General features: G+C 44.7%; 2 protein-coding genes across 5 annotated transcripts; one reads left to right on the top strand and one right to left on the bottom strand.

Annotated features, from left to right (window-relative positions):
• Nucleotides 1-15,591: 15,591 nt before the first annotated feature.
• Nucleotides 15,592-33,109, bottom strand: LOC123997145 (AP-1 complex subunit mu-1). Of its 2 annotated transcripts, none has more exons than XM_046301235.1 (12): nt 32,810-33,109; nt 31,608-31,764; nt 31,222-31,289; nt 30,955-31,085; nt 30,563-30,710; nt 30,234-30,360; nt 29,735-29,877; nt 29,064-29,135; nt 28,762-28,920; nt 28,450-28,575; nt 20,609-20,684; nt 15,592-15,913 (listed from the first exon to the last, which is right to left on the bottom strand). In XM_046301235.1, exons 2-12 carry the CDS (start codon nt 31,726-31,728, stop codon nt 15,891-15,893), a joined length of 1,194 nt encoding a protein of 397 aa, XP_046157191.1. In that variant the 5' UTR covers nt 31,729-31,764; nt 32,810-33,109; the 3' UTR covers nt 15,592-15,890. The 2 variants fall into 2 exon arrangements, with proteins under 2 accessions (XP_046157191.1, XP_046157190.1); XM_046301234.1 differs by lacking the exon at nt 32,810-33,109 and adding an exon at nt 32,390-32,595.
• On the top strand, nt 31,483-53,237 carry LOC123997144 (mucosa-associated lymphoid tissue lymphoma translocation protein 1 homolog). 3 transcript variants are annotated; one of them, XM_046301233.1, is made up of 18 exons: nt 31,483-31,826; nt 39,580-39,734; nt 46,103-46,250; nt 46,500-46,666; nt 46,804-46,934; nt 47,461-47,611; nt 47,792-47,979; nt 48,165-48,261; nt 48,469-48,513; nt 48,630-48,671; nt 48,841-49,044; nt 49,162-49,339; nt 49,453-49,527; nt 49,616-49,743; nt 49,874-50,023; nt 50,232-50,389; nt 52,028-52,162; nt 52,442-53,237. In XM_046301233.1, the coding sequence occupies exons 3-18, from the start codon at nt 46,114-46,116 to the stop codon at nt 52,898-52,900; spliced, it is 2,445 nt and encodes an 814-aa protein (XP_046157189.1). In that variant the 5' UTR covers nt 31,483-31,826; nt 39,580-39,734; nt 46,103-46,113; the 3' UTR covers nt 52,901-53,237. The 3 variants fall into 3 exon arrangements, with proteins under 3 accessions (XP_046157189.1, XP_046157188.1, XP_046157187.1); XM_046301232.1 differs by lacking the exons at nt 31,483-31,826; nt 39,580-39,734 and adding an exon at nt 44,271-45,022 and having other exon boundaries at nt 46,107-46,250; XM_046301231.1 differs by lacking the exons at nt 31,483-31,826; nt 39,580-39,734 and adding an exon at nt 44,273-45,022.
• Nucleotides 53,238-71,926: the final 18,689 nt, after the last annotated feature.

The raw sequence follows: 71,926 nt of genomic DNA, 5'->3' as shown, positions 1-71,926 counted from the left end.
ATACGAATTCTTTATGAGTGCCACTAACAAACAATGACAAAGATAGTACTGTATGTCCCTTTACTGTCATTCTTTATTCTAAAGTACAACTTTGAGTTGTTAAATGCTTCAGTGCTCTTTGTCAAATACTGTGCAGATGGAACTTTTACTCACTTTTAGACTGCGTGAAACGGTGAGAATGTTTGACATAATGACGCCTACAGTATATGGAGAGGCACATAGCTTGCATGTCAACCTCAAGCAGGAAGTCGTGCCATCAGAAGCAATAGCACCATTAGAACTTGGACGCCGCTCATTGTGGATCTCAGCCAAACATACTGTGTGCGTGTGTGCGTGTGTGTGTGTGTGTGTGTGTGTGTGTGTGTGTGTGTGTGTGTGTGTGTGTGTGTGTGTGTGTGTGTGTGTGTGTGTGTGTGTGTGTGTGTGTGTGTGTGTGTGTGTGTGTGTGTGTGTGTGTGTGTGTGTGTGTGTGTGTGTGTGTGTGTGTGTGTGTGTGTGGGCGTTCGTGTGCGTGTATGTGTATGCAGCACACCCTTGATCAGGCCCAAGTGAGAACTTCTAGAATTCTGTGCGGATGACTCATTCTTTATTATTCCCCGTTACCATGGCAGCGTGCAAACCGGTGTGTGTACCTTTTGCATTGGGCAATCACCTGAGCGTCAGTGTACCTCCGAGATACATATTACTCAAGCGCCAGATTTTCCAAAATAGTGCGACCGCAGCACAAAACACAAACCGCCGACATGCCAAAGCATTGTCTGTCTGCCCGGGGCCATCACATTACAGACACAGCACTAGGGAAATCCGGAACTATACAATGTATCCATTACAAAGGATCCAAGCCGACTTTGTATCTGCTTTACATTAGATGAAGTTCAGAGAAATACCTGAGTTGACTGTACTCCGTTGAGTCCAATGGAATGCTTGGAGAATACTACAAATCTCTCCATCAGGAGAGATTTGTAGTATGTATCATTGTACATTTTTGCTCTCTCATGCACAAATATGATGAAATCATAAACCAGGGGGCCTAAAAAGACTCATAAATTAGTAGGAAGATTTTTTATATTCCAGATGCATATCTACACTAGACGGTAATCAAAGGAACAATAAGAGTGAAGCTATTTCACTCAGGTACATTTGAGCTCTCCCCCTCCTTTCTCAGTACAGCCCCGTCTCTAGTCTGTGCTTAATCTCAATGTCCTCCCGCCCTCCCCAGTCTGTCAGGTAGCATGCCTGTGTGTGTGGGAGTCTGATCACAACCTGTGATTCTCTGTCAATCAGTCAGATACAGCCAGTGTGGCGGCGATACCATAGACATTGGTGCCTTTAACTTCCCCCCTCCCCCTTCCGTTTACCCTTGGCCTACTACCCCCTCCATGTGGGGAAATACTGTCTGCTGACGTCACGCACTGAGCTCAGTCATTCACACGCAAGGGCTTCCCTGCAAGAATGAGGGTTGCTAGGCGACGAGGCGCCAGACCGTAACAAACACAGCTTCAGTGGGGTGCAGCGTACCTGTCACTGTGGGGGCGGAGGTCGAATCCCACGTAATCCGATAGCGGTTTACCTAGCTGCTCCTAATTGGCTCATATCAAAGCCATGCACTTTGGAATGCCAACAGACTTTTATATGACCCAAGTTCACTCATCTTAGACCCATTATAATGGCATCTCTTTTATGATATGTGTGGTTGTTAGGTTGAAGTGAGTTTAAACAGCAGGGTAAATATCGCTGTATTCCTTGAAGAAGGTAAAGAAGTGTTAGAACAGAACAATTTAGCAAGTTCCATAATATTAGCGTGCTTCTTTGAATCCTGTCTGCACAATTGTGAAGGGATTTTTTAAAGATTACAATCATACTGTAATCAAAAGCGTTGAGAAATAGTAGTGAAAGTTAAACAAATGTATTCAATTTGAGACTTTATACAAACTTGATTTTCTCTCAACTGGACACAATTCAGAGAAATGTCACTGATATAAGCCACCTGTTCTTGGAAATGGTTGGAAGTGTGTAGGAGGGATTCAGCCTGTGTGTGTGTGTGTGTGTGTGTGTGTGTGTGTGTGTGTGTGTGTGTGTGTGTGTGTGTGTGTGTGTGTGTGTGTGTGTGTGTGTGTGTGTGTGTGTGTGTGTGTGTGTGTGTGTGTGTGTGTGTGTGTGTGTGTGTGTGTGTGTGTGTGTGTGTGTGTGTGTGTGTGTGTGTGTGTGTGAGTGTGCGTGCGTGTGTTGTGCTTGTGGCCTCTGTCTGTTTTATGTCTCTCTGTTGTACTCTCAGGGGCTGATAGCGTATGTGTGTGTATTTCAGTGTCAGAAAACCAATACAACCATCATCTAACCGTTGCTTTATCTCCTGAGCCTGTCCACTAAGTAGATGTGTCTTTTCAGAAACAGTCATATTTTTCATTACACTAACAACAGGCGGTAGGGCATAAACCCCATTATCCAACAGGCATTGCATTGATTGGACTAAAGCTGCATTAATTTCCTCATTAGCACCTGAGCTGGGTAGCAGGGCTTAGTGCCAGTTTGCTCTGCAGTGATTGATTTGGTCCTAAATTAAATTCCCTTCTGAGTCTATTGGATAGCTGAGGAGGGATTGATTGTTAATGGCTCAACAAGCAGAAAGGACCATTGTCAGGTTTCACAGGCCATTGACAGAAGAAGTATGATGGAATCGCATGAGAACACAGGTAAACATACCATTAGCCAAGGCCTAGTGGGCGTCTGGTTAGCCTGTGTGTGGGCATTAATGCTGTGTTGCAATCAAGAGCTCTTGCTTAAAAGTCTCTCTATCTGTCATAATACACTTTCTGTGGAAGCGGGAAAAAAACGGAATTGTTTTCAAAGGGTATTAACTAGAAAGGGGCTGATATGTACAAAAATTCCATATCCATATTCCATATAAATTGCCTGAATTGATGTGATAACGATAAATCCGGTGTATGTGACAATAAATAATAATAATAATAATTTAACGATACGTTGATACGCACAATTTGTACGAGTATTATCCTTTAAACTACTACTACTAGCTTGATGTTTGTAGACATCAAATGTCCCATTAACAATCACCCATATTGGCAAACTTATTTCATTTCAAACGTCTATTTTCATTTCACATTTCTCTAGTATAGGCTACTTATCGTAATGAATGATGTTAGCAAAATGCCTGTGATGACTGATCGGTATGGTCGGTGTCGATGACTATCGTCCCAGCTCTAGGATAAACTTACGTCTTCAGAGGGCCAGGTGGATGTGCTGTTTTGAACCACATCACACATTGTAACCAGCTGACGCAACAAGTCATGTGTAGTTTATGCAGCATCTATAAAGTGTTGTTCAGTGCAAAAATCAGGACAGGATGAGGTCACAACCTGCGATCGACCTCTCACTGAAACTGTAGAGCTCATTTTAGGAATGCTCCCTGTTTCAAGTGGTTGTCCTCAATTTTACCGCAAAACCTCAAACAATCAGTTTGTGATTGAGTGCATTTTGTGTATTCCAACAAAGAGCCTTATACAGTTCAGGACTCATTCATATCAATCCATTAAGAATTGTAAATGACTCAACTAGCTAAATATTTTTTTATGTGAATGTTTTGTTGTTTCGTTGCTTTGTAACAGAAGATCCGAGAAAGGCAGAGAGAGGTGTGATGGAGTGAGTGGATGACAGCGCCGCCAATCTCTCCTTCAGCAGTACTGCAGTCGTACTAAACTAAAGATTCTCTCCTAGTGTGACCAGAAAAGCCAGACACATGAACAGTGTCCAGTCAGACTTCAGCACCTTCATCTATCTGTCTAAACTGGCCTCAAATCTCTCTCCGACACATTTGATCTCCGACGATTTCATTATTCTGAATACAACGAATTCTACAAAAGCATCTGAAAATGTATTTTTTTTTTGACTCAGGAACAGCTATTTCAAATTTCCCGTAAACATGTTTACGTTTATAGAGGGACGTTTTTCCTTTATATGGCTAAAAATAAAGTTCAATTGAAAGACGGATATCATACAATCTGTCTGGATAGATCTCAATCTGCTGTCTCTTACCAAGCGTAGTAACAATGTTAAGTTAAGTTCCAGAGGAGTGGTGTCAGTCATCGCCGTTAGTACCCTTCCCTCTCATCTCTAGCATGGGTACCCACATCCTGATTCCACACATGTGATGTATTCTATAGTTTCCCTTGTGTGTATAGATTAGAAACGCCCGAATATCACTCAAAATGATACTAACGGTGCAGTTTCAGTCCCCTGCTCCTTACATATCTCATAGCCATCAACGTCACCTCGTCATTCTCAGATTAGTGTTCAGGCTGCACTGGTTGTCTGTTTGAACCATTGCTGCGACATGAGTAGTTCAGAAGTTATGTCAGTGGTTGCGTGCCAGGAAGTTATTCTGCATAGATAAGGACATAAAGGCATGATTGAAGCCAGAGGTGATTGTAGCCAGAGGTCCAGTGAGTGAGTCACAGTGACTGGCTGTATTTGGTAAATTGGTGTGGCCACATCTCTCTCCTTCTCAATGGACCTCTCTGGCTTTCACAGTCTGATCTGGTACATTAAGCCAGATCCCAGCTACTATAAGGATCCCTGGCAGTTGCACAAGAGCAGCTAGAATGTAAACAGAACCATAGTAAAGGTTCAACTATTAAGCTTTTTAAATGCACTATGGCTGATCCTAGTTCAGCTGCTGCACTCTGCTAACTGTGACCCAAGTCAAAGCCACCCACACAGAGCAGAGGCTCAACACCAAGGTTAGGGCCACAGGCTAAGAATACAAAGACACTTACTCCCGGGGGGTTTTATCTTCAGATAAGACTGTTCAAAACGGTGATGTATTTTGAATGGGACCCAAAACAATCTGCGACATTTGTTTCTAAACCCGATAACCACCTTGAGCTATTTGGAGACATAATGATAAGGTCAAATCCATAAATACTTTGAAGGGCATTTTAATAAATCATTATATGAGTCAAAGGGGATGGCTGGTATATTGAAGAAGAAGAAAATTGACAGGAAAAATGGCCAGGAAGACAAGGGCACACATCCCAAAATGGCCGCAAAGAGGTATAATGCAACATGGTGCGACTCATTTACGCTTGAGTGTTTTAAAAATTCCACATTTACATGCCACACACAGTGGAATGGAAACCGGATGGATGTCTGAATGTCTTTTATTGACCTTTGTATCCCTCCCTTTCTCCTTATATTACAGTTTCTGTAAAGCTCTCTCCCCTAACGTATCAAGACCTAGTCTTTCATTCCTAGTAAATGGAGCATTTGCCTTGCCTGTTGATCTGAGCATAAACACACTCTTCCATCACTCCGTCTGAAAAACACTTAAATTGGATGAATGTCTTTCTCTCTCTCTCTCTCTGTCTCTCTCTCTCTCTGTCTCTCTCTCTCTCTCTCTCTCTCTCTCTCTCTCTCTCTCTCTCTCTCGCTCTCTTTTTCTCTCTCTGTCATTATTTCCGTGTGTACAGTATATCTCCCCCTTTCTCGCTCTCTTTCTGTTCTGTTGCAGCGTAATGTATTTGGATCGACTTGGGTTCCAAGCAGTTTACTTACTATCACATCATTCAACTAAGTCTCATGAGGAGCCAACTGTACTGAGCACCCTGGTGAAGGCTTTAACGCAGCGCTATGTGCCTTACTGTTCAACAATAAAGAAACGCCGTCTATTGAACCTCCGTTTTCAAGTTTCCTTTGCAGATCCAGTTGGCCTACATACCACAGGTACCTGGTATACTGGAGGGTGTTGGAGAGCTGCTGAGATGAGATGATAGCACAGCTGCCTGGCGATGTGTCCGTCTGAGCTACACAGGTGATCCGTCTTCCTTTTGCTCTGTCTGACTGACAGGTTAAAGGCTGGATTCAATCCGTTTTTGCTGAAGTATAGCGGAAGATCTGTGTTACAGTGCATTTCCACATACAACGATGGGGCCGATGAAAAAAACGGAGCCCCTTTCAATTTGAATGAAATGGGCGGAGGGACCGTTGAGCGATGAGCGTATGGCAAGGGAGCAGACTAAAGTTGGGGAAAGCTGAACTTTATGCAAATACTCCCCGATATCGCAACGCTATTGAACGATAGAAGCTCAGCATAGTTTCCAGACCCTACTGGTGTCACGCCCTGACCTTAGAGAGACGTTTTATTTCTCTATTTGGTTAGGTCAGGGTGTGATATGGGGTGGGCATTCTATGTTTTGTATTTCTGTGTGTTTGGCCGAGTGTGGTTCCCACTCAGTGGCAGCTGTCTATCGTTGTCTCTGATTGGGAATCATACTTAGGCAGCCTGTTTTGCCACCTTAGTTGTGGGTAGTTGTCTTTGTTAGTGGCATGTAAAGCCCTAGTACGCGTCACGGTTGTTTCTGTTGACAACATTTATAATAGAGAAAGATGTACGCTCACCACGCTGTACATTGGTCCGGTCATTTCCACCCTGACGACGATCGTGACAACTGGATTGTTGATACCTAGCACTGACTATTCTGCTTGCTAGCACTCACATGAGGGCAAAGCTAGCATGGCTATCCAAATGATTGTGTTATGTGGAAATCCCTCATATAGTTTGATTGAAATTTAAAGGCAAAGTTCCCGTGTTCATAGAGACTGCATTCATGGGAAACGCTGCATATGTTGGCTCAATCGAAAATGACCTTTATATTTTAACGCTGATCTTCCACGATACTTCCGCAATATGGATGGAAAACAGTCTAAACATATTGAAGGGTTGAGCATTATCAAATCAAATCAAATCAAATGTATTTATATAGCCCTTCGTACATCAGCTGATATCTCAAAGTGCTGTACAGAAACCCAGCCTAAAACCCCAAACAGCAAGCAATGCAGGTGTAGAAGCACGGTGGCTAAGAAAAACTCCCTAGAAAGGCCAAAACCTAGGAAGAAACCTAGTAGAGGAACCAGGCTATGTGGGGTGGCCAGTCCTCTTCTGGCTGTGCCGGGTGGAGATTATAACAGAACATGGCCAAGATGTTAAAATGTTCATAAATGACCAGCATGGTCGAATAATAATAAGGCAGAACAGTTGAAACTGGAGCAGCAGCACGGCCAGGTGGACTGGGGACAGCAAGGAGTCATCATGTCAGGTAGTACTGGGGCATGGTCCTAGGGCTCAGGTCAGTTGAAACTGGAGCAGCAGCACGGCCAGGTGGACTGGGGACAGCAAGGAGTCATCATGTCAGGTAGTCCCGGGGCATGGTCCTAGGGCTCAGGTCCTCCGAGAGAGAGAAAGAAAGATAGAAGGAGAGAATTAGAGAACGCACACTTAGATTCACACAGGACACTGAATAGGACAGGAGAAGTACTCCACTTTCTAGCCTGAAACCCAGCCTGATACTTTGATAAAAGTCCAAGTAACTTTGTTCTGATACTTAAATGTGTGTTAACGAGTAGCATGTAAAAAGGAGTAGCAATTTCAGCTAATAAAAACATGTTTTACAATTTAAGTGTATGTCAAACATATTGTACAATGCAACCATACTCAATGGGTTGTATTTCTTTATTCAAAATAGTCATAAACCCATAACAGGAACCTATTGTTTGAAATTATGCTGACATTGAGCACTAACCTACAGTACCAGACAAAAGTTTGAACACACCTACTCATTCCAAGGTTTTTCTATATTTGTACTATTTTCTACATTGTAGAATAAAGGGAAGCTCAGCAACGAGCTTCCCAGTGACACGAGCCTACCAGACGAGCGAAATTACTTATTTGCTCACTTTGAGGCAAGTAACACTGAATCATGCATGAGAGCATCAGCTGTTCCGGATGACTATGTGATCGCGCTCTCCGTAGCCGATGTAAGACCTTTAAACGGATCAACATTCACAAGGCCGCAGGGCCTGACGGATTACCAGGATGTGTATTCCGAGCATGTGCTGATCAACTGGCAAGTGTCTTCACTGACATTTTCAACCTGTCCCTGACTGAGTCTGTAATACCAACATGTTTCAAGCAGACCACCATAGTCCCTGTGCCCAGGAACACTGAGGTAACATGCCTAAATGACTACCGACTCATAGCACTCACATCTGTAGCCATGAAGCGCTTTGAAAGGTTGGGCATGGCTCACATCAACACCATTATCCCAGAAACCATAGACCCACTCCAATTTGCATACCGCCCCAACAGATCCACAGATGATGCAATCTCTATTGCACACCACACTGCTCTTTCACACCTGGACAAAAGGAACACCTATGTGAGATTAGTATTCATTGACTACAGCTCAGCGTTCAACACCATAGTGCCCTCAAAGCTCATCACTAAGCTAAGGACCCTGGGACTAAACACCTCCCTCTGCAACTGGATCCTGGACTTCCTGACGGGCCGCCCCCAGGTGGTAAGGGTAGATAACAACACATCCGCCACGCTGATCCTCATCACCTCAGGGATGCGTGCTCAGTTCCCTCCTGTACTCCTTATTCATTCATGACTGCATCGCCAGGCACAACTCCAACACCATCATCAAGTTTGCTGATGACACAACAGTGGTAGGCCTGATCACCAACAACGATGAGACAGCCTACAGGGAGGAGGTCAGAGACCTGGCTGTGTGGTGACAGGACAACAACCTTTCCCTCAATGTGATCAAGACAAATGAGATGATTGTGGCCTACAGGAAAAGGAGGACTGAGCACGCCCCAACTCTCATTGACGGTTGAGAGCTTCAAGTTCCTTCGTGTCCACATCACCAACAAACTATCAAAACACACTAAGACAGTCGTGAAGAGGGAACGACAAAGCCTATTCCCCCTCAAGAGACTGAAAAATTTGGCATGAGTCCTCAGATCCTCAAAAGGTTCATAAAAGGTTCATATTTAATATTTGAGATTCTTAAAAGTAGCCACACTTTGCCTTGATGACAGTTTTGCATACTCTTGGCATTATCTCAACCAGCTTCATGTGGTAGTCACCTGGAATGCATTTCAATTAACAGGTGTGCCTTATTAAAAGTTCATTTGTGGAATGTCTTTCCTTCTTAATGCGTTTGAGCCAATCAGTTGTGTTGTGACAAGGTAGGGATGGTATACAGAAGATAGCCCTATTTGGTAAAATACCAAGTCCTTATTATGGCAAGAACAGCTCAAATAAGCAAAGAGAAATGACAGTCCATCATTAATTTAAGACATGAAGGTCGGTCATTGTGGAAAATTTCAATAACTTTGAACAGTTCTTCAAGTGCAGTTGCAAAAACCATCTAGCGCTATAATGAAACTGGCTCTCATGAGGACCGCCACAGGTAAGGAAGAACCAGAGTTACCTCCGTTGCAGAGGATAAGTTCATTAGAATTACCAGCCTTAGAAATTGCAGCCCAAATAAATGCTTCACAGTACAAGTTCAAGTAACAGGCACATCTCAACATTAACTGTTCAGAGGAGACTGCGTGAATCAGGCATATGTTGTCTAATTGCTGCAAAGAAACCACTACTAAAGGACACCAATAAAAAGAGACTTGCTTGGGCCAAGAAACACTGTCTGTGATTTATTTAAAATTCAAGGCACACTTAACCAGCGTGGCTACCACAGCATTCTGCAGCGATACACCATCCCATCTGGTTTGTGCTTAGTGGGACTATCATTTGTTTTTCAACAGGACAATGCCCCAACACACCTCCAAGCTGTGTAAGGGCTATTTGACCAAGAAGGAGAGTGATGGAGTGCTGCATCAGATGACCTGGCCTCCACAATCACCTGACCTCAACCCAATTGAGATGGTTTGGAATGAGTTGGACCACGGAGTGAAGGAAAAGCAGCCAACAAGTGCTCAGCATATGTGGGAACTCCTTCAAGACTGTTAGAAAAGCATTCCAGGTGAAGCGAGTTGAGAGAATGCCAATAGTGTGCAAAGCTGTCCTCAAGGCAACGGGTGGTTACTTTTGATTTGTTTTACACTTTTTTGGTTACTACATGATTCCATATGTGTTATTTCATAGTGTGGATGGATGTCTTCACTCTTATTCTACAATGTAGAAAATACTAAAAATAAAGAAAAACCCTGGAATGAGTAGGTGGGTCCAAACTTTTGACTAGTACTGTATGCCTAATGCAGACACAGCTGAATGCAGGTCTAGGGTCTGGGAATGCCAGCTCTAAAGGTGACTGTCCCATTGTCCCCATCCACATGTGTGTGAGAGCAAAAAAACGTGTGTGTTGGAGGAATTAATCTATCTGAGTCAGGCAGCCCCACGCTGCCCAGTGTGATCCCTTGTTCCCCACTTTGAATCACTTCCTCCTCCACATTCCAGGGCTTCTTTCCCAAACGCTGCACTCTGTGACTCAGGACGTGACCTCACACAGGCCCAGGCCGGAGCTGCAGCATTCACACAGTCACAGACCTCCCCTCAACAGGTCTAAAATAAGCATCAAGGGCACAGACTGACTGGCCCTGTCCAGGGAAGCCACCCGGCGGTCATCTTCCTCCTATTCAGCTCTCAACACATATGGACAGCTTCAGACACACTGTGTGTGTGTGTGTGTGTGTGTGTGTGTGTGTGTGTGTGTGTGTGTGTGTGTGTGTGTGTGTGTGTGTGTGTGTGTGTGTGTGTGTGTGTGTGTGTGTGTGTGTGTGTGTGTGTGTGTGTGTGTGTACACACTCACAGAGAAAACAGCCTGTCACTTCCTGGTCCATGTGCACGCCAGTCAGACCCCTTGTTTGCAGGCTACTCTTAGTTTCATCCTTGATACACAGCAATACATCGACTGGCAGCGTTTGGTTTATAGGCCATGTTGCTGTGTTTTGTTGTTATATCGTAAGAGTGTAAAGGGGGAGAAGACACACAGACGTATGTTGTGTAAATAGCAGATAGATTTGTTTTAGACAGTAGAGAGCCTCACAGGTCTGCATGCATGCTATTCTCAACCGGTGGTCTGCAGGGAGATATTCCATTCTGATCTGGATGAGAGCATGTGAGGCATGCACGCAACACAGCATCTGGACTGACTTACATCACACCTCTGAGGGAAAGAAAGTTGAGTAACACAAATTGTCTGCGGTGGAAGATATCGAAGACCTGTTCAAATAGTTTTATGCTTTTTGAAAATGCTTCATTCCTTGGATAGGTGTAAGCAGGGGTGCCACTACATAGGACATAGAGTATCTTTCACAGACGGTCATGTCAAGTTACTTCAACAAAGGGTGGTGGAATTGATGCATTTTCAAAGTATTCAAATGTGGCCTAAACATGCTGCAGTAGTTGTGTGGCCTAAACATAATGCAGTAGTTTATTAATACAGAGGAAATAATCAAGCTCTTTTTGATAAACTACTTTCTTTATGCTTGATTTTAAAGATACGGATAACAATACAGGCAAGTCAATACCTCTGCTAAAAGCAGTATCACTTGAAAGCTTTTCCTAATTATAACTTTTTGAAGGGTCCCGTGTGTCATAGAATTCAAAAGTAAGCTATGGCTTGGTTGGATGATGAAGTTCTGACTTTTATATGTCCAACAAAACTATTTGATTTGATTTGATTTTGAAAGATCATTTGGCTGTGAACTGAAAAAACATACAACTTTTAGATACATTTTCAGCATATATCTGTATCCAAATGATCTGGCCTCATGTAAACTTTTTTGTGATTAAAAAGGAACAGACAAGAAACACAGACAAACCTCAAATCCAAACACACACCCACTAGGACTGTTGTCCTTCGATTTGAACATAAACAGTTTACAGCAAACAAGACCAAGATGACAAAACTGTGAGGGGGAAAGTGTATCCGAGTGGGATATTTTGGGCAAAATCCAAGGTTTACAACTTTTGGCCTAGCTTCTGAGAACTTATTGAAACATCCATGCAGTCAACTGTTACCACTGATATTAACTCGTACGAGTCATCTAAAAGATCTGCTAGCACTATACACTCACTGGCCAGTTTAGGTTTATTAGGTACACCCATCTAGTACCGGGTTGGACCCCCCTTTGCCTCCAGAACAGCCTGAATTCATTGGGGCATTCTACAAGGCGTCGGAAACCTTCCATAGGGATGTTGGTCCATGCTGATACGATGGCATCACACTGTTGTTGCAGATTGGACGGTGGTACATGCATGCAGTGAACAGCCCATTCCATCCTTAAGATGCTCTATTGGGTTGAGATCTGGGGACTGCGCAGGCCAATCACGTAAACTGAACTCGTTGTCATGTTCCAGGAAAAGTTTTTCCACTCCTCAATTGTCCAGTGATGGTGATCTGGTGTTTTGCGGGTACTATTTAAATGAACCTGCCAGTTGAGGACTTGTAAGGCGTCTGTTTCTCAAACTAGACACTCTAATGTACTTGTTGTCTTGCTCAGTTGTGCACTGGGGGCCTCCCACTCCTCTTTCTATTCTGGTTAGAGCCAGTTTGCGCTGTTCTGTGAGAGGTGCTTCGGAGCACGCAGAAAGGAATTACCATTACTATATTTAGCCCAAGGCGCCATGGACTTTTATATGTGCCATTACGTCCACACAAAGGGGATTTCATCGGGAAATTAGCCCAATGTTTGTAGAACAACTAAAGTCACACTAATATCTCTAAATGTAGCATATAGGTGTACCTATTTCTTTGTTAACCGCTCAACCTGAAATAGCCGCGTTGGCGCACGGACTCAAATCGTTTGGAGAAAATATCCTATTTTATTCAGCATTGTACAATTGCATTCTTCATACTATAAAATAATGTCACGGAATTCTAAGCAAATCTTGTCTGCTAAATGAACTAGTGTAGCCCACAGCCATATGGCATAGCCAGATGAGGACCTAACATAATGACAACTCAGAGTATGCTATTCTGTTCTTCTGAAGTAAGACTACATTTTCTTCATATCGTGTTTCTTAAGACCTGTCTAAAAGAAATCATGGATTTATAGTGAGAGTAGGCCATATTACATGGATTTAACATACTTTAAAAAACAAATAAATTTAGATGTTTCAAAATGTCTGCATCAGTGGCTTGAAGCCAGGAGATGCTAAATGTGGTTATGTTGATTAACGGTCAATTACCGCGAGACAGGCATTTATTTGCTTGACAATCACCGAACAACGAAATTTTGGGACCGCCACAGTCCTACCCACACCACTTTCAAAGTCACTTACATCAGTCATTTTTCAATCGAACAGTTAATGAACACTTCTCTGCCTGCTTTATAATAAACCAGCCACAGCCACATGACTGAGGCATAACATTTCAGAAATAGGGTGAGTGTACATGTATAACCATTTAATAGCTAGCTTAAGTCGCCAAACACACTGGCTCCAGATCATCTACAGTTGTAGTCGGAAGTTTACATACACCTTAGCCAACTACATTTAAACTCAGTTTTTCACAACTCCTGACATTTAATCCTATTAAAAAATTCCTCTGTCTTAGGTCAGTTAGGATCACCACTTTATTTTAAGAATGTGAAATATCAGAATAGTAGTAGAGAGAATGATTTATTTCAGCTTTTATTTCTTTCATCACATTCCCAGTGGGTCAGAGGTTTACTTACACTCTATTAGTATTTGGTAGCATTGTCTTTAAATTGTTTAACTTGGATCAAACATTTTGGGAAGCCTTCCACAAGCTTCCCACAATAAATTGGGTGAATTCTGGCCCATTCCTCCTGACAGAGCTGGTGTAACGGAGTCAGGTTTGTAGGCCTCCTTGCTCGCACACGCTTTTTCAGTTCTGTCCACAAATGTTCTATAAGATTGAGGTCAGAGCTTTGTGATGGCCACTCCAATACCTTGATGTTGTTGTCCTTACGCCATTTTGCCACAACTTTGGAAGTATGGTTGGGGTCATTGTCCATTTGGAAGACCCATTTGTGACCAAACTTCCTGACTGGCGCCTTGAGATGTTGCTTCAATATATCCACATCATTTTCCTACCTCATGGTGCCATCTATGTTGTGAAGTGCACCAGTCCCTCCTGCAGCAAAGCACCCCCACAACATGATGCTGCCACCCCCGTGCTTCACGGTTGGGATGGTGTTCTTTGGCTTGCAAGCCTCCCCTTTTTTCCTCCAAACATAACAATGGTCATTATGGCCAAACAGTTCTATTTTTGATTCATCAGACCAGAGGACATTTCTCCAAAAAGTACGATCTTTGTCCGCATGTGTAGTTTCAAACCGTAGTTTGGCTTTTTATGGCGGTTTTGGAGCAGTGGCTTCTTCCTTGCCGAGTGGACTTTCAGGTTACGTCGATATAGGACTCGTTTTACTGTGGATATAGATACTTTTGTACCCGTTTCCTCCAGCATCTTCACAAGGTCCTTTGCTGTTGTTCTGAGATTGATTTGCACTTTTTGCACCAAAATACATTACTCTCTAAGAGACAGAATGCTTCTCCTTCCTGAGCGATGACATCTGCGTGGTCCCATGGTGTTTGTATAGCGTACTATTGTTTGTACCTTCAGGTGTTTGGAAATTGATCCCAAGTATGAACAAGACTTGTGGAGGTCTACAATTTTTTTTCTGAGGTCTTCGCTTATTTCTTTTGATATTCCCATGATGTCTTGAAATAGGCCTTGAAATACATCCACAGGTACACCTCCAATTGACTCAAATGATGTCAATTAGCCTATCAGAAGCTTCTAAAGCCATGACATAATTTTCCGGAATTTTCCAAGCTGTTTAAAAGGCACAATCCTTACATCATCATCTATCACTCTAGTATTAATGTTAAATTGTAATTATTTGTCCTCCAACACCTATTTATCGCCTTACCTCTCTACTCTTCTACATTTGCACACACTGTACATGGATTTTTCGATTGTGTTATTGTAAGTTTATGTGTAACTCGTGTTGTTGTTTATATGTCGAACTGCTTTGCTTTATCTTGGCCAGGTTGTAAATGAGAACTTTGTTCAACCTTTTTTTTTGTCACAACAGTCATGTTAATTCCACTGACCAATGTGAGGATAAGAAACCCAAAAACAAATTAAAGATCAAAATGTCAAATGAAAAAAAAAATGTTTTAAAATGAATAAACAGATCATTAGAAAATAATACATCCTTAATAAGCATTCAGGGTTTTATTCTTAAGAGGGTTAATGGTGGCATAAAGGTACTGCAACTTTGGAGTGCTGACACAAACATAGAAACTAATGTGGCACATATTTTATTACAATTTGTCTATTTTAAGTGCTCACTTTGACCTGCATGAATGTACCAATGCACTCCATCTCATAACAGCCACACAGACAATATATATTGAAGAGCTTTTTCAGCCTCGAGTCAGGCTATCACCAAGTAAATGGAACAGAGAAATTAAGAAAGCTGTTTGTCAATTCACATTCACTTCTTATAACACTGTACTGTTTTGTTGGTCACACAACTTAACACCTGAAATTGACCTATGAAACAAAATCTCAAGCATGTAATTTAGATGGAAAAAGGGGAAGTACCTTTTTTCTTGAAAAGGAGCGTCAGTCCCGCTCACTTATTTCAGAGTTTAGTGGGCAGGATAGATAGAAGGACAGAATAGAGGGGAAGGACAGAAGAGAGAGAAAATAGCAGTGGTACAGATTCAAACCCAGGCTGCAGGGGTATATGTGATCTGGAGACAGCAGCTTAGAACGCTAGACCACAGGGAAGTATAGTATCAATAACTGTATTTATTATTTGCAACTGACCTACCTTTGAGTAAGTCTAGAAATATTATACATTTCACTGCTTTTGGAATACAACTGTAACCAAATAAAAGCCTAGATTCTGAATTGTCAGAGGAGTATCATTTTTTTGTGTTATGGCACTTAAAATTCGAACCAAACTTCAAGATGGAAATGAAAACAAAAAATAACAAAGACAGTTGACAACAACGGTCCACGACATAGGACTATAGGTAATTATACATCCTGGAAATATATGGGTCGGTCCTTCCTCTGCTGCAGCTTCTATTGGGTTCGGAGTTGGTAATCTGGAGGGGAAAAAAAGGACAATTATTAAACAATTCGCAAACTCCATTTCACGGACGGTCATACATGAATATTGACTGATCTAGAAACATCGGTTTGGCCATAAAAGCTAAGCGAATGCTTTTACAAAGAAGTCTTTCCCTACCCTTCCATCTTGACCTCAAAACACACATAATTCATTAACGTTTTAATATTACTCCAAGAGCCAATCTAAATAAAAATGTGAATCGTCTTGTGGGAGTCGTCTCCACCCATTATAAAACTAACAGAAGAAAGACAATACGTAGAGAAAACTCTTGTTAAAACCAGCAGAACCAGATCGAGGATAAGTTTCCTTATTTGAGTTCCCTCAGACCAAAGACTGTGTGTTTGTAAGGAGATGTTAAGTTCCTCTGGTGCTATGCTTGGCAGCATGACTCGTAAATAAACATCTTAAAACGCACATACATTTACAAATGGGAAGCACACAGCTGTGTGGAGTTTGGTTTCTTCGCTCAAGCCAAGTTCTGACTGCTTATCTGTTCAGGAATCGGAGTTTTGAGTAGAGGTGAGCATGACATCCGCACTCCCTCACACACATAAACAAGTACACAATCTGTTGTGTGTGTGTGTGTGAATGTACAGTATGTGTGTGGTGGACTGTGCGGACGAGGGCAAGCACGCAGCATGGGCCGGATTTAACAAGATCAGTACCGTCTGTTCGTGGAAACCTCTCCAAAATCACACTCTAGCCTAAAGAACACAGCCTCAATTTCTGTAATGATAACAATAATAAAATTGTAAAAAAAACACAGTTTGTTATGGAAACAGTGTGGTGTGTGGAACGTTAGACATGGAGTGATGAAACCGCTTGCCCCACAAGCCCAGCGTATCTGGTTTTCATTTGCCTTAAATCATATCTGCTTTAAGAGCAATTAAGTGCAAAGCCTACGGTGGAGCAGTGTTTTTGTGGTTGCTATGGGGAACCAGAGGCACTTGGAACAATGGTGAACTGAGCCCAATAGTATTGTTACATGACGAGGGTTTGAAACGCACTACTGATATTTGTAAATCCTTTAACGTGACGGTGGTTCGAGAAATGACGTGCCAAATTTGGTAGTTATGAAGTGTCTAACACAGACACCCACATGCTCATGCCACACACACACACACACACGCTTTAAATATCATAACATGTTTACTTCTAGTAAAACGCAACGGTTCGCTTTCTAAATGTGGCTCTTCATATTGTTAGTTTGACAGAATGTTTTCATGTGAATAAAACTAAAAGACTTTTGACCCCTTCAAAACAACTTTAACAGACCTAATAAAACGTCTAAATACCACTTCTCTGCAATATGACATTTCTTACAAAATATGAGACTTGAACTCTTGAATCCAGTCTACACATCAGTCTAAATTACCCCGACTTGCCTGGAGACCTATTTCTAATTGTAGCGTGCACATGCCATTGGGCTAGACAATGGGTCTGGTGGCTTATCCCCCCCCCCAAGCCTCCTTGAAAATGACTGTCCTCTTAACCATCTAACACATGCTGGTTTCCTATATGGCTTTCGAGTGAGGAGAACATTAAAGGGGTAGAATAAGGCAGCTTAAGTCTTCAGGACTACTTTGGCTGTGGTAATTGATAGGCTGTGTTTACAGACCTTTACTACACACTCATGGGAGGTCTCTAATTTGGTCCCATGCGCCCCTCTCCCCAGAAATGCACGCGCGCGCACACACACACAGCTCTTCTTGCGGAGACGGAGCCAACGCGTGGCTTTGCTGACTCAGGCTCCTGGCCGTGGCACAAGTCACACACAGGGACACGCAGATGAGGTGCCATTGGCTCTCCGTGGTCCACAACAAAGTGCTTGTCGGTGCAGGGGTAAAGCCACAGGTCCTTGGGGGTGGCATTACCCTGTCACACGGCTCCTACACTTTCCACCAGTCTTCAACGACAGCCCAGTCCGTGACCTCACCGCCACCAATATGCCAATCAGGACCTACAGCCACATCAAGGCCCCAAGGGCGCTCTGCAAATAGGACAAGGCTTTTCATTCAGCCTGAAGAAACTGTCAGGCTGCCAAAGGCATCAAGGCCTCTAGTTGGGTTAGGGCCAGTGCTGTATTTCTAGAGCTGTACGGTGTCGTGTATCGCTTCCCCATAAAAGAACACTGGTCCTCTTCAAAAGTGATATGAAACGTGGAATTTGAAGTCATTTGTCTTTCATTGTTTGATAACAGTGAGATGTCACCTAGACATATAATTATTATTATGGGACCTTCCCCGTTGAAGGTGTAAACGTTAATAGATGAAGTTAATAAAACCACACAGGGCGACCACGCTTAATATTAAGGATGCCCAATTGATTTCATCAAAAGAGCTGCGATGTAATCTCATGAAGATTAAATCGTCAGTTACGGCTCTTGGACATCTTTCTGCTAACGTTGCAGCTCTTTTGATCAACAAAATTACATAGGAGGGGAAAAAAAGACACAAAATGGTGGTGCGGTGGAAGTCTGCGGTGGGCCCTGGCAAGGAATCCGTCTGGAAACTGGTGACCAGTTTGGCCACCAGAACCCAGAGCTCATCAGGATGATGCAGTCAATTCAGGTGGCGTGGGCTATTCAGTTGGGGCGTTGGGGGTGAACGTGGAAGTCAAACTTGGCAGTGGCCTGAGCACATGAGGTAGCGTACGTGAGACAATCTCGTCTCCACACCTAGTTTGTCTAATTGCACCGTTGTGATCCGTGTTGTTTAATTGCCCTGACAGCTTCCATAACATGTCAACTTAAATCTGTTTACTTACAGGGTTGATGAGCGATAATAAAGTTGGATTTTTAAAAAAAAATAGTAAAGTTAGGGGCCATTAACTCAAATAAACAAAAAAGGTGTCGTATTTGTTTAACCCTAAGCGGAACACACCACCCACATGAACAGAACAAACACAGATGTATGGAAATGAGGAGCCACACCTTCCCTTTTGGCGAGATACAACAGTGCTGTATGATGGCAGCGTTCTTACATTCTTTAGATCTGTGGCATCTAATGAACTCAGCCTATATACAGTACATCTACTGTAAGTGTTCAGCGATCCACCCACGTTAAGGTCTCACCTCCCCAGTATGATATCTATCACCCATACTAAAGACAAGTAATTCAACAGACCCACAGGTCCCTGTTTAATTAGATCCTATCAGAAACATTGTGAGAGGGGCGATGGAAAAAGTATGCTTTCAGTTTCAGCAGCCCTGAATTCCCCTACTCACATGTGCATTCCTAAATCATTCCTTGGCTAAATACACTGGCAATAACCCCGAGACAAAAGGTAAGATAAACATTTAAGAGCAAGGGCGTGCTCATGGAGTCCCTGTGGGCTGCCTACATTCGTCATCCGCTAACCCCAAACGGGATAGGTCACCATCGTTTGGCAAAAGCCTCTCCCCGGCCCGCCCTCCCCTCTAGCTACACTAGCAGGTTCTCTCAGTACTCTGGGACCTCAGCGCGCCCCCCCCCCCTCCTGGTTTTCTTCCCTTTTTTCACTCGTTTTCAAAAGATAGTATCAATGTCAGCGTTGCAGCATCATTCATAACCGCTTCAGCATGTGTTGGCTTTCGCTCTCCTCGCAGACAATGGAGGTGGAACTCATCTATGTCAGAGGGGATTGAGACAAAATGGAGCCGTAGAATTCCCGGGACTCATATTGTCAAATATCATGATACCTTCGGGTGAGACTGGATCACCGGAGATATTGTTTCTTGTCCGTTGAATCTACTTTTATTGTAGTGAAAATATTGACATGAATTCCATCAGGATCAGCAATTCCGATTTGAGCCAAGCTAGACTTCCACTGCATCTTCAAGCCTAACAGGCAGACAACAACAAAACCAGGACCTGGAGTCTGGCCTTGCACGGCGCAGACACCAAAGACTGCTCGGAACAAAAGATTCAACCCCCCGATTGACAAAGTATCAAAACAAACTGTCGGCGGAGACGAATGCCTTCCTCTGGTTGATATCGGAGGTAATGAATATGTTGGTTGGCTCTGCGGGGGCCGGTGTATAAGTAAGACAGCCATTAGTTGGGGTGTAGTACAGTACGACAGCTGGCCAGCGGCCGCCAAGAACAACGCTATTTCCTGGATGCTCCCTTCCTGCCAATTAGAGTCGGGAGGGGAGGGGCCCCCCGTCTCAGACCACCTGCACAGATAACCTGATCAGGGAGAGAGGCCTGGAGGGAGACGGACTGCAGACTGTACTGCAGAGCCTTACAACATGGCACACGGCAGAGGGGAGATCATAGAACCACACAGCACTGCATGAAGCAGGGGAAAATCCAGTGAAGGAAGTTACAGACCACTTGGTAGCAGTGTCCCCTAGACTTATTCCTAGGCAGGGCAAAACAGTCCCTGAAGCAACATTCAGTGCTGCAATTACTAAAACTATTGAAACCAGTAAAAGCCCAAACATTTATGTGAGGGGCAACAGAGCAACGTGGGGGGCCCACCCAGAAGCAGACGAGCAGAGACACGTGGCAGTTCAGACATGCATAGTTCAACACATCAGATTGATGGCAGATGACAGTGCGTTTCATATGCAGATGTTTGGTGGCTGGGACAACGAGAGATCATTATTACAGTGTGGTGGGTTGAGGATCAGTCTTCATTGGGAGGTTTGGTTTTGAAGGGTGTGAATGTCTAGTTTTAGCCTTACCTCCGTTCTGTGTGATGTATCGAACCCATGGCAGAGCCTGGTAGCCACTCTTTTCAATGATCTTCAGGTAGCGCACCTGAAAACAAGAGTGAGCAAACATCACAAAACCTGTCCACCGTCACACCTAGCAAACAGTGACTAAAGGGAGGAAGCAGTCAAATTCTATAGAATACATACACTGAGTGGACAAAACATTATGAACACCTGCTCTTTCCATGACAGACTGACCAGGTGAAAGTTATAATCCCTTATTGATGTCACTTGTTAAATCACCTTCAATCACACCGATTTGAAGTGAAGGAGACGGGTTAAAGAAGGATGTTTACGCCTTGAGACATGGATTGTGTGTGTGTGTGTGTGTGTGTGTGCCATTCAGAGGGTGAATGGGCAAAACAAAATATCTAAGTGTCTTTGAACGGAGTATGGTAGTAGGTGCCAGTCGCACCGGCTTGTGTCAAGAACTGCAAACGCTGCTGGGCTTTTCACTCTCAACAGTTTCCCGTGTGTATCAAGGATGGCCCACCACCCAAAGGACATCCAGCCAACTTGACACAACTGTGGGAAGCACTGGAGTCAACATGGTCCAGCATGCCTGTGGAACGCTTTCAACACCTTGTAGAGTCCATGCTCCGACAAATTGAGGCTGTTCTGAAGGTAAAAAGGGGGTGCAACTCAATATTAGGAAGGTGTCCCTAATGTTTTGACATGCATTTCATGTCATTCTGAGCCTGTTTGGAAAACCGGTCAAGTAAAGTACAATGAATATAACAAAATAGGGTTAACTATACATGATACTGTGTTGTTTTTACAAGGACGATTATTATTATATTCACTTAAAATACTAACTTTAACAATGCCAAGTTCCACCCATAAGGTCATACATGTCCTGCAAACAAAGCCAATGTCTGTAGATGATGGGAACGTCTCTCACATTCAAGAGAGAAATGAGCTGGTGGTTAAGAAACTTTTAGATATTAATACAAAATTAGGGAACTGGCACTTCCCAATCCTATGTGAAATGTCATAAATTCTTCACTTGCCCTTCTTGTGAAACTACAGCCTATTGAACAAGACCCACCAAGGGCACACATATTGCATAATATTACATAACTGAATTTACCAAATTGAGCCATGTCACATGAGAAAACTTTGATAGCAAGCAGAACGCATGACAGGGAGTTAACTACTATTGTCATTAATATCTCATTATTTACACTGAGGCCTAGAAAACAAAACAGCATAAATTAACATGCTTATCTCTGTGGTGAGCTTATCAGTGGATTGAGCTGCATATTACCCCATCGTAAAACAGTTCACTATTGTTTCATGGCTGGGCTTTCGTTGAAACGAGGAGAACCTTGAGGCATTCGGAGATCCTAACAGAACAAGAGAGTAGGGGGATTAAGCCTTAAATCTTCTCCAGGATAAAACATTTGCAATAACCGCCCAGAGAATTACACTGACAGACAGACTTGACAATGTGTAAATGGCCACAGCACACCGCACCGCAGCCCAGCTCTCGTCACATAAATACTGAGCTTTTTATCAACACCATATGGGAAAGGTGATGTTTTTTGCTTTAGGGAGTGAAACACTCTTACAACAAGGGTACCATGAATCATAACTGGGCCGTAATGAAGAAACCCATGCTACAACAGGACACCGGCCCTTACAGGCTCCTCAACAAACACCTCTGGGTGTGGGGCCGTCTGTCTGGGGGTCCTGATGAAGATGCAACAGGCGTGCAAGTCGGCCACCCAAAACCGATCCTTCATCTTCCTCTCAGAAAAGGTGTGAACACTGCCGGTACCAGGACACACAAGGTGGTTCTTCTCATAGCAGGAAGCAAACAGCTTCACAGAGAGGGTTGTTGTGTTCCTCGACGACAACAAAAAAAGGCTACAATCACGCATGCTGGTGCAAAGGCAACAGAGTTGGATACAAACACATCATTTACTCCACAGAGGTAAAAATCGGTCTGCTGACCTGACCTGATCCATATCAGACTAGCGCTGTATTTGGACTGTGCGCTGTACAAATCGCCTCCCATTTAGGCGCACGACGCCTATTTTTCAAGTGTGATTTCAAATCTAAAAAGGGTGTTCGAGGCGGATCCTACACCGCCAATACACAATTCAGAATGAATATGTCTATATGCATATAGGAGGAGGACTGTCTGAACAGTCTCAGAGCTGTGTGTGTGTGTGTGTGTGTGTGTGTGTGTGTGTGTGTGTGTGTGTGTGTGTGTGTGTGTGTGTGTGTGTGTGTGTGTGTGTGTGTGTGTGTGTGTGTGTGTGTGTGTGTGTGTGTGCAGTCTAGACATTGTGAGAACAGGAGAATCTCAGTGCTGGCAGGTCAAGGCTAACACTAGTTAGGTCTAGTGGCTGTCATTGGCAGAACATGGGTGCTAGCAGGTCAATGCAAGCCAACAAGGACCATCAGAACGGCCTGGTGGTTATGTTGACATTCCCTAGCAACCCTCAACTATGCAATCTTCTCATGTATAATCACTAAAGATGATAAATTATGTTTTTGTCCAACACATCCATTACATCTGGCCTACATTTATACATCCATACTTTTATCAGCCAGAATCATGCTGAACCTCCTAAGTCTCCTATCCTTGCCTAAAAGTGATATGCTAACTGAGCCAATTCAATATTTCATCGTTTCTATGGTTTTGCCAACAAGACCAAGTCATAGTGAGAAATAGCCTTGATCAAAAGAGATGCAGGAATAGTAGCCACAGGGTGAAACAAGGACAGAGGATTTTTCTCGTCCAGAAGTCTCCAACATTAGTTGACCTGTCTACAACTCTACACTGCCGGCGGTGAAATTGGTAGCTTCTTATTCCTACACTACCAGTTAGTCACAGACCGTAACAAGGTTGGCCGACGTGATGCTGTAATGAACGCAGCTAAATCGAGGTGTAGCCTACTGCTCTGTGTCCAAGTAGTCTGGTGCCTTACAAATTTAGATGTTTGTTGTTCTAAACTAACTGTAAGGCCAAAGCAGGCACAAACATTCGCACACATTCGTTCCAAAGTTTGGGGCACAGCCGGACCAAGCTAAGAATGCCATATTTTAAGGACACTCTCTTGAAATAGAGCAGATTTATCTTGGGGATGAATGTGTCCTCAGTGTGGAGGATTTCTCTGAGACGTTAGAGAATGTGAATACCAGACAGTAGTTGTGTAGAACAAGCGGTTTCTCCAGGCAGTCTGGTAGACAATTTACCTTTTCAACAGCCATTTGATTTGATCAGCATGAGGTCAGAGCTTCAATGAACGTTCAAGCGGAACGAGGCAATGAATCCGTCAACCATGGTCCAACAAACAACTTGTTTGTGAAGTTCTCCTTTGAAATAACTAGGCCCACGGGACAGTTCTACTAACTACTGATAGACGTCTGATCATTTCTGTTTATAACAGGAAGAACACTTTATTTACATTAAATGAAGATCAAATGATCATGTGCTTACAAAAATGACAGCAGAGGCACATCCATCAAATCGCATGTGAAATTGATACCACACCGGAACTTCTGTGATGATGCCTGTGTCAAATACAGTTATCATCTTCATACACAGTACCAGTTAAAATAATAATAATTCAGTACATGATACAGACTATGATATATTTACTGTAAATAATGTAGTACATCAGTATTTTGCAGTTGGCCAAGCGTTCTGTTCTGGTGGTTGACTAGGCCTATATGGAGTACATCCCTCTGAGGGGATGGCGGGCCACGCCACTGTGTCTGAGGGGAGGGGGAACCTGGCTGTAATTATCCCCTGGAGGGGGACAGATGAGCCCTGATGTGGCTTCCCCCCCTACCATCAGCAGGCTATAAAGAAACCAAGCAGGCTATGCCTCTGGAGCAGCCCAAACCGCTCTGGTGGTAAACTTCCCTTTTCTACCTCAGATGGGATATGGCTGGGGGGCTTAATGCACATCTGCCTGTAGGCCTGGCTGGTTGGCGGTGGGGTAAAACACCACTTTGATATACCACGCTGTCTAATCAAGGAGTTGATGATGTGGTGTGTGTGTGTGTCCCCCCCCCCTTGGTGATGTGTGTCGTGTGCAAGAGACTGGGTAGCGTGGTGAGCGTGAGTGTGCAAACACATGGTCACACATGCAGCCAGGCATATGCAGAGGCACGCACCCGCAGAGGCACGCACACACACACACACACACACACACACACACACACACACACACACACACACACACACACACACACACACACACACACACACACACACACACACACACACACACAGAGCAGTAAGTGGCGTACTCCCTGTAATAAGCCCAGGCTGCATTAATGTTCCCTCAATGCTAGCAGAGATCCTCGGTGGCGTGCGGTGGGCTCCGTTGGAGTGGCCACAGGGGCTCTGCACAGTTCAAGAGGCCCTGGAACACCAGCGTAGCGACCTTGGGGTCAGCCAGGGCCACAAAATAGCTCCCCATCAAAACCCCTAAATAGTAGCTTCTAGTAGCTAAAAGTAGCATCTCTGATGAAGGCTCCATTGATCTCTGGTTGAGTGAGTTATTTTGAGGGGCTTCGGTTTACAAGCAACACTTTCCTCAAGGTGCCCCCACTAGGGTTAAATAAGTGTGGCTGTTACGAGTGCATCTTGTAGTGATGATGAAACCTTTCGGAGAACATTCTCTGGTAGAACACTACAACAGGAAGACACTGAATGTCTCTCAGTCGCGCCATTGGATTACGAAATCCCTCATTTTCCGATATTGCCAAAACGTCCTCATTTCCAGAGAATTTCAAGCAAAGTGTAATTTAATCCTCTGCCTTTCAATTCTGTGTGGGACGCCACTGCAGAATATTGATATGGGGGGGAACACCAAAAACGGAGAAGAGCTCTAATTTAGCAGAGCATGTTTGGCTCTAACATTTGGGTAAAGAAATATAAATCGGACAGATTGTCTAATTTATTAAAACAGTTTGATAGGGAATTTGCATAGAGGGTAAATTGAGATAGAGACCAGGTAACATATCCTGTGGCTCTACTGGCAAGACAAGAGGCCTTGTGAACACATGTCATACGCTCGTACAAAAAGAAAGGAAACCAGCCCAACGCACACACAAACCTGCTATGGAAGGTAACCACCAGACACCAATGCGGCGTTCCAGCAATGTGACCCGATGTCACCGCTGTGAGCTAGCATGGCACATTTACAATACGACACAAAGGAGGTGTAGATAACGGGCTTGAGTTTCTCCTGCTTTACTGACTCTTAACTCAACTTTAATAACCAGTTCCCTGCACCCCCAGAGTTTCTTCATTTGTGTTTAGCCAAATGCGTGGCAGGTTAGAGATGTCCCTAGGCAAACTTGAAAGTCTAAGCTAGATTGTTACTAATGCTGAACATTTTCTGCAGGTACAGCACAAAAACACAGCGCTTGCAGCACAATGGTATTTTCCAGAAGATCATTCACATTCATCTCGAGAATCCTGGGAAATACTGCAAAAATCTGATTTTTTTAGTTTACTCGTTTTGCAGGAGTAGCTATTCTTTCTGGAGTCCACAAAGTGCCCGTTTAAAGCGTTTCAAACCAAGATATGGTGAAAATGCCAGGGTACTCCCCAAATAAGAGGGACGTTGCGACAGCTCGTCAGCGCCACTATGTAAAGATTTCAGAGCAAATGAAACTGATATTTAGTAATGATTGAGTAACTATCTTTGATCGCCAATGACATTGCTGTGAATTGCAAAACAGGCCATTATCATGTTCCTCAAATTCCGTGCGTTTCAGCAGTGGGTCATCTCAACAAAGACTGCACTCAGGACGCACCGAGAGCATCGAGCTGTCGAATCATACAAAAAAAAAGTCAAATGACCAAAGTTGCTAAGCTTGCTAGATAACATCCAACGAATGACAGAATCTCTCCTACATTTGGCAAAATGGGAGTTCATGATTATACAGATAGCAGATCAGCTCATGAATAACGGGGAGATGAAGAGAGGAAATGTTTTAAAAAGATACCTTAACAGGGACAAACTCTGTTAAAAAAATAAATAACAACAACATCCATATAAACTCTCACACCGTTTGTTGATCACGCATTCTCTACCGAAGCTCAGATGGGCAGAAAGTAGGAGAAAAGCAGGGGGAATGTTATAGATGTATTTTGACATGCATAGGCAAAAAAAAACGTGCTTCGATAATGCAACCACAGAATGAAGTTAGGGTTTTTCGCGCGAGACAGGAGAAAGGAGTAGGGGTTTCAGTGCAATTGAAGAAAAGCCTAGGCTCTATAACAGGAGAAGATTTCCCCTCGGGCCTCTGAATTTTTAAAAGACTGACAAGATGTAGTGTATTGTGCATAGGGGCCTATCAAATGTGTGACTGTCGGAAGTCACAACGAAAGCTCAAAGAGGCACACATTTTTTCCTAGGCTGTACTGTAGGGGTTTCCTGTAGGGTTTACTAACTGCATTCGGGTCGCGTGTGCAGTCCGGCAGTGTCAATTATGCGTGTGCATTGAATTTATGGTGACTTTGTGTGAAGTAAATATCCTAGACTCAAGGCTTCCATGCAACAACCTGTTTGGATAATGTGCTATTTTATTTTTTGCTAATCTGCTGCTCTACATGTCGTGTATTTTGTGGAATTGCATAAATGCCACTAAGGAAAAAAGTAATTTCCCGGAAAAAATTTTTTTTTGTGAGGGGGGGGGGGGGGGTAATGTGAAGTGTTCCCGGGACAGTCCCAGGATCCCGTTTACCCATGTTAATCCTTACAATAGTGTAATGTGTTGACTTCGTAGCTTCTGTATTCCTGTATGGAGACGCAAACGGTTTGTTTTAGTGCTGATGTGAGGGTGTGAGTCTCCATAATAAGTTGGCCATGCTCGTTTTTCACCAGGAAACAAAGACCCGAGGCGAGCAAAACCCCCCGCACTGAGCCAACGAAAAGGCTTTCCTTTGATTCTCTGGGCTCTGATGTCATTTCCCTGGTGTCAGATCTGGAAGCAGAGGACTGAGAGAGAGAGCTTGACACTGATCCATAAAACTGCCCGACTTAAATAAGGACCTGAACACTAGTACTCTGCCCCTAATTGTTCTCATCTTAACCAGCCCATCTACTACCTATTGAGCATTCGGTCTGAGTATTACTGGTAGAAACATTTCAGTAAAACAGAGCAAAACAAAGTTAGTCTTAAAAGCAGTGAGTGTTTGGTGCTCCCGAGTGGTGCAGCGGTCTAAGGCACTGCATCTCAGTGCTAGAGGCGTCACAACAGACCCTGGTCCGATCCCGGGCTGTATCACAACCGGCTGTGATCGGGAGTCGCATAGGGCGATGCACAATTGGCCCAGCGTCGTCCGGGTTAGCCCTCTTTGTAAATAAGAATGTGTTCCTTACTGACTTGCCGAGTTAAATTAAATACAAAGTGTGTGGAGCAGTTTATTTTTTGGCAGTTGCCTGATGCTGGCTATACAGTACCTGTGCAGAACTATTTGATTGTGTGTACATCCTTCTGAGTGTAGCTTGTCAACGACACCTTAACTCTGTAGTGTAGATATGTTACAGAGAGACCCGCCAGACCAACGCTACAGTGATGTTGTTGTCCCTGTGTTGACTGACAGTCTGTTGTACAGTCTGTATTAAAAACGACAGCAGTTCTACCTACAACAGAACCATGCACACACGACACCAGTCTTTGAAGCAGCAAACCAAGCACACCTCAGGTTCTCAGCAGGAGCAGTCAGACCTCATCTGTGTTACAACAGCGCCATCCTGTGTTAGAATGTTTCCCAGTCACAGCAACAAGAGATCCCTGGAGGATAGAAGAGGTACTGCAGTGAGGATGCTCACCTGGATGCCAGAGGTAGTGAAGTAGGGGATCTCAAACTTCACACTGATGGGGGGCTTCCCCTCCTTGTCCTCTGCTTCCACACTTGGCAGACCGAAGTGGGCTCTCATCAGATACTCTTTACCCCCCTGGGACAAGACAAAACAGAGCAAGAGTTAGGATAATGTGGACTTTGTTTTACATAAATGTATCCAGGTCAGTTAAGTGACACATGAGGTCTTTGTGGTTATGATGATGTTCAGACACTCAAAAGAGCCACACTTTGAGAACTATGGTCTACGCTAGCATGCAGTCCAGTGCGTTGTTGTGCTCACCGGGAATGACTTGATGGACCAGACAACCTCACTGTTCTCTGGGATCCACTTGACACTGCCCACCGTGGTCTTGAACTTGGGCGAGTCTGCGTCTGTGGGAACCGGAATGTGGATCTCCACGTTGTTGGCAGTGGAGCGCCTCTTGAACTGACTCTTGGCCTTAGACACAAAAAGAGAGGCTAATTACATGGCATTTCTGAAGATCATGCTATTTGCATTTATGATAGCTTTGTGGTCAACTATTGATTTGATACTAGAGCATACTGTTAGCTGCTGGGTAACGTTGCAGGGCAGGTGTTTACCTTGATCATGTACTCGATCCTGCTGTGGGAGTGTTTCTCTATCACCGACTCTATCCAGATCAGGGGCTTTACCTGGGGACAACACATTTCATAGGCTTAAAAAACAACAACTCATCAATACAACGAAAGGGTCATTTCTGCATTGACACGGACACATCTTTCTTGCACACGCAAAATGGCACGCCATTATCTCATATGCATAAATAAAATAGCAATCTGCATAAGGTGAAAGAGGGTCACTGTCTGCCCCAGCGCATTTGTTATCGGTTTTCTTTAGTTGATGAAACGGAGAGAAAAAAAATTGCCATAAATACTCTGCTATTCTATTGCTCGTGCAATGATGTGCAATTCCCGAGGGGGGGGAAAACAGTGTTAGTTGTTTGAAGTAACTTCTTAATTGCTTTAATATTGCAAAACGGACGTGGCAGTTTCACCAAGTAACGATTCCAGCTTTAACTTGTACACTTCTAATTGGATGCCCATCCCATAAAGGGGGCGGTTCCCTGGACAGAGATTAAACCTAGTCTTGGACTAAGAAGCCCTTTCGATGGAGAAGCTTCATGAACAATGTTTATTTTCTTTGTCGAAGACTTCATATCTTTGTAAAAACAAGACCCATTATGACAAGCCCATCTAATGAAACTGGCCTCTCTCTCTCATACAGTACCCACGTGTGTGTTGAGGCGGTAGGACATGAGCTCAAACTCTCCATCGGGGGGAATGAAGGAGATGGTACGGTCATTCTCAAAGCGAGACAGACGCACACACTGGTGGAACTTCGTGTCCTCCAGCTCCACTGATTTACTCTTCCCTCCTGAGGTGAGCACAGCGACAGAGAGAGTCAGGGCATGAGAGGATTGTACCTGGTACAAGTATAGTTTTCTGCAAAAAAATACAAGCTCTGTTAAGAATTTAAATAGATTAGAGGTAAGAGCTGAATCCTAACTTGAAATATGTGCGCACAGCACAGCACACAACTCCAACTTCCTTGCAAATCATACAATGATGCCGATGGGAAATTCTAAGCAAAAGGCTAAGTCACGCGTTAGTGTCTAAAATTTGGGATGAAAATACAGACAGAAACAGCTTTGAAATCTGACATGCATTTGTATTTTAACTGAACTGTAACCAATCCAGTGACACAGTGACACACAGTGCAGAGGAACTCACGGCCAGTGTTCTCAAACAGAACTTTATCATTGAGGCCCAGACGCAGCTCAGGCATCCCTGACAAGAACACACGCATCTTGATGGAGCCCACGATCTCACTGCGCAGCACGTTACCGTTCGCACTGACCTGCACAGAGGAGAGAAAGGGGGAAAAGTGTCAAACCGTTTACAACAATTTCAGAAATGAGTCTACGTTCAAAATGGTTGATAGTACTTCAATAAAACACTGAATAATTTTGCCATAGAGAAATAATAAACATTGCAAGCCAAGAATGTATTAGAGGGAGACGAGTGTTAGACTTAGAACACGACGTGACAAGGCGGCGCACCAGAAGATTAACAGACTCGATGACATCCAGGAAGACTTCATTCTTCCTGTACTTGATGCCCTCTGACCTCCAGGACACAGCGTTGGTGACGGTGGCAGGAGGTCGCGGGCCCCCTGTGTCCAGCTTGTGCCCCTCTTGGGTGATGTACCTACAAACAAACAGAGACAGACCTGGTGAGAGGACAGGACAACAATGACAGGAACTGTCTGTCTGCATCCATACTGGGTGTTTAGGTGAAATGGAAGATAAGCTGTACACAGCATTGTAGGTCACTACTACGTTATTAAATCATGTTTAACTTGGAGGAATTTTAAACTGTTTAATGGAAGCTAAACATAGGTTTGTACAGAGAGAGTTTTGTAGACAGAATAAGGGTTAGGTAGGATACTCACTCTTGAAGGATCTTGCTGTCAGTAGTCTGAGGATAGCCAAAGTCCATCAGCTCATCCATCAACTCATAGATGATGACAAAGTTATCTCTGATACTCTCCTCTTCCAACTCTTTAAAATACTCGGAGAAAACCTGCAGAGACAATAGGCTGAGACTAGATACAACACTTTTTTTTTTACCAGTTAACCACCAGTAATACTTATGGGTTATTGGAAAATAAGACTACTGCACACCACACACCATTATAGAAAGACTAATTGTAACTCACCTGGATAATTTTGTAGAGGAAAGAGAAGACCAAGGAGACACAGGCATTTTTCTTAGACGTTGCTACAACTGATGGAACATTTGTTAAGGTGAAAAGTTGATGTGGGGCTTTCAACATAAGTCGACTTGTATCTACCTTAAAAAAGGTGGCCAGTTTGAGAACAACAAGTGGAATTTGCAAGAAGTGAACCATTGAACTCTCAGCAAGAGAAGTAGTACTTTGACCTGAGCAGTCAAACAAACCATCACTCTCCCTTTTACCCAGAGCAAAATATGGAATCGTTTCCCGTTTCTATTGGGAAGCATATATTGGAAAGGAAAAGGAATACTGAGGCAGTAGTCATTCTCATCCCGTGCGAAAGGCTGAGTAAGTGGCAGTAAGGATACGGTACAGATTGTTGTGTTTGATCCACATGAAGCGGACCCCTCCGTGGGCCAGGATAGGGGATAAATTGCCCTCCTCCTCTCTGTCCATGAGGATGGGCATAAAGTGCTCAATCTCTGACATGTCCACATCTCCTCTGTAGTTACGACAAACCAGAACCTGGAGCGGTGAAACAAAATCAACAGGAACTTACTTCTCTAGCTGTCTCTCCATCCTACATGGTATGTGCCTCCTGATGTCATCCTGAACTGGCATCCTGTTTTCATATCATCAAGTGTCTTTGATATGGAACACAAACATCTACATGGGTCTAACGGGACTTTGAATTTGAGGCTTCACATAAAGGGTGTTCTCATTCTCAAACAGGCCTTAGGATGGGGGCAAATGTTGGTGATCATGATGACGTCCATGGATGGTCAGGCTTGTGATACTGTTCATAAGGCCACCACAACCATTATCATAATCATGCAGAATTTGGCCACAATACATTACGTGATTCATTGAACCCAATCGGATCCTAATACCAGTCTAGCTGGGTGGGGTAGATGCTAGCTAAGTAACTAGCTACAATGCATATTATTAATATCCCGTATCAACATCAAAAGCGAGCCATCTCAAATTCACTATTGTATATTTGTCTTAGAATGTAAAGTAGCCGGCTACATATTGTAACTTGGCCATCAAATTATGTGATGCATTAGTAAACATTTTAATGTGAACCATGTTAGATTAAGCTAGCTAACGTTAGCTCTTTAGCTAGCTGAGCTCATCACTTTTCTCTTACCTTGCCTTTAAGATCTAACACATACACCGCACTTGCTGACATTTTGCTAGTCCTAACTTACGAGTTGGTACCGGTGAAAAATATTTAGAATATCTAAAACATGCGGCGGTATGGTAGCATCCACCTAGGAGTGCTAGGTGTTACCGGCTAACATCAGAGAGGAAGAAGCGAAGCGAGAGTGTTTACTCCGCCCAAATTTTGTCCACGAAAACAAGACCGCGAAAGTGAGGAACTTTTGAATATGAGTGTCGAATTTGGTCATCAAAATAATATAATTGCGAATTTGCTATGTGAGGCTTATTTGGTCAAATATACGTTTCGAGATCGATTGTTACGAATAAACTAACGCACGTGGTATTTCAACAACAACAAAACGACTTTATATCAGAATTCTGCCTATTGTTGGCATGCGTATCTGACCTTATTAGCTAGAATGGTCCAACCTTTTCGCCTCCTCCCGTCTGCCTTCAACCTTTGAAGACATGTATTTCCATTGTTGGAGCGATTACTCGACTATCTTGTCAATATAATAGAAAACTTTTGCTAATATTTACAATTATATTGCTCTACTTCCGGGAAGCTGTCTGTCTATTCCCAACACAAATATTGCCTTCATACATAATTTGCTACATATTTTCTTAGATTACAAGTTATGCTAATTGTAATTAATATATTGAGTGACTACATTGTACGCATGTGGTGTTATAAGAGACCACAGCTCAGCCCTCTACTTTACAATAGAAGGCTCTGCAATTGGGCCTGGAAAATGCCACCTGTCGTTTCCCGTTTCAATCTTGACAGCAATGAACTACACACAACCAATACCAATGTAAAAAATGTAAGGTGAATAAATTAGTGAAATTCCAGACAAGGAAAAGTAACTCAGTTTAATTAAATACACATCAAAGCATGTCTAATCTAGTATAATTCTATGTATGGAACCAAAATATAGTCACACCAATTACCACATTATAAAATTACTAATGTACAACAAATGACACAGAATGGGCAAAAAAAACATTTTTCTAAAGCATATTCTAAAATGAAAATGGTCCAGGATTCCTCTTCATTTGGTCCAGCTGACTTTAGGAATATCGTAATGTTCTGTCAGGGTGTCCAGGTGATGGTTGAAATCCTGCAATACAACAAAAAGTTAGCTAGCCTGCTACATAGCTAGCCTACACCAGCTAGAGCTTTGAGGGAAATACTAGATTAGGCTTATATATGTTTGTTTACTTTCATTTATTTTATTTAACTAGGCAAGTCAGTTGAGAAAAAAAATATGATTTACAATGACGCTAGCCTACTAGAGCAAAAGGCTTATATATGTTTGTTTACTCATTTATTTTATTTAACTAGGCAAGTCAGGGACTGGGGTTGGGATTAAAAATATAGAAATATAGGACAAAACACACATCACGACAAGAGAGAAAACACAACACTACATAAAAGAGAGACCTAAAACAACAACATAGCAAGGCAGCAACACATGACAACACAGCATGGTACAAACATTATTGGGTACAGACAACAGCAAAGGGCAAGAAGGTAGAGACCACAATACATCAAGCAAAGCAGCCACAACTGTCAGTAAGAGTGTCCACAATAGAGTCTTTGAATGAAGAGATTGAGATAAAACTGTCCAGTTTGAGTGTTTGTTGCAGCTCATTCCAGTCGCTAGCTGCAGCAAACTGAAAAGAGGAGCGACTCAGGGATGTCTGTGCTTTGGGGACATTTAACAGAATGTGACTGGCAGAACGGGTGTTGTATGTCAGATGAGGGCTGCAGTAGATATCGCAGATAGGAGGGAGTAGGCCTAAGAGGGTTTTATAAATAAGCATCAACCAGTGGGTCTTGCGACAGGTATACAGAGATGACCAGTTTACAGAGGAGTATAGAGGCCAGTCATGTGTCCTATAAGGAGCATTGGTGGCAAATCTGATGGCCGAAAGGTTAAGAACATCTAGCCGCTCGAAAGCACCCTTACCTGCCGACCTATAAATTGTGTCTCCGTAATCTAGCATCTAGCTGGGGTGAAAGAGGAGCGATTACGATAGAGGAAACCAAGTCTAGATCTAATTTTAGCCTGCAGCTTTGATACAGTGGGGTAAAAAAGTATTTAGTCAGCCACCAATTGTGCAAGTTCTCCCACTTAAAAAGATGAGAGGCCTGTAATTTTCATCATAGGTACACTTCAACTATGACAGACAAAATGAGAAAAAAAATCCAGAAAATCACATTGTAGGATTTTTAAATGAATTTATTTGCAAATTATGGTGGAAAATAAGTATTTGGTCACCTACAAACAAGCCAGATTTCTGGCTCTCACAGACCTGTAACTTCTTCTTTAAGAGGCTCCTCTGTCCTCCACTCTTTACCTGTATTAATGGCACCTGTTTGAACTTGTTATCAGTATAAAAGACACCTGTCCACAACCTCAAACTGTCACACTCCAAACTCTACTATGGCCAACACCAAAGAGCTGTCAAAGGACACCAGAAACAAATTTGTAGACCTGCACCAGTCTGGGAAGACTGAATCTGCAATAGGTAAGCAGCTTGGTTTGAAGAAATCAACTGTGGGAGCATTAGGAAATGGAAGACATACAAGACCACTGATAATCTCCATCGATCTGGGGCTCCATGCAAGATCTCTCCCCGTGGGGTCAAAATGATCACAAGAACGGTGAGCAAAAATCCCAGAACCACACGGGGGGACCTAGTGAATGACCTGCAGAGAGCTGGGACCAAAGTAGCAAAGCCTACCATCAGTAACACACTACGTCGCCAGGGACTCAAATCATGCAGTGCCAGACGTGTCCTCCTGCTTAAGCCAGTACATGTCCAAGGCCATCTGAAGTTTGCTAGAGAGCATTTGGATGATCCAGAAGAAGATTGGGAGAATGTCATATGGTCAGATGAAACGAAAATATAACTTTTTGGTAAAAACTCAACTCGTCGTGTTTGGAGGACAAAGAATGATGAGTTGCATCCAAAGAACACCATACCTACTGTGAAGCATGGGGGTGGAAACATCATGCTTTGGGGCTGTTTTTCTGCAAAGGGACCAGGACGCCTGATCCGTGTAAAGGAAAGAATGAATGGGGCCATGTATCGTGAGATTTTGAGTGAAAACCTCCTTCCACCAGCAAGGGCATTGAAGATGAAACGTGGCTGGGTCTTTCAGCATGACAATGATCCCAAACACACAACGAAGGAGTGGCTTCGTAAGAAGCATTTCAAGGTCCTGGAGTGGCCTAGTCAGTTTCCAGATCTCAACCCCATAGAAACTCTTGAAGACTGTAATCGCCAAAGGTGTTCAACAAAGTACTGAGTAAAGGGTCTGAATACTTATGTAAATGTTATATTTCCGTTTTATTTGTAATACATTTGCAAACATTTTCTAAAAAACTGTTTTTGCTTAGTCTTTATGGGGTATTGTGTGTAGGTCGATGGTGGGGGGGGGACAATTGTAATGCATTTTAAAATAAGGCTGTAGTGTGGAAAAAGTCAAGAAGTCTGAATACTTTCCGAATCCACTGTAATCCATGGTATCCAAGGATGTACCCTTATTCTCTTGGGACATTCACTGGGACCTTTAAATCTGCAGACAGGGTTTCACAGCTCTCAGTATCCGAGGACAGAAAACATCAACAAGAAACAGGCTGCATTATACTGAAATTAGACAGCCCTGAATATTATGTTGCTATATCTCTCTGTCCTCAGTTTTTCTCGCTAGGGACTGGAACTGGAGAATCTTTTACTAATGTCCCCCAACAAAAGGTACTTGCCCTTATCCAGAGTAGCCTACTCTCCATTCTCTGACAGCTGGAACTTCTAGCTAAACCTTTCACCCTTTTCCATGGCTGTTAGCTACCTAGCCATGTGGACAATTGGAGGACTTCCACCAGACTGGTCTTCCAACATGGTGCCTGGTGCGGTTTCTAGGTGATTTGTGATGCAATTGCAAGCCCTTTAAAGTGTGAAGTAGAGGTTTTCACGGGCCAAAACAGTTGGGCTTTCCCACCCGGACCCAGTATGCATAAATATAATATTTTAATATAGAGACCCATTGCAAATAAACCAGAGGACAACTAGACACGTTCCGTATACATTTACATTTACATTTAAGTCATTTAGCAGACGCTCTTATCCAGAGCGACTTACAAATTGGTGCATTCACCTTATGACATCCAGTGGAACAACCACTTTACAATAGTGCATCTAAATATTTTAAGGGGGGGGGGGGTGAGAAGGATTACTTTATCCTATCCTAGGTATTCCTTAAAGAGGTGGGGTTTCAGGTGTCTCCGGAAGGTGGTGATTGACTCCGCTGTCCTGGCGTCGTGAGGGAGTTTGTTCCACCATTGGGGAGCCAGAGCAGCGAACAGTTTTGACTGAGCTGAGCGGGAACTGTACTTCCTCAGTGGTAGGGAGGCGAGCAGGCCAGAGGTGGATGAACGCAGTGCCCTCATTTGGGTGTAGGGCCTGATCAGAGCCTGGAGGTACTGAGGTGCCGTTCCCCTCACAGCTCCGTAGGCAAGCACCATGGTCTTGTAGCGGATGCGAGCTTCAACTGGAAGCCAGTGGAGAGAGCGGAGGAGCAGGGTGACGTGAGAGAACTTGGGAAGGTTGAACACTAGACGGGCTGCGGCGTTCTGGATGAGTTGTAGGGGTTTAATGGCACAGGCAGGGAGCCCAGCCAACAGCGAGTTGCAGTAATCCAGACGGGAGATGACCTGGGAGATGACCAGATGGGTATAGACCTGGTTGGAACTAGAGCCGTCTGATCTGAGTGAGGGAAGCAGCGGAAAATACATTTTTAACCAGAGCTAATAAAGCGTGAGAGGGAGAGTGGTGCCCCTTCAGCAGGCAGCCTATCCTTCTCCTGTAATTTTTTATTTTAATTCCATCTTCCATTGATTAGATATTTCCTAACTTGTGCCACACACAGGGTGAGGCTCTGACTGGATGCCTGTTGCCGCTTTGATGAATTATGATTGGCCAACCACAAGCTACACCCTCCACTTGTGAAAAGCAAGAGAAGCACCATAAATGATCAAGTTTCTCTCTCCCTCTACCTCAATAGTTGCGTTCGGATCTGTGCGGACCCTTCCGGACAAAATTAAACATACCTGAGGCCCATGACAATCATATCAGATCCGACCCAGACACCTGACATTATTTAGAATTCTGGTTCCGGACACTCGGGTCCCTGACCGGGTCTCGGGTATTCAGGTACAGGTGGATCTGTGGATCTGAAGACCTCTAGTGTGAGGTAGCTATCTACTTGCTAGTAGGAGTCTATGTGCCGCTTTATGGTCAGGATGCCCACAGTGATGCACAGTTCCTATCATAACTTCCTGTGTGACTTCATGTGCAATCAAAATAACTCTTTCACCCACACCCACTGAATAATTGCCTGTATCCTCTGTATGCTTTTGCCTGTCCTTATTATCTCGGTAAATTATGAAGTTTATCTCAAGGCACTGCACCTTTAGATTACATCTGAATGTTGCATTGCCACGTAGCATTCAGGACAATATCAAGTTTCAAGTTGTATTAGTCATATGTACAGGATACACATGATATACATCGTCCAACGAAATGCTTAGTTGAAGGTTTCTCCTCGACAATGCAACAAAAATAAACAAATAAAATATATGAAAATGGAATGTAAAGTAAATGACAGTAGAATAGAATAATACATTTTATAATACAGGAAGGCACAATTTATAGTCCAATATTTACACGTGTATTTGTAAGTCGCTCTGGACAAGAGTGTCTGCTAAATGACTTAAATGTAAAATGTAAATGTAAATGTATAAGTTGAGCAGTATAATAAGAGTCTGGTAGCAGCAGGTGTGATGTGTGTGTGTGTGCGTGCATGTGTGCTAAGGTCCGGAGAATCAGAGCAGGTGGTCAAGTCCAGTTCAAGTGTTCAGCAGTCTGATGGCTTGTAGATAGAAGATAGAGCCCGTTGTTGTCAGACCTCATTCTCCGATACCATCTGCACGACGGTAAGGGAGATACCCCAGCTGTTGTGTGGGGTCCTGATGATGCTGCATGCCTTTCTCAGGCACCGTTTCAAGTAGATATCCTGGATTGGTGGGAGCACGGTCCCAGTGACCTACTTGGCCGTCTTCACCACCCACTGGAGGGCCTTGCAATCGTGGACGGAGCTACTCCCGTAACAGACCGTGATGCAACCGGTCAGAACGCTCTCGATTGTGCAGCGGTAGTATTTGGAGAGGACCCGGGGCGGAATGCCAAATTTCTTCAGACGTATTAGGAAGTAGAGATGCTGTTGCGCCCTCTTGACAAGAGTGGTGGTGGTGTTGGTCCATGTCAAGTCCTCAGTGATGTGGACGCAGAGGATCTTACAACTTGTGTCTCTACTGCAGTCCCGTTGATGTGGATCGGTGCATGTTCCCTCCTCTGCTTTCTGAAATCAACAATCTTTTGTTTTGCTCACATTGAGGAAGAGGTGTTTGTCATGACACCACAATGCCAGTTCACTTACCTCCTCCCTATAGGCTGACTTATTGTTGTTGGTTATCAGGGCTACATCCGTGGTGTCGTCAGAAAACTTGATGATGGAGTTGGTGTCGTGCAAAGCCACACAGTCGTGGGTGAACAGGGACTACAGCAGAGGAAAGAGGACACCCCTGGGGGGCCCCTGTGTTAAGAGTCAGTGTGGAGGAGGTGTTGTTGTCAATCCTCACAGCCTTTGGTCTGCCTGTCAGGGTGTCCGTGATCCAGTTGGAGAGGGTGGTGTTGGAGCTTGGAGAGAACAATAGTGTTGAATGCTGAACTGTATTGAATGAACAGCATTGAATGCAGTTCACATACTGTAGGTGTTCCACTTGTCCAGATGTGTTACGGCCGTGTAAATAGCGATGGAAATGGTATCTTCCGTGGATCAGTTGGATCTTTAGCCAATGTTAAATCTATTGCATTCATTAATTTACCAGATTTTTAAGAATTTATATCTATAGATATGGGATCAATTAGATGTATTTAACGTAAACACTGGGCAAAAATGCAGAAGAGCACAAATCATGAGTCCAGTCTTGTTCATGTTCTCAAACTCATTGTTTCCATGTATTATAGTATGACCAGTGATAGCAATGCTGAAGTGTAGAATGAGTCATAACACGTTTTTATCCCAACTTGTTTTCTCTCTGCCAGCTGCCGAAGGGAAAGGCAAAGGCATTGTAAAAGGTGTGCTGAAGGGGCCGGAGTTGTGTAAGGACCCTGTGAAGCTCACCTCTCATGCTGTCGGAGTCAACATTTTTAAGCAAGAAGATAACCCTGCACATAAACCACACAAGGAATACCCAGTGGTAAGTGCTCAAATGTGGTACGACCTTGACAAAGAGAGCTGGAGATCAGTTATGTTTTTGTGGGATATTTTGAGATATAGCTTTCACTTGAAAAATATAAATATATCCTGTTTAATGCTCTACTTCCTGTTAATGCTCTACTTCCTGTTAATGCTCTACTTCATGTCCATGAATATCAGATTTTGTTAGAAACATGTAGCGTTGTGTGTTTTTATTAATGAATAAACACAAAAGCTTTATAAACTATTTAAGTGACACCAAGCTTCTGCCTCCCAGGCTCTTCCAGTTACAGCTGGGTCCCCTTAAGAATATCCACGAGCTGGAGCCAGTTAGCTGTGAATACTGGAAGGTCCTGAGGAAGGAGCACGTGCTTCCCAGGGTCCTAGACACTATAGCGCAGCTGTAACCAGATACTATAATGCAGCTGTAACTTGACTGAGTCAATCCTCTCAGCTTGCATGTCATCTTTCTGCTGAAAGGGAATAACCCATCACCTCGAGAACTTGGACTTTGTACTGTAAACTAAGGCAAATAGAAAGACCTGAATTTTGAATCCATCTCAACTTTTGCCTTTCGATTTCTTATCTCAAATGTTACCATGTCTAGGCTTCTTTGAAAAAGATTACGCATACAGTTATTTTAGAATTATGTGAGGGTATGAGTTTTGATTCACACCTTGCAGACAGCATCTGTAATACTATGTAAACATACAAAAGGATTTCTCTTTTGTCTCTCCCTTCTGTCTCAGTATGTGTAGCCCATCGATGTCTGTTCAAAAAGTGTATAACATTGTTGGCAGTATACAAAGCGTGTGAAAAGTTAGGATTTGGCTTGACACCAATCACATCAGAAGCCAAACGTCATTGACAGAAACAAACTTCAATTGTTGTGTCGTTGTCCTCCAGGGTCTAGCTATCTAAAATCGTCCCTTTTCATGGACAGAGACAGGGATTTGGACTTTTGGTTTTACTTCATTCTCCGTGCTGGCCAATTATTATAAGGGAGAATTCTGATCCAACCATAAATTCATACATTGTTCCCCTCTGGCCTGAGAGGATGGAAGATCACATGTAGATAGTTTAATTAACTGGTCTGACACATCATTGCCCATGAAAGGAAGTTAGGCTTGCGTGCAAGCATTTTAGCCAGGTAGCCTAGGACAACAAAAACTATAAAAGTGTGTACTGTATGACATAGACCGTTTAGGCAACATAAAAGAGTAGGATGGCATTTGCATTTCCCTACAAGTAGGGTGAGTCAACATGTTTTTTCTACTTACACACACACACACATAACTCAGTCCCATGGACTGACATCTTATTTAGCTTAAGTTGATTGGACTAAATCGTTTTTGGTATATTTTAGTAGTCAGATGAAGTGTAACTTACTCCTCAGCCTGAAGTGTCCACACTTGCGCCAGCGAATAGCTAGTTTTTCGCGTAGCACCGACTGGTAAGACGTTACAGGAGGGCGGTCAGGTGTGCTAGCACGGCAGAGGTCCCAAGTTCAGAAAAATTCAGAAAAATGAAGGCCTTGTTTATTCTCGTCACTTGTCAGAGAGAGAACACCTAAATACCTTTTGACCTCTGCTTATTTCTTGCAAGAGTTTGTGTATCAATGGTGAATAAAATGACTGCTTTGATTATTCTGTAAGTGATTATTTTGATTATTCTACACAGTGGCGTGCTCATGGATGCCAAGGGAAGCCAGGCTCCCCCAAATATTTGACCAATACCAAAATATTAATACAATTATATTTCGTCTCTGTGTTTTTATAATTGGAGTGTCTGAATCTCACTGGAGACATCATCGGAGCAAGGGAAACAGCGCCCCTCTGTCTCAGTATGTGTAGCCCATTTATCTGTTGCTATCTGGACCTAAGAAGTATAACATGTTTCCCCCGTAGCATTTGATTGAATGATACCAGCAAGCATTTGGACAAAACTTCAGTGTCGGTTTCTGGTCTGCTTTTGTTGATGTCCTGCAGTAACTAGCTTGCTAAATCATCCTATTCCTAAGCCATGGATGGAGATGGGGATTTGCACTTGTTGTTTTGACTTAATTCTCTGTACAGGCCAATGATTGTGATGGCGATTCTGATCTAACTATAAATTGATATGTTGTGCCACTGGCCTGAGGTGATTGAAGTTGAATATGTAGCCTAGCAGGATCCCATTAACTAGCTAGCAAGAAAGGAGCTTTGCATTGGCATTCAACGAGTCAACAAGTATGGTGAATCCCCCCAAAATTGTTTTGCTTAATCACGCCCACCCACACACACACACACACACACACACACACACACACACAGACTGAAATCTGTACCATGGACAACCACATGACATTTAGCAACATTGATTGAACTAAATTGTTTTGGGTATATTTTAAGTTTGTTTTCAGTGTATTAAACGAAGCATGTATAGCCTTGTTCATTTGATGATGTTTAAATGTTTAAGTTGAAATGGTACTGGAATAGCAGAGGCAGTGCTCCTGTTGTTTTTATGCTGACTTGTGGTAACTGGTTTTAAATCAGTAGTTGTTTAGCAAACTGTTGAAAACATGAACTTGCTTGACCATGCTGCTGGTGAAATTACTGTTACATGCAATATTTGCTTTGTGGATATCACCACTCTGGTTTTGTGATTAAACAAAGGTGTGGTTGAATTTATTCTGCCACTGTGGCTTCCCAGGTAGCACAAAACGTCTGGCTCACATCTGGCCTGGTTCCGGCATGCCAGATCTAAAACTGCTGGCCCGGGTCTGGCAGTGGGATCCTGCCTGAGCCCGAAATGAATGTCGGTACAGACTAGGCCTGAGTCATTCGGGACAGATCTGGCAGTCTGAACTGAGCCAAAGCTGCCATTTTAGGGCCAGAATCGTCCCAGCAATGGCCCAAATCCATTTGATCCCCCCCACACACACCACTGCAAAATAATATGAAGATTAAAATATGTGGAGAGGTGTGCAAAAATAATCAATGTGACATTAAGGAGACGTTTTCATCCAAAGCGACAGCATGTTGTCATGCATTCATTTTCCGTTCGTGGACCCAGGAATCGAACCCACAATTATAACGTTTCCGGCGCCATGGTTTTTTCCAGTGACAGCTATGGTCATTGTTTATTTTGGCTAAATACTAAATTTGTAAATTTAATAGGCTATTGGAATAATTCATGGTTGTAAACTGCAACACTCCTTCAGCCTAGGTAGCAGATGATCAAATGGAAGATATAGGCCTATGTTTTTGGAAAATACAAGTATTCTATGTCTTAGGATACAACACAGTGCAATGAGAAATGTATTATTGTTAGTACACAATTATTGTTTTTGCTGTAAACTGCAGTGATGTAGGCTAATATGAATAACCCCTCAAACATCCTTTTGTGTTTCATGCAGAAATAAAGCCCTGATTATACAACTATTAGGAACATTTTTTGCTTTATTCTCTACAGTACAAGGTCCAGAAAATGACATTAGACCACCCATGGTGTATTTTGTCAAGATGTATCGACGTTTACACATAGGCTATAGCCTATTGTTCTATGGTAGGCCTATGACACTGAGATGTGCTGTCTGTCGTAGACCGTGGTGTAAAGAACTTAAGTAAAAGTACTTTAAAATGATTAATTAAGTCGTTTTTTGGGTATCTGTACTTTAATATTTATATTTTCAACTACTTTTACTTCACTACATTGCTAATGAAAATAATGTACTGTTTACTCCATGCATTTTCCCTGACAAACAAAAGTACTCGTTACATTTTTAATGCATAGCAGGACAGGACAATGGCCCAATTGCACATTTATCAAGACAACATCTGGTGGCCTCACTAAACACACGTTTCATTTGTAAATTATATCTGAGTGTTGGAACGTGCCCCTGGCTATCAGTAAATTTAAATAACAAGAAAATGTTGCTGTTTGGTTCGTTTAATATAAGGAATTTGAAATGATTTATGCTTATTAAGTATATTTTAGCGATTACATTTACTTTTGATACTTAAGTATATTTAAAACCGAATACTTTTAGATTTACTCAAGTAGTATTTTACTTGGTGACTTTCACTTTTACTTGAATCATCATCGGTTCCGCTTTTTGTGTTGTCCATTCTATTTTTCTTTTTACTCAACTATGACAATTTGCAACTTTTTCCACCACTAATTAACATTGCCACCAGCATATGCCTAAATATCTCTAAAGCCATTATACTAAACCAGGATTGGCCGGATGACTGAAATTAATAGAACTGTAAGTGGGGTTCAAAAAATAAATCTGTAGTAAAATCGAATTCATTTATACTAGAGATTATCTAGGGTCATTCTCCATCTAATGGCTAAATGTTTTTTTTTGTATTATTCCATCACCTGCCGAATAAAACATATCATATGGCCCTACTTCTGAAAAAGTTAGATATGCTGAGCAAACAACGCAATTATAACAGGTTGGAATATGGCATTTTTTGTGTGGTTTGGCGTCGCTTGTGATTTTACACATGGACCGCTGCTGTTCTTCTGAAAAAAATGGCCTTGTTTATTCTCGTCACCTTTTGAGATCTACTTATTTCGTGCAAGATTTTGTGTGTAAATGGGGAATATCATTTTTTTTGTTGATTTAAACTTGTTCCGCCACTGTGTGACTGTTGTCTATTTGTTGTCACGGCCTTATTGTATTTCACGGTGGCGTATTAATGAATGGGTTGTAGAGCAAACAACGCAATTATCATACCAGGTTGTAATATATTTTTTTATTGGCTTGGCTTTCTCAGGGATTTTACCCATGAACCGCTAGTGCTTCTGCAGCGTGATGGAGTTGTCTCTTTTGTTGATAGTTCCAAACTTCTCTCTGATACATATTTCCACTGACGCTGAGTTTTGGTGTGATTCTATTGGCGTAGGGAAGGTGAAAGTAAACTTGAGGGGGAACATGGTTGCTTTCATGCAAATACAAGGGACAACACAAAAAGAGGAACCGATGTGAAATGAGAAACAAGACATTGTTCAACCAATTGTGAGAGTTGATTCACACCGAGACGAGATTGGCAAAACGGACTACTCTAGTTCCGAAATATATGATTATTGATAGAGATTTCTGAACTAGATGAGAGCGGTCGGTTTGTCTCTTCTTCCACTGAAAACTATTGAAACAACTTATTGTCTCGTCGAAAACATCGTCGGAATCGGTAAAGAGGCGGGCGTTTGTAAGTTTTGAGATAAAGATACAGTAGTCTCGTTTACGTGGACGAAGAAATTCATCTCAGGTTATTCCGGAAGCTGCTGAATAGAACGCAGGTAAATGGATGCGCTTTCAGTCACTCATTTAAGTGAGCGATACATTCGGATAAATAGGCTATAGCAGTTGACCGACATGTAGGCCTATTCGTTATGTTGTAATGTGCTTGTTTAATTGTTATAGCTTTTAACTAGGCTACGTACAATCCAATCATACAACTATTTTGTCACATGCTTTGCATACTGCCAGTCACCATAAGCATCATCAAGTGAAAGTTGTAACCATAGCATTAAGAATACTAGAATGGACATGAACGTTGTTATGCTCATATAAAGGTCAGCCATTTTGGTCAAGTTTGTCAACCATGGTTTGCCAGTGCTGTGATTAGATATTGTGTAAAACAATGTATTTGAACCATTTATCTGCAGTGTATGTTTGTTAGCTAGCTATAGCAAGCCACTTTTAGAGGAATTATTCCATTAATGGGTCAAATGAACTGCTAATATTCCAACATTCCATTCAAACAATGCAATCAATCCACAGCCTAGCGGACTAAACTCCACTTCCGCTATCCATGGCCATACACTGGCTGAAACTAATTGATGACAGGACTTAGACAGGTTGTAAATGCAACAAGTATTCATATTGTATCATATAATAGCACTCACAGCTTTACAAGAAAACTGAGTCATTTCTGGCCTGTTTACATATATTGTAGATGCTATTTATAAAGAAAATAGGTATTAAACCTGTATAAACTGTATGTATATCACATGCCTTACTTTTCTTTTCATGTATAAGTAAAATCAGGATTATGCCTCTACTGCCATTCATTCCAGTTAGACTATTTGGGATTTTTCCCTGACCAATATGGCTGCCATTTTCTACCCATTCTGAAACTTTGAGGATCTATGCCATACCCCTTCTAGTAATTTAACAGGATATCTATGGTTGGAACAATGTGTCTTCTGTAGTGTGTTCTGTCATCACAGCCACTCAAGGCGTGACTGGCACGATTGACTCTGGATGACCACTGTTACAAGTTTATTCCAAAATGTTTTGAGGACTGTGAAAACTAAGGTCAATAACCATTAGCTGTGTCTTTTCTTCCCTACAAAAAAAAACAATATTGTTTGAAGACAGACTAGAGATGGGTGACTGGAATCTCAGCATTGGGACTTTGAGTGAAGGAGCTCAGAGCAGGTTAGCTGACATGCTGGATAATGCTAAATGTGGATGGAGACAACTTGCCAATGTTGTCACTGAGGAACCTCGATTCCGCTGCAGGTGAGACTTTGAAATGAAACACTCAATGCTAATAGCATTGTTAGAGCTATGATGTTGATAACTGAGTTCGTACCCAATATTCTTCACAGAATAATCTGTCATCTATACCGAATGATAATACTCAATCTGTAACTTTTCTTAATGGTGATGTTGTGAAATTGTGGTGTCTTAATGATGGTATAAGGCCATACAGAGAGAATGTCGATGTTTAGCCTGACCTGTTAGTGGTTTGTCACCATTTATTGACAGTGAGAATGAGATGACCAGCTGTTCGCTCCAGGTGCTCAGCCCGACAGGCAGCCCCAGCCGCTACCTCCTAGAGAGGCTATCTGAGCGCTCCTGCACCCTGGGCTTCCTGCTGCACTGCCTGAAGAAGATAGAGCACCATGAAGCTGTGCAGTACCTCACTGCTAACGGTCAGTCTTAACCTCTGCCTGCCTGTCTCTTTCTCTCTGAAATATATGATATTTGCTATATTTTAGCAACACTACAGGTGTCCTCTGTCACCTTACTTGTTACCTCAGTCACTGTGCGTGTGCATATGTGTGTGTAGTGATGGAGCGGTTTCAGATCACAGTGCAGCCCCAGGCCCAGCATGCTACAGAGGGAGGCAGGGTTGTGCTGGTCTGTAAGGCCATTGGTCCTGCTGCTATGGGCTACCAGTGGTTCAAAGGCAAAGAAGAGGTCAGTCCATTGGATATTACAGTGATTATACACTGAGTATACAAAACATTAAGAACACCTCTTTCCCTGACAGATTGACCAGATGAACCCAGGTGAAAGCTATGATCCCTTATTTATGTCACTTGTTAAATCCACTTCAATCAGTGTAGGTGAAGGGGAAGAGACAGGTTAAAGAAGGAGTTTTAAGCTTTGAGACAATTGAGACATGGATTGTGTAGGTGTGCCATTCAGAAGGTAAATGGGCAATACAAAAGATGTAAGTGCCTTTGAATGGGGTACGGTAGTAGGTGCCAGGCGCACCCGTTAGTGTCAAGAACTGCAATGCTGCTAAGTTATTCACGCTCAACAGTTTCCAGTCTGTATCAAGAATGGTCCGCCACACAAAGGACATCCAGCCAACTTGTTTAATTAAGGGGTTGGGGGGTGCAACTCAATATTAGGAAAGTGTTCCTAATGTTTGGTGTACTCAATGTGTGCCCACATACAGTGTAAAGTGTATGAGTGAGATAATGTATTCTCTCTTTAGGTGCTGGGTGGAAGTGATCCAGAGCTGGTCCTTTGCCCTTTAACCCCAACCCACCAGGGACACTACATCTGCCGGGTCAACCATGGAGAGAACTTTGTCTTCTCCCAGTGGGCACATGTCCGCATTGTCAGGTCAGCCGGCTCCAGCACAGGTAACTCAATTCAACTATATTTTCAAATATAGTTCAATCAGAGAACTAATGTAGTCAATGCACCAATGGTATTAGAAGATCGTCTTGGCATTTAGGCTCTGCCCTTCCTGAATTCATCACATTGACTTCACCTGGCATTTTTTTGTGTCTTAACCATTAGGCCCTTTGGTTGTGTTTCAGGTGTCAGTAGCAGCTTCTTCCCCCCCTCAGTGAGTGGAGTGCGTATTGTTCGTCAGCCCCGGCCCCAGGTAGTAGCTGAGGGGGACTCCTTGTGTCTGGACTGCTTTGCTGAGGCCAACCCTCCTCCTCAGTACCAGTGGTACCACAATAAACAACCAATGCCAACGGGCAAGATAAGCACCCTGAGGGTCAGTGCCGTTTTGGGTCCCCTGAATATATGATTCCTTACCTTTTTTTAAACTCCATGTTTAAAAAGCCTGTATCATAATTATAGGTCCAGTTATGTCAGACATCTTGGGACTTGTATGTGTCTGTTCATTGGCTGTATATGATTGTCATGTTTGGGGTTGTTATGTGTCGTGATTGTCTGCAGATACTGTGTGTGACCACAGCAGATCGAGGAATGTACAGCTGCAGGGTGTTCAACCTGTACCATGAGGTGTGGAGCGACCAGGTCCATGTCAAAATAGGTGAGAGTGGTGCATCTGCAATGATTGTATTGTCTGTTGTTTCTGTTCTGTGGTCAGAATTTTACGACGTATTTTGTATGTTTCCTTTTTAGTGTTGGCTTAGTTGTGAGGATTCGTGCAGAAGTGGTTCTATGAATATGTTTCGATTGTCCCAGAAAGCACATGACACAGTGCTTTGACTGACTTCCTTGTTTGTGGTTTTTGTAGACCCTGGTTCCTCCATTGATGCCTCCTGGGGAGAAATAGACCCTGGTAAAGACATGATAGTATTTTAACCAACTTCACTGTTTTTCTACTCCATGTCGCACCAATGTTTTGGGGTGGTAATGTGATTAATTCATAACCATGTTATAAACTATGTTTTACAGCTGCCACACCTAGCCCTGCCAGGCAGATAAGTAAATTATATGGTAAGTGCAGTAAACAACATAGCCATCTAAAAGAATATGCAGTGTCGAAAAAAAGCTTTAAAAACATAAATGACTGTATATGATTGTCCATTTGAATAACATTAATAACAGAATGTTTTTGATGTGTACTCTTTTTCCTCATACCTTAATTTCCTCTTGTTTGTCAAAGCCACGGACAAGGTGGCTCTTCTGATGGGCAACATGAACTACCTGCACCACAGGCCTCTGCGAGCGCCCATGGCTGACGTGCACGAGATGACCAACCTGCTGCGCCAGCTGGACTTCAAGGTGGTTTCTCTGCTGGACCTCAACTGGCAGGAGATGCACAGCGCTGTAACTGAGTTCCTACTGCTGCTCGACCGCGGCGTCTATGGTCAGTTTAGTTACTATAAGAAATCATAGTAGTTAAATAGTAATATTATTTGCATTGTCCAGCTGTGTCTAATAGTGCCTATCCCTTTCCCGTTCCTCCTCTCCCGTCATGTTCCAGGGCTTCTGTACTTTGCGGGTCATGGTTATGAGAACTATGGGAACAGTTTCATGGTGCCCATTGATGCCCCGGCTTCTTATACCTCAGAGAACTGCCTGTGGGTGCAGGATGTGCTACAGCGGATGCAGGAGCGAGAGACGAGCCTCAATGTATTTCTATTGGACATGTGTCGCAAAAGGTACAGTTCTCAGCATCAACTATGTGATTGGGCTCTATGATAATGTAATAATGATATTGCTGTTATGATGTTGTAAATGAATTCATATCTGTACTAAACTTGTACTGTTTTAGAAACTTGAACGACGGCGTCCCTCCACAACCAGGGCAACTGAAAGTGACCGCAAACATAGTGTTTGGTTATGCCACGTGAGTTGCTTCTCTGCCAACTTAAAGTACCTCTTTCACTCATACACCTATCACAGAATGTGTTATATTAATCTCTGATTATGTCTAGGTGTGTGGATGCAGAGGCCTTTGAGGTGAACAAAGACGACCTGTCCAATGGAATCTTCATCAATTTCCTCAAACAGAGAGTCATGGAGGACGAGAAGGTCACTGTCATGCTGGACAGGGTGGCCGAAGGTATGACTAATGAAGTATAAAAAAAAACGAAAACATATTTTGACGTTTTGTGACACTTGATATCGTGAATATCAATCTTTACAAATGACTGTTAATGTAGTTTCTCTGTTTTGTTCATGTATCTGTACAGACATGGGTCGGTGTGAGATCACACGAGGGCGTCAGGCTCTAGAGTTACGCAGTAATCTTTCTGAGCGGCGTGCTCTCACTGACCGCATCCAGAGCTCCGGCTGCCCGGAGACCACCTCGGCACGCAACCTGCAGTGGGCCATAGCACACGGTGAGACCTTTGGCTAATTCACCATGCATTTTTCAATCAAAGTACATTAGTGGAGTGACCGACTGGGTTTTGAACCAGGTCATATGTGCTACATTATCCCTTTGAGCTAAATCCAATGCATTAGCTCTGGGAGCTGATATGCGTTTTCTGGTAGACCTAAGTAAGCACTGCATGACGGCTTCAATAAGCATGAGCTGTCTCTGTCCAGTTCTTCCAAAGAGCCGTAACCTGCAGTTTGACTGTGGCGTAACGGTGCAGCTGGGCTTCGCAGCAGAGTTCTCCAACATCATGATCATCTACACCCGAATATTGGAGAACCCCAAGGAAATTGCGTCCTGCTCGGCCCATCTCACAGACTTCACTGAGGTTAGCTTCTCCATTGTCAAAATGTCTTAATATGCTCAATAGACTTCAACTGCAGCACAGTCAGGGTTGGTGACTCTTTATTAAACATTTCACAGTAATAAACTCATCAAAAAAGGAAACGTCCCTTTTTCAGAACCCTGTATTTCAAAGATAATTCATAAAAATTCAAATAACTTCACAGATCTTCATTGTAAAGGGTTTAAACACTGTTTCCGTGCTTGTTCAATGAACCATAAACAATTAATGAAAATGCACCTGTGGAACGGTCATTAAGACACTAACAGCTTACAGACGGTAGGCAATTAAGGTCACAGTTATGAAAACTTAGGACACTAAAGAGGCCTTTCTACTGACTCTGAAAAACACCAAAAGAAAGATGCCCAGGGTCCCTGCTCATCTGCGTGAACGTGCCTTTGGCATGCTGCAAGGAGGCATGAGGACTGCAGATGTGGCCAGGGCAATAAATTGCCATGTCCATACTGTGAGATGTCTAAGACAGCGCTACAGGGAGACAGGACGGACAGCTGATTGTCCTCGCAGTGGCAGACCACGTGTAACAACACCTGCACAGGATCGGTACATCCGAACATCACACCTGGAGGACAGGTACAGGATGGCAACAACAACTGCCCGAGTTACACCAGGAGCGTACAATCCCTCCATCGGGGATGTTCGCAATAGGCTGAGAGAGGTTGGACTGAGGGCTTGTTGTAAGGCAGGTCCTCACCAGACATCACCGGCAACAACGTCTCCTATGGGCTCAAACCCACCGTTGCTGGACCAGACAGGACTGGCAAAAAGTGCTCTTCACTGACGAGTCGTGGTTTTGTCTCACCAGAGGTGATGGTCGGATTTGTGTTTATCGTTGAAAGAATGAGCGTTACACCAAGACCTGTACTGGAGCGGGATCGATTTGGAGGTGGAGAGTACGTCATGGTCTGAGGCGGTGTGTCACAGCATCATCGGACTGAGCTTGTTGTCATTGCAGGCAATCTCAACACTGTGCGTTACAGGGAAGACATCCTCCTCCCTCATGTGGTACCTGACATATCAGGATGACATCATCCTGACATGACCCTCCAGTATGACAATGCCACCAGCCATACTGCTCATTCTGTGTGTGATTTCCTGCAAGACAGGAATTTCAGTATTCTGCCAAGGCCAGGGAAGAGCCCAGATTTCAATATCATTGAGAACGTCTGGGACCTGTTGGATCTGAGGGTGAGGGCTAGGGCCATTCCCCCCAGAAATGTCCGGGAACTTGCAGGTGCCTTGGTGGAAGAGTGGGGTAACATCTCACAGCAAGAACTGACAAATCTTGTGCAGTCCATGAGGAGGAGATGCACTGCAGTACTTAATGCAGCTGGTGGTACTGACTGTTACTTTTGATTTTGAACCCCCCTTTGTTCAGGGACACATTATTCCATTTATGCTAGTCGCATGTCTGTGGAACTTGCTCAGTTTATGCCTTAGTTGTTGAATCTTGTTATGCTCATACAAATATTGACATATGTTAAGTTTGCTGAAAATAAACACAGTTGACAGTGAGAGGACCTTTCTTTTGTTTCTTTTGTTTCTGCCATGTGGACATGCAATCACACTTGTTCCGGTTTCCAATTGTGTTCTGTATGATGGCAGGGTTTGGATATGGATCTGAAGATGAGTAATCAGGAGAACCTCCTAGATGCAGGGAGTTTACTGCCAATGGAGATCCTCCTGCCTGCAGAGCTTCCAGGCCTCTACACCCGCCTGAAGGCACTGCAGAGACTTAAGGTCAGGGTTCATTTTACACATTGAAATCTCATGTGTGCTCCACAACAGTGGGACCAGTGTTGGTATTCAAACTCTAAATCAGATATCCTTGTTACCCGTTTTGTTTGGTGAATACGGGAGAGCCCAGAAACCCTGTAAGAACCTTGCTCAAGGTGATTGTGAATCCCTTCTATGTGTAGGCCTATGAGTGATGTGACTATCACCATTTTCACTATCACTATGTGACTATCACCATTTTCTGAGCTCTGACGCATCTGCTTTTGTTTGTTCTCATTACAGAAGGAGTTGACATTCACTGTGTGCCTTCAGTATAAGTATACAAACTTGGATGAGGAGGTCCATGAGAGGCAAACTGTCACTGTGGGCAAACCACTGGTATCCAAACTCAATCTCCACGAACCTCGGCTTCCCCGCTCCTACTCGGCCTCCTCCTCATTCGACCTTCACTCCTTCAGCCATTCCTCCTCCTTCCCAGAGGGCTTTGGGCCAAGCTTCCCTGCCTCAGAGACTTCCTCCATTGGCTCAGCCTCCACCACCTGGTCATATTACTCACAGCCAGGGGTGTCTGCCACCCCATCTTCGCCCGGGAAGTTAAATCTACCTGTGGAGGATGACAGTCCAGAGTTGTTTGATGCTGACGCCCCCCAGCCTCTCACCACAAGCAAAAGCCTGCCTCATGGTCAAGTAGAGGACCTCACATATCGGTTCAGTAACATGCACAACTTCCATTCATGTTAGTCATGTCAATTTGCAGTGTTGTAAGCCGTGCAACCCATTGTGTTTTGTCCACAGACCTACACATTAACTTATAGTGCAACTTACTTTACAACAAATTGATCCCATGACCTGCATTGTTTATATGTTAAAGAATATGTATAGAAAAACTGATGTAATCTCATTTTTTTTAGCTCATGTAATGGGTGTTTGTCTTAATGTTATGAACATATAGTGCCTTAAAGCATAACCATTTGGGCATGCTGTTAATACATTTCTTTCGCATCTTTCACATGATGGATTTAACTTTCTTTTTTTTTAAACAGACATAAATAACTTATTAAAATGTGTTTGAACATTTTGATTCTGGCCCCTCAAATATTGTACACAAAACACAAATCATTTAGGCTGGGATATGTTTATTATCCTGTCAGAACCGTTGCAGTGTAAGAGATGTAAAATGTTTGGACATGTAAAAAGTGTCTGCAGGCGGAAGGAGCCGAGATGTAGAACATGTGGGGGAAAATCAGTTTGATAGAGACTGTATAGCAGAAGAGAATTGCAAAAGAATAAAGTGTTGTAACTGTGGTGATGAGGCCACATCCTTGGAATGCCCAAATATGGTGAAAGAGGTGGAGGTGGCCAAAATCAGAGCAGTTCAGTCCGTCTTCTATGCGGTAGGGTAGAAATAGCAAATGGTCCGACACAGCAACAAGCAGCGATGCCTGCGTGTCACCTGCAGGATCCAGACATTCTTCAAGTAAAGAAAGTGGACTTTGTGTCATTTATAGCAATGGTGATAAATGGAACTGCAGAAGTAAAAATAAGTTAAGAAAGATCGACATTGATCCTGCAACTGAACTCTTTCAAGGATTAAAGGATTTTACATCTGAGGAGTTGCAGTGCCTTCGGAAAGTATTCAGACCCCTTGACTTTTTCCACCTTTTCTTACATTACAACCTTATTCTAAAAGGGATTAAATAGTTGTTTCCCTCCATCAATCTACACACAATACCCCATAATGTCAAAGCAAAAACTGGTTAGGAAATGTTTGCTAATTGATCAAAAATAAAAAAACATCACATTTATATAAGTAATCAGACCTTTTAATCAATAATTTATTGAATATCCTTTGGCAGTGACTACAGCCTTGAGTCTTATTGGGTCTACAGTCTGCTATTCCCACATGCTTCAAGAAGGCCACCATTGTTCCTGTTCCCAAGAAAGCTAAGGTAAACTGAGCTAAACGACTACCGCCCTGTAGCACTCACTTCCACCCTACCTGACACCCTAGACCCACTCCAATTTACTTACCGCCCAAATAGGTCCACAGACGATGCAATCTCAACCACGCTGCACACTGCCCTAACCCATCTGGACAAGAGGAATACCTATGTGAGAATGCTGTTCATCGACTACAGCTCAGCATTTAACACCATAGTACCCTCCAAACTCGTCATCAAGCTCGAGACCCTGGGTCTTGACCCCACCCTGTGCAACTGGCTACTGGACTTCCTGACGGGCCCTTCCCAGGTAGTGAGGGTAGGTAACAACATCTCCACCCCGCTGGTCCTCAACACTGGGTCCCCACAAGGGTGCGTTCTGAGCCCTCTCCTGTACTCCCTGTTCACCCACGACTGCATGGCCATGCACGCCTCCAACTCAATCATCAAGTTTGCAGACGACACTACAGTGGTAGGCTTGATTACCAACAACGACGAGACGGCCTACAGGGAGGAGGTGAGGGCCTTTGAAGTGTGGTGTCAGAAAAATAACCTCACACTCAACGTCAACAAAACTAAGGAGATGATTGTGGACTTCAGGAAACGGCAGAGAGAGCACCCCCCTATCCACATCAATGGGACAGTAGTGGAGAGGGTAGTAAGTTTTAAGTTCCTCGGCGTACACATCACAGACAAACTTAATTGGTCCACCCACACAGACAGCATCGTGAAGAAGGTGCAGCAGCGCCTCTTCAACCTCAGGAGACTGAAGAAATTCAGCTTGTCACCAAAAGCACACACAAACTTCTACAGATGCACAATCGAGAGCATCCTGTCGGGCTGTATCACCGCCTGGTACAGCAACTGCTCCGCCCACAACCGTAAGGCTCTCCAGAGGGTAGTGAGGTCTGCACAACGCATCACCGGGGGCAAACTACCTGCCCTCCAGGACACCTACACCACCCAATGTTTACAGGAAGGCCATAAAGATCATCAAGGACAACAACCACCCGAGCCACTGCCTGTTCACCCCGCTATCATCCAGAAGGCGAGGTCAGTACAGGTGCATCAAAGCAGGGGCCGAGAGACTGAAAAACAGCTTCTATCTCAAGGCCATCAGACTGTTAAACATCCACCACTAACATTGAGTGGCTGCTGTCAACACACTGACTCAACTCCAGCCACTTTAATAATGGGAATTGATGGGAATTGATGTAAAATATATCACTAGCCATTTTAAACAATGCTACTTATTTTATATTTTTTTTATTTTAATTTTAAACATTTTTTTATTTATTAACAACAAATCAATACATAAAGCACACGAGGGAACACAAGCATACATAGATTACAAACAATGGACAATCGAGCTAGGGGGTACAATATCACATTACAATTACACAAGGACCTTAAGGGACATGCATATACTTACAATTCTAACAGCTTTTTTGTTAGTAGAGCATTTAACCGTCTTAAAATACAGTTCAATTTCTTTTTGTAGGATACGAAAATGTGGTTTTCTGTTTATAAATTTACATTTGTGTATATGAAATTTGGCCAAAAGAATAATTAAATTAATTACATAAAAATGATTCTGCTTAATTCTATTGTATGTAAAGAATCCAAACAGTACATCTCTCCACAATAGTGTAAAATCTTCATAAATGTGTTCAATTATAAACCTACTGATGTCTTGCCACAGTTTTCTTACATGCATACAATGCCAAAAAAGATGCACAACTGTTTCTGGGTGGTCATTACAAAAGGAGCAATTTGAGTTGATGTTTTCCTTAAACTTCTTCATATAGTGGTTGGCAGGATAATATTTATGAATCATTTTAAAGGAAACTTCCTTAATTTTGTTAACAAGTAGGTATGTTTGTGGCAACATCCAAACTTTTTTCCAACAGATATTATCAATAAATCCATTCCAATAAGGCACGACATAAGGTATAGATACAACATCCTGCTGAAACAAGGATCGTATCGCTCTGTTGTTGAATGGACCAAAAGAGAAACAAATCTTTCCTACTGATGAGTCAACAGGTTCAATAGAAGGTAGGCTCTGAGGGTCAGGTCTTGACATGTTCCTGAATAACATAGCAACACCTGAGGGAATGGCATCTAAAACAATTGCAAAATATTTAGGTGTTACAGGGACCTTGTAAAGTGATAAGAATTCTTTATAACTGAGTAAAAGACCCTCTGCATTTACCAGTTGGCTCACCAATAGGATATTATTTCTGAACCAATATTCTAAAAACAGAGAGGTATTTTTATACAATATATGCCGATTATTCCATATATAATATCTGTGTGGAGAAAAATTGTGGAACTTTGTCAATATTATAATTGCAAAACAACATGAAGTTAATGTCATGCAGGTGAAAGAGGACCCAAAAGCGACTTAACAGAAACAGAGTTTATTTAAGTCCAAACAGGGAATAACAGAAATCCTCTAGATTTGTAGAGGGGAAATAACTGGAGAAGCGGCCACAGACTGCAGGTCGCTCCGGGTAGGCGCAGGCCGTAGTCGACAGAGACACCTGCTCACACGCAGCATCTGATGAAGGCAAAAAAACACGACAGGACAGGGCGATACACAATCACAGCAAAAACACGACAGGACAGGGCGAAACGCAATCACAGCATGGTGAATACAATACAAGGAACCGACGGGACAGGAACGGATCACAAAGGAATAAATAGGGACTCTAATCAGGGGAAAGGATCGGGAACAGGTGTGGGAAGACTAAATGATGATTAGGGGAATAGGAACAGCTGGGAGCAGGAACGGAACGATAGAGAGAAGAGAGAGCGAGAGAGTGAGAGAGGGAGGGGGAGAGAGAGGGATAGAAGGAGGGAAAGAACCAAATAAGACCAGCAGAGGGAAACGAATAGCATGGGGAGCACAGGGACAAGACATGATAATAAATGACAAACATGACAGTACCCCCCACTCACCGAGCGCCTCCTGGCGCACTCGAGGAGGAATCCTGGCGGCAACGGAGGAAATCATCGATGAGTGAACGGTCCAGCACGCCCCGAGACGGAACCCAACTCCTCTCCTCAGGACCGTAACCCTCCCAATCCACTAGGTATTGGTGACCCCGTCCCGAGAACGCATGTCCATGATCTTATGTACCTTGTAAATAGGTGCGCTCTCGACAAGGACGGGGGGGGGAGGGAAGACGAACGGGGTGCGAAGAAAGGGCTTAACACAGGAGACATGGAAGACAGGATGGACGCGACGAAGATGTCGCGGAAGAAGCAATCGCACAGCGACAGGATTGACGACCTGGGAGACACGGAACGGACCAATGAACCGCGGAGTCAACTTACGAGAAGCTGTCGTAAGAGGAAGGTTGCGAGTGGAAAGCCACACTCTCTGGCCGCAACAATACCTTGGACTCTTAATCCTGCGTTTATTGGCGGCTCTCACCGTCTGTGCCCTGTAACGGCAAAGTGCAGACCTCACCCTCCTCCAGGTGCGCTCACAACGTTGGACAAACGCTTGAGCGGAGGGAACGCTGGACTCGGCAAGCTGGGATGAGAACAGAGGAGGCTGGTAACCCAGACTACTCTGAAACGGAGATAACCCGGTAGCAGACGAAGGAAGCGATTGTGAGCGTATTCTGCCCAGGGGAGCTGTTCTGCCCAAGACGCAGGGTTTCTGAAAGAAAGGCTGCGTAGTATGCGACCAATCGTCTGATTGGCCCTCTCTGCTTGACCGTTAGACTGGGGATGAAACCCGGAAGAGAGACTGACGGACGCACCAATCAAACGACAGAACTCCCTCCAAAACTGTGACGTGAATTGCGGGCCTCTGTCTGAAACGGCGTCTAACGGGAGGCCATGAATTCTGAATACATTCTCAATAATGATTTGTGCCGTCTCCTTAGCGGAAGGAAGTTTAGCGAGGGGAATGAAATGTGCCGCCTTAGAGAACCTATCGACAACCGTCAGAATCACAGTCTTCCCCGCAGACAAAGGCAGACCGATAATGAAGTCTAAGGCAATGTGAGACCATGGTCGAGAAGGAATGGGGAGCGGTCTGAGACGACCGGCAGGAGGAGAGTTACCCGACTTAGTCTGCGCGCAGTCCGAACAAGCAGCCACGAAACGGCGCGTGTCACGCTCCTGAGTCGGCCACCAAAAGCGCTGGCGAATAGACGCAAGAGTGCCTCGAACACCGGGATGACCAGCTAACTTGGCAGAGTGAGCCCACTGAAGAACAGCCAGACGAGTGGAAACAGGAACGAAAAGGAGGTTACTAGGACAAGCGCGGCGACGCAGTGTGCGTGAGTGCTTGCTTAACCTGTCTTTCAATTCCCAGACTGTTAACCCGACAACACGCCCATAAGGAAGAATCCCCTCGGGATCAGTAGAAGCCACAGAAGAACTAAACAGACGGGATAAGGCATCAGGCTTGGTGTTCTTGCTACCCGGACGGTAAGAAATCACAAACTCGAAACGAGCGAAAAACAACGCCCAACGAGCTTGACGGGCATTAAGTCGTTTGGCAGAACGGATGTACTCAAGGTTCTTATGGTCTGTCCAAACGACAAAAGGAACGGTCGCCCCCTCCAACCACTGTCGCCATTCACCTAGGGCTAAGCGGATGGCGAGCAGTTCACGGTTACCCACATCATAGTTGCGCTCAGATGGCGACAGGCGATGAGAAAAATAAGCGCAAGGATGAACCTTATCGTCAGACTGGAAGCGCTGGGATAGAATGGCTCCCACGCCTACCTCTGAAGCGTCAACCTCGACAATGAATTGTCTAGTGACGTCAGGAGTAACGAGGATAGGAGCGGACGTAAAACGTTCTTTTAGAAGATCAAAAGCTCCCTGGGCGGAACCGGACCACTTAAAACACGTCTTGACAGAAGTAAGAGCTGTGAGAGGGGCAGCAACTTGACCGAAATTACGAATGAAACGCCGATAGAAATTAGCGAAACCTAAAAAGCGCTGCAACTCGACACGTGACCTTGGAACGGGCCAATCACTGACAGCTTGGACCTTAGCGGAATCCATCTGAATGCCTTCAGCGGAAATAACGGAACCGAGAAAAGTAACGGAGGAGACATGAAAAAGAGCACTTCTCAGCCTTTACGTAGAGACAATTCTCTAAAAGGCGCTGTAGAACACGTCGAACGTGCTGAACATGAATCTCGAGTGACGGAGAAAAAAATCAGGATATCGTCAAGATAGACAAAAACAAAAATGTTCAGCATGTCTCTCAGAACATCATTAACTAATGCCTGAAAAACAGCTGGCGCATTGGCGAGACCGAACGGCAGAACCCGGTACTCAAAATGCCCTAACGGAGTGTTAAACGCCCTTTTCCACTCGTCCCCCTCTCTGATGCGCACGAGATGGTAAGCGTTACGAAGGTCCAACTTAGTAAAGCACCTGGCTCCCTGCAGAATCTCGAAGGCTGATGACATAAGGGGAAGCGGATAACGATTCTTAACCGTTATGTCATTCAGCCCTCGATAATCCACGCAGGGGCGCAGAGTACCGTCCTTCTTCTTAACAAAAAAGAACCCCGCCCCGGCCGGAGAAGAAGAAGGCACTATGGTACCGGCGTCAAGAGACACAGACAAATAATCCTCGAGAGCCTTACGTTCGGGAGCCGACAGAGAGTATAGTCTACCTCGAGGAGGAGTGGTCCCCGGAAGGAGATCAATACTACAATCATACGACCGGTGAGGAGGAAGGGAGTTGGCTCGGGACCGACTGAAGACCGTGCGCAGATCATGATATTCCTCCGGCACTCCTGTCAAATCGCCAGGTTCCTCCTGAGAAGTAGGGACAGAAGAAACGGGAGGGATGGCAGACATTAAACACTTCACATGACAAGAAACGTTCCAGGATAGGATAGAATTACTAGACCAATTAATAGAAGGATTATGACATACTAGCCAGGGATGACCCAAAACAACAGGTGTAAACGGTGAACGGAAAATCAAAAAGAAATAGTCTCACTGTGGTTACCAGATACTGTGAGGGTTAAAGGTAGTGTCTCAAATCTGATACTGGGAAGATGACTACCATCTAAGGCGAACATGGGCGTAGGCTTATCTAACTCTCTGAAAGGAATGTCATGTTTCCGAACCCATGCTTCGTCCATGAAACAACCCTCAGCCCCAGAGTCTATCAAGGCACTACATGTAGCACCCGAACCGGTCCAGCGTAGGTGGACCGACAAAGTAGTACAGGACCTTGATGGAGAGACTTGAGTAGTTGCGCTCACCTGTAGCCCTCCGCTTACAGATGAGCTCTGGCTTTTACTGGACATGAATTAACAAAATGTCCAGCAACTCCGCAATAGAGGCACAGGCGGTTGGTGATCCTCCGTTCCCTCTCCTTATTCGAGATGCGAATCCCTCCCAGCTGCATGGGCTCAGTCTCAAAGCCAGAGGAGGGAGATGGTTGCGATGCGGAGCAGGGAAACACCGTTGATGCGAGCTCTCTTCCACGAGCCCGGTGACGAAGATCTACCCGTCGTTCTATGCGGATGGCGAGAGCAATCAAAGAGTCCACATCTGAAGGAACCTCCCGGGAGAGAATCTCATCCTTAACCACTGCGTGGAGTCCCTCCAGAAAACGAGCGAGCAGCGCCGGCTCGTTCCACTCACTAGAGGCAGCAAGAGTGCGAAACTCAATGGAATAATCCGTTATGGACCGTTCACCTTGGCATAAGGAAGCCAGGGCCCTAGAAGCCTCCCCACCAAAAACTGAACGGTCAAAAACCCGAATCATCTCCTCTTTAAAGTTCTGGAATTTGTTAGAGCAATCAGCCCTTGCCTCCCAGATAGCTGTGCCCCATTCTCGAGCCCGGCCAGTAAGGAGTGAAATGACGTAAGCAACCCGAGCTCTCTCTCTAGAGTATGTGTTGGGTTGGAGAGAGAACACAATCTCACACTGCGTGAGAAAGGAGCGGCACTCAGTGGGCTGCCCGGAGTAGCAAGGTGGGTTATTAACCCTAGGTTCTGGAGGCTCGGCAGGCCAGGAAGTAACAGGTGGCACGAGACGTAGACTCTGGAACTGTCCAGAGAGGTCGGAAACCTGAGCGGCCAGGTTCTCCACGGCATGGCGAGCAGCGGACAATTCCTGCTCGTGTCTGCCGAGCATGGCTCCTTGGATCTCGACGGCAGTGTAACGAGCGTCTGAAGTCGCTGGGTCCATTCCTTGGTCGGTTCCTTCTGTCAAGCAGGTGAAAGAGGACCCAAAAGCGACTTAACAGAAACAGAGTTTATTTAAGTCCAAACAGGGAATAACAGAAATCCTCTAGATTTGTAGAGGGGGAAATAACTGGAGAAGCGGCCACAGACTGCAGGTCGCTTCGGGTAGGCGCAGGCCGTAGTCGACAGAGACACCTGCTCACACGCAGCATCTGATGAAGGCAAAAAAACACGACAGGACAGGGCGATACACAATCACAGCAAAAACACGACAGGACAGGGCGAAACGCAATCACAGCATGGTGAATACAATACAAGGAACCGACGGGACAGGAACGGATCACAAAGGAATAAATAGGGACTCTAATCAGGGGAAAGGATCGGGAACAGGTGTGGGAAGACTAAATGATGATTAGGGGGAATAGGAACAGCTGGGAGCAGGAACGGAACGATAGAGAGAAGAGAGAGCGAGAGAGTGAGAGAGGGAGGGGGAGAGAGAGGGATAGAAGGAGGGAAAGAACCAAATAAGACCAGCAGAGGGAAACGAATAGCATGGGGAGCACAGGGACAAGACATGATAATAAATGACAAACATGACAGTTAAGGCCACCAAAAGTAGAGAAGACATGATGAGGAATAAAATTCCAGATAGAAGTGGGTCTTCTTAGGAATTGTTTTATCCAATTGATCTTGAAAGTATTATTTAAAGTAGTAAAATCCAGAAAATTCAGTCCACCATTCTCATAAGTGTTCATTACAACAGTTTTCCTAATGTAATGGGTACGGTTTCTCCAAAGAAAGTTGAAAAGCATCTGGTCTCCTTGCTGGTCTCCTTGCTTATTTTACGGTCAAGATATAAAGATAGAGCACCATATGTTAGTCTAGAGATACCTTCAGCCTTGGTTATTAGGACTGTCATGTTTTGTCATATATTGTCATGTCTTGTCCTTGTGCTTTCCCTTCTGTTCGTTTCCCCCTGCTGGTCTTATTAGGTTCTTTCCCTCTTTCTATCCCTCTCTCTCCCCCTCCCTCTCTCCCTCTCTCTCTCTCTCTCTCTCTATCGTTCCGTTCCTGCTCCCAGCTGTTCCTCATTCTCCTAACTACCTCATTTACTCTTTTCACACCTGTCCCCTATTTTGCCCTCTGATTAGAGTCCCTATTTCTCCCTCTGTTTTCCGCTTCTGTCCTTGTCGGATCCTTGCTTGAGTTTCGCTGTTCGGTGTCCTTGTTCCGCCCTGTCGTGTTTTACCTTCTTCAGATGCTGCGTGTGAGCAGGTGTCAATGTCAGCTACGGCCGGTGCCTTCCCGAAGCGACTTGCAGTCTGTGGTCGCGTCTCCAGTCATTCCTCGCTACTGACGAGTGGATTTCAGTTTTCCTGTTTTTGCATTTACCTAGATAATATCCAGGATTATCGCTTTTGTTTAAAACTGGAATAAAGACTCTGTTTCCGTTAAGTCGCTTTTGGGTCCTCATTCACCTGCATAACAGAAGGATCCGACCAAGAATGGACCCAGCGACTACGGATTCTCTCTACTCTACTGTCGAGTTCCAGGGAGCGATGCTCGGCAGACACGAGCAGGAATTGTCTGCTGCTCGTCATGCCGTTGAGACCTTGGCCGCTCAGGTCTCCGACCTCTCAGGACAGTTTCAGAGTCTTCGTCTCGTGCCACCAGCTACTTCCTGGTCTTCCGAGTCTCCGGAACCTAGGGTTAATAACCCACCATGTTACTCTGGACAGCCCACTGAGTGCCGCTCCTTTCTCACCCAGTGTGATATTGTGTTCTCTCTCCAGCCCAACACATACTCAAGAGAGAGAGCTCGGATCGCCTACGTCATATCACTCCTTACTGGTCGGGCTCGGGATTGGGGCACAGCTATCTGGGAGGCAAGGGCAGAGTGTACTAACGATTATCTGAACTTTAAAGAGGAGATGATACGGGTTTTCGATCGTTCTGTTTTTGGGAAAGAAGCTTCCTGGTCCCTGTCTTCCCTATGTCAAGGTAATCGATCCATAACGGATTACTCTATAGAGTTTCGCACTCTTGCTGCCTCCAGTAACTGGAACGAGCAGGCGTTGCTCGCTCGTTTTCTGGAGGGTCTCCACGCTAAGGTTAAGGATGAGATTCTCTCCCGGGAGGTTCCATCCAGCGTGGATTCTTTGATTGAACTCGCTATTCGCATTGAACGACGGGTAGATCTTCGTCACCGAGCTCATAGAAGAGAGCTCGTGTTAACTGTGCCCCCCCTCTCCCCGACACTACCACCTTTCCCCACTGACTCAGGTGTTGAGCCCATGCAGCTGGGGGGTATTCGCATCTCGACTAAGGAGAGGGAACGGAGAATCACCAACCGCCTCTGTCTCTATTGCGGTTCCGCTGGTCATTTTGTCATTTCATGTCCAGTTAAAGGCCAGAGCTCATCAGTAAGCGGAGGGCGACTGATAAGCGCTACTACACTGTCCTCTCCGTCAAGTACCTGTACTACCTTGCCGGTCCATCTACGCTGGACCGGATCGGCAGCTTCCTGTCATGTTTTGTCATTTATTATCATGTCTTGTCCCTGTGCTTCCCATTCTATTAGTTTCCCTCTGCTGGTCTTATTAGGTTCTTTCCCTCTTTCTATCCCTCTCTCTCCCCCTCCCTCTCTCACTCTCTCGCTCTCTCTTCTCTCTATCGTTCCGTTCCTGCTCCCAGCTGTTCCTATTCCCCTAATCATCATTTAGTCTTCCCACACCTGTTCCCGATCCTTTTCCCTGATTAGAGTCCCTATTTCTCTCCTTGTTTCCCGTACCTGCCCTGTCGGATCCTCATTTATAATTCACCGTGCTGTGTCTATGTTTTGCCCTGTCGTGTCGTGTTTCCCTCAGATGCTGCGTGGTGAGCAGGTGTCTGAGTCTGCTAGGTTCAAGTGCCTTCCCGAGGCAACCTGCAGTTCTCGATCAAGTCTCCAGTCTGTTCTAGTCTTTACGTGTAGTATTATGCTTTTTGTTTTGTAAAGTTTATTCTGGATTAAATACTCTGTTTTCGCCAAGTCGCTTTTGGGTCCTCATTCACCAGCATGACAGAAGGATCCGACCGAGGAATGGACCCAGCGACTACAGACGCTCGTAACACTGCCGTCGAGATCCAAGGAGCCATGCTCGGCAGACACGAGCAGGAATTGTCTGCTGCTCGCCATGCCGTGGAGAACCTGGCCGCTCAGGTTTCCGACCTCTCTGGACAGTTCCAGAGTCTTCGTCTCGTGCCACCTGTTACTTCCTGGCCTGCCGAGCCTCCAGAACCTAGGGTTAATAACCCACCTTGCTACTCCGGGCAGCCCACTGAATGCCGCTCCTTTCTCACCCAGTGTGAGATTGTGTTCTCTCTCCAACCCAACACATACTCTAGAGAGAGAGCTCGGGTTGCTTACGTCATTTCACTCCTTACTGGCCGGGCCCGAGAGTGGGGCACAGCTATCTGGGAGGCAAGGGCTGATTGTTCTAACAATTACCAGAACTTTAAAGAGGAGATGATTCGGGTTTTTGACCGTTCAGTTTTTGGTGGGGAGGCTTCTAGGGTCCTGGCTTCCCTATGCCAAGGTGATCGATCCATAACGGATTACTCTATAGAGTTTCGTACTCTTGCTGCCTCTAGTGACTGGAACGAGCCGGCGCTGCTCGCTCGTTTTCTGGAGGGACTCCACACAGTGGTCAAAGATGAGATTCTCTCTCGGGAGTTTCCTTCCAGTGTGGACTCTTTGATTGCTCTCGCCATCCGCATAGAACGACGGGTAGATCTTCGTCACCAGGCTCGTGGAAGAGAGCTCGCATCAACGGTGTTTCCCTGCTCCGCATCGCAACCATCTCCCTCCTCTGGCTCTGAGACTGAGCCCATGCAGCTGGGAGGGATTCGCATCTCGACAAATAATCTTAATGGTTGTACAGTCGTCTCAAATAAAACTGTGAAGGACCTCGGCGTTACTCTGGACCCTGATCTCTCTTTTGAAGAACATATCAAGACCATTTCGAGGACAGCTTTTTTCCATCTACGTAACATTGCAAAAATCAGAAACTTTCTGTCCAAAAATGATGCAGAAAAATTAATCCATGCTTTTGTCACTTCTAGGTTAGACTACTGCAATGCTCTATTTTCCGGCTACCCGGATAAAGCACTAAATAAACTTCAGTTAGTGCTAAATACGGCTGCTAGAATCCTGACTAGAACCAAAAAATTTGATCATATTACTCCAGTGCTAGCCTCTCTACACTGGCTTCCTGTCAAAGCAAGGGCTGATTTCAAGGTTTTACTGCTAACCTACAAAGCATTACATGGGCTTGCTCCTACCTACCTCTCTGATTTGGTCCTGCCGTACATACCTATACGTACGCTACGGTCACAAGACGCAGGCCTCCTAATTGTCCCTAGAATTTCTAAGCAAACAGCTGGAGGCAGGGCTTTCTCCTATAGAGCTCCATTTTTATGGAACGGTCTGCCTCCCCATGTCAGAGACGCAAACTCGGTCTCAACCTTTAAGTCTTTACTGAAGACTCATCTCTTCAGTGGGTCATATGATTGAGTGTAGTCTGGCCCAGGAGTGGGAAGGTGAACGGAAAGGCTCTGGAGCAACGAACCGCCCTTGCTGTCTCTGCCTGGCCGGTTCCCCTTTTTCCACTGGGATTCTCTGCCTCTAACCCTGTTACGGGGCTGAGTCACTGGCTTGCTGGGGCTCTCTCGTGCCGTCCCTGGGGGGGGATGCGTCACCTGGGTGGGTTGATTCACTGTTGTGGTCGGCCTGTCTGGGTTCCCCCCCCCCACCCCTTGGGTTGTACCGTGTCGGAGATCTTTGTGGGCTATACTCGGCCTTGTCTCAGGATGGTAAGTTGGTGGTTGAAGATTTCCCTCTAGTGGTGTGGGGGCTGTGCTTTGGCAAAGTGGGTGGGGTTATATCCTTCCTGTTTGGCCCTGTCCGGGGGTGTCCTCGGATGGGGCCACAGTGTCTCCTGACCCCTCCTGTCTCAGCCTCCAGTATTTATGCTGCAGTAGTTTATGTGTCGGGGGGCTAGGGTTAGTTTGTTTATCTGGAGTACTTCTCCTGTCCTATTCGGTGTCCTGTGTAAATCTAAGTGTGCGTTCTCTAATTCTCTCCTTCTCTCTTTCTTTCTCTCTCTCGGAGGACCTGAGCCCTAGAACCATGCCCCAGGACTACCTGACATGATGACTCCTTGCTGTCCCCAGTCCACCTGGCCATGCTGCTGCTCCAGTTTCAACTGGCCTGGGCCCTAGGACCATGTCCCAGGACTACCTGACATGAGGACTCCTTGCTGTCCCCAGTCCACCTGGCCATGCTCCTGCTCCAGTTTCAACTGTTCTGCCTTACTATTATTCAACCATGCTGGTCATTTATGAACATTTGAACATCTTGGCCACGTTCTGTTATAATCTCCACCTGGCACAGCCAGAAGAGGACTGGCCACCCCACATATGCTCTCTCTAATTCTCTCTTTCTTTCTCTCTCTCGGAGGACCTGAGCCCTAGGACCGTGCCCCAGGACTACCTGACATGATGGCTCCTTGCTGTCCCCAGTCCATCTGACTGTGCTGCTGCTCCAGTTTCAACTGTTCTGCCTTATTATTATTTGACCATGCTGGTCATTTATGAACATTTGAACATCTTGGTCATGTTCTGTTATAATCTCTACCCGGCACAGCCAGAAGAGGACTGGCCACCCCACATAGCCCGGTTCCTCTCTAGGTTTCTTCCTAGGTTTTGGCCTTTCTAGGGAGTTTTTCCTAGCCACCGTGCTTTTACACCGTGCTTTTACACCTGCATTGTTTGCTGTTTGGGGTTTTAGGCTGGGTTTCTGTACAGCACTTTGAGATATCAGCTGATGTACGAAGGGCTATATAAATAAATTTGATTTGATTTTTGATTTGACTAAGGAGAGGGAACGGAGGATCACCAACCGCCTGTGCCTCTATTGCGGATTTGATGGACATTTTGTTAATTCATGTCCAGTAAGAGGCCAGAGCCCATCAGTAAGCGGAGGGCTACTGGTGAGCGCTACTACTCAGGTCTCTTCATCTAGATCTTGTACTACTATGTCGGTCCATCTACGCTGGACCGGTTCGGGTGCTACATGCAGTGCCTTGATTGACTCTGGGGCTGAGGGTTGTTTCATGGACGAAGCATGGGTTCGGAAACATAACATTCCTTTCAGACAGTTAGACAAGCCTACGCCCATGTTTGCCTTAGATGGTAGTCATCTTCCCAGTATCAAATTTGAGACACTACCTTTAACTCTCACAGTATCTGGTAACCACAGTGAGACTATTTCTTTTTGATTTTTCGTTCACCTTTCACACCTGTTGTTTTGGGTCATCCCTGGCTAGTATGTCATAATCCTTCTATTAATTGGTCTTGTAATTCTATCCTATCCTGGAACGTATCTTGTCATGTGAAGTGCTTAATGTCTGCCATCCCTCCCATTTCTTCTGTCCCCACTTCTCAGGAGGAACCTGGCGATTTGACAGGAGTGCCGGAGGAATATCATGATCTGCGCACGGTCTTCAGTCGGTCCCGAGCCAACTCCCTTCCTCCTCACCGGTCGTATGATTGTAGTATTGATCTCCTTCCGGGGACCACTCCTCCTCGGGGTAGACTATACTCTCTGTCGGCTCCCGAACGTAAGGCTCTCGAGGATTATTTATCTGTGTCTCTTGACGCCGGTACCATAGTGCCTTCTTCCTCTCCGGCCGGGGCGGGGTTCTTTTTGTTAAGAAGAAGGACGGTACTCTGCGCCCCTGCGTGGATTATCGAGGGCTGAATGACATAACGGTTAAGAATCGTTATCCGCTTCCCCTTATGTCATCAGCCTTCGAGATTCTGCAGGGAGCCAGGTGCTTTACTAAGTTGGACCTTCGTAACGCTTACCATCTCGTGCGCATCAGAGAGGGGGACGAGTGGAAAACGGCGTTTAACACTCCGTTAGGGCATTTTGAGTACCGGGTTCTGCCGTTTGGTCTCGCCAATGCGCCAGCTGTTTTTCAGGCATTAGTTAATGATGTTCTGAGAGACATGCTGAACATCTTTGTTTTTGTCTATCTTGACGATATCCTGATTTTTTCACCGTCACTCGAAATTCATGTTCAGCACGTTCGACGTGTTCTACAGCGCCTTTTAGAGAATTGTCTCTACGTAAAGGCTGAGAAGTGTTCTTTTCATGTCTCCTCCGTTACTTTTCTCGGTTCCGTTATTTCCGCTGAAGGCATTCAGATGGATTCCGCTAAGGTCCAAGCTGTCAGTGATTGGCCCGTTCCAAGGTCACGTGTCGAGTTGCAGCGCTTTTTAGGTTTCGCTAATTTCTATCGGCGTTTCATTCGTAATTTCGGTCAAGTTGCTGCCCCTCTCACAGCTCTTACTTCTGTCAAGACGTGTTTTAAGTGGTCCGGTTCCGCCCAGGGAGCTTTTGATCTTCTAAAAGAACGTTTTACGTCCGCTCCTATCCTCGTTACTCCTGACGTCACTAGACAATTCATTGTCGAGGTTGACGCTTCAGAGGTAGGCGTGGGAGCCATTCTATCCCAGCGCTTCCAGTCTGACGATAAGGTTCATCCTTGCGCTTATTTTTCTCATCGCCTGTCGCCATCTGAGCGCAACTATGATGTGGGTAACCGTGAACTGCTCGCCATCCGCTTAGCCCTAGGCGAATGGCGACAGTGGTTGGAGGGGGCGACCGTTCCTTTTGTCGTTTGGACAGACCATAAGAACCTTGAGTACATCCGTTCTGCCAAACGACTTAATGCCCGTCAAGCTCGTTGGGCGTTGTTTTTCGCTCGTTTCGAGTTTGTGATTTCTTACCGTCCGGGTAGCAAGAACACCAAGCCTGATGCCTTATCCCGTCTGTTTAGTTCTTCTGTGGCTTCTACTGATCCCGAGGGGATTCTTCCTTATGGGCGTGTTGTCGGGTTGACAGTCTGGGGAATTGAAAGACAGGTTAAGCAAGCACTCACGCACACTGCGTCGCCGCGCGCTTGTCCTAGTAACCTCCTTTTCGTTCCTGTTTCCACTCGTCTGGCTGTTCTTCAGTGGGCTCACTCTGCCAAGTTAGCTGGTCATCCCGGTGTTCGAGGCACTCTTGCGTCTATTCGCCAGCGATTTTGGTGGCCGACTCAGGAGCGTGACACGCGCCGTTTCGTGGCTGCTTGTTCGGACTGCGCGCAGACTAAGTCGGGTAACTCTCCTCCTGCCGGTCGTCTCAGACCGCTCCCCATTCCTTCTCGACCATGGTCTCACATCGCCCTAGACTTCATTACCGGTCTGCCTTTGTCTGCGGGGAAGACTGTGATTCTTACGGTTGTCGATAGGTTCTCTAAGGCGGCACATTTCATTCCCCTCGCTAAACTTCCTTCCGCTAAGGAGACGGCACAAATCATTATCGAGAATGTGTTCAGAATTCATGGCCTCCCGTTAGACGCCGTTTCAGACAGAGGCCCGCAATTCACGTCACAATTTTGGAGGGAGTTCTGTCGTTTGATTGGTGCGTCCGTCAGTCTCTCTTCCGGGTTTCATCCCCAGTCTAACGGTCAAGCAGAGAGGGCCAATCAGACGATTGGTCGCATATTACGCAGCCTTTCTTTCAGAAACCCTGCGTCTTGGGCAGAACAGCTCCCCTGGGCAGAATACGCTCACAACTCGCTTCCTTCGTCTGCTACCGGGTTATCTCCGTTTCAGAGTAGTCTGGGTTACCAGCCTCCTCTGTTCTCTTCCCAGCTTGCCGAGTCCAGCGTTCCCTCCGCTCAAGCGTTTGTCCAACGTTGTGAGCGCACCTGGAGGAGGGTGAGGTCTGCACTTTGCCGCTACAGGGCACAGACTGTGAGAGCCGCCAATAAACGCAGGATTAAGAGTCCTAGGTATTGTTGCGGCCAGAGAGTGTGGCTTTCCACTCGCAACCTTCCTCTTACGACAGCTTCTCGTAAGTTGACTCCGCGGTTCATTGGTCCGTTCCGTGTCTCCCAGGTCGTCAATCCTGTCGCTGTGCGACTGCTTCTTCCGCGACATCTTCGTCGCGTCCATCCTGTCTTCCATGTCTCCTGTGTTAAGCCCTTTCTTCGCACCCCCGTTCGTCTTCCCTCCCCCCTCCCGTCCTTGTCGAGAGCGCACCTATTTACAAGGTACGTAAGATCATGGACATGCGTTCTCGGGGACGGGGTCACCAATACTTAGTGGATTGGGAGGGTTACGGTCCTGAGGAGAGGAGTTGGGTTCCGTCTCGGGACGTGCTGGACCGTTCACTCATTGATGATTTCCTCCGTTGCCGCCAGGATTCCTCCTCGAGTGCGCCAGGAGGCGCTCGGTGAGTGGGGGGTACTGTCATGTTTTGTCATTTATTATCATGTCTTGTCCCTGTGCTTCCCATTCTATTAGTTTCCCTCTGCTGGTCTTATTAGGTTCTTTCCCTCTTTCTATCCCTCTCTCTCCCCCTCCCTCTCTCACTCTCTCGCTCTCTCTTCTCTCTATCGTTCCGTTCCTGCTCCCAGCTGTTCCTATTCCCCTAATCATCATTTAGTCTTCCCACACCTGTTCCCGATCCTTTTCCCTGATTAGAGTCCCTATTTCTCTCCTTGTTTCCCGTACCTGCCCTGTCGGATCCTCATTTATAATTCACCGTGCTGTGTCTATGTTTTGCCCTGTCGTGTCGTGTTTCCCTCAGATGCTGCGTGGTGAGCAGGTGTCTGAGTCTGCTAGGTTCAAGTGCCTTCCCGAGGCAACCTGCAGTTCTCGATCAAGTCTCCAGTCTGTTCTAGTCTTTACGTGTAGTATTATGCTTTTTGTTTTGTAAAGTTTATTCTGGATTAAATACTCTGTTTTCGCCAAGTCGCTTTTGGGTCCTCATTCACCAGCATGACACTTCCTGCAGTGCATTAATAGACTCTGGGGCGGAGGGCTGTTTTATGGACGAAGCCTGGGCTCGGGAACATGACATTCCTCTCAGACAGTTAGGGGAGCCCACGGTCATGTTCGCCTTGGATGGTAGTCCTCTCCCCAGTATATTATGTGAAACACTACCTTTAACCCTCACAGTATCTGGTAACCATAGTGAGACCATTTCTTTTTTGATTTTTTGTTCACCTTTTACACCTGTTGTTTTGGGTCATCCCTGGCTAGTGTGTCATAATCCTTCTTTTGATTGGTCTAGTAATTCTATCCTTTCCTGGAACGTTTCTTGTCATGTGAAATGTTTAATGTCTGCTATTCCTCCTGTTTCTTCTGCTCCCTCTTCACAGGAGGAACCCGGTGATTTGACAGGAGGGCCGGAGGAATATCATGATCTGCGCACGGTCTTCAGTCGGTCTAGAGCCCCCTCCCTCCCTCCTCACCGGTCGTATGATTGTTGTACTGATCTCCTCAAGAAGCGTTTTGCATCCGCTCCTATCCTTGTTGCACCTGACGTCACTAAACAGTTCATTGTCGAGGTAGACGCGTCGGGGGTGGGCGTGGGAGCCATTCTGTCCCAGCGCTCCCATACTGATGATGGGGTCCACCCTTGTGCGTATTTTTCTCATCGCCTGTCGCCGTCGGAACGTAACTATGATCAAATCAAATCAAATCAAATTTATTTATATAGCCCTTCGTACATCAGCTGATATCTCAAAGTGCTG

This window comes from Oncorhynchus gorbuscha, linkage group LG15 (genome assembly GCF_021184085.1).
Source record: "Oncorhynchus gorbuscha isolate QuinsamMale2020 ecotype Even-year linkage group LG15, OgorEven_v1.0, whole genome shotgun sequence".
NCBI lineage: Eukaryota > Metazoa > Chordata > Actinopteri > Salmoniformes > Salmonidae > Oncorhynchus > Oncorhynchus gorbuscha.
Note: the sequence above shows the minus strand (reverse complement) of the source record. Positions and strands in the feature narration are given on the sequence as shown.

Coding starts and splice junctions, on each gene's coding strand:
- LOC123997145 (XM_046301234.1), bottom strand. CDS start 32,431: ATGTCAGCAAGTGCGGTGTATGTGTTAGATCTTAAAGGCAAG. Junction 31,765..32,389: donor TGTTAGATCTTAAAGGCAAG/GTAAGAGAAAAG, acceptor TCACCGCTCCAG/GTTCTGGTTTGTCGTAACTA. Junction 28,576..28,761: donor GGTCCATCAAGTCATTCCCG/GTGAGCACAACA, acceptor GTCTTGTCCCAG/GGGGGTAAAGAGTATCTGAT.
- LOC123997144 (XM_046301233.1), top strand. CDS start 46,114: ATGGGTGACTGGAATCTCAGCATTGGGACTTTGAGTGAAGGAGCTCAG. Junction 49,340..49,452: donor TTGGACATGTGTCGCAAAAG/GTACAGTTCTCA, acceptor GTACTGTTTTAG/AAACTTGAACGACGGCGTCC. Junction 50,390..52,027: donor ATCTCACAGACTTCACTGAG/GTTAGCTTCTCC, acceptor GTATGATGGCAG/GGTTTGGATATGGATCTGAA.